Here is a 72,089-nt window from a genome sequence, read left to right on the forward strand (position 1 = left end):
TATTTTCAAAAGTTTGAAGACTGCCTTAGGCAAGAGGCAAGAGGCAGTTTTCTATCACCTCAAAAGAAATAAAAAAAGACAGAACTGAAACCAAAGTCAGAGAAACAAATTTCACTATAGTAGTTCAGACAGAAACTAGTTGGTCACCTGTCAGGGTCATTATAGAAAAATTCCTGCCTGCTTTAAGTGGCAAGGTAGATTGGATGACCAAAAATGATTTTTCAACCTTGAGATCTCTAAGATTATCTGATCACCTTTGCATAGGAAAATATACTTTTCTATACCATTTACTCTCGTCCAGAACACAACAAATTCAAATTTGATTTAACTTATTCATATGGCACTTAAATCTGTTCGGGGGCTAAGAATTGTAATGTTCACATAATGAAAATTGTACACTGATACTACAAAAGTGTTTCCAAAAAAAGCAAAAAATTAAGTTAGAAAATGTTTTTAAATTTAATAATGAAAAGCTATGGAGAGTCATTCAGATAATATTTCAATTAGTATAAGAGACATTTATTATGATACTGTTCGCATGATACTAGTATTGCTTTATACATGACAGAAAATATGAATTATAGACAAAATTCTGGTACAATAGCCTCATCATGGTATCAAAGGCCATCATTGCTCTCATAATTCATAGAGAGAAAATATCATTATGATTTAAGAATTAAATGTCACTCAAACCTTTTTTATTATGATGAAAGATGTGTAATTATAGTTTCTGAAAGGCATTCAATCTAATGACATTAGAGACTATAAAGCAAAACAAGGGTTCAACCAATGAGAACTTGAGTTATTCATCAATTTGTCATAAAACTTCTGTGCTAAGATGAGAACTGTGTCTGTTTTGTCAATGCATACTCCAGATGATAGGTTCATTTTGAGTTGCTTCACTTGAACTACCTATGAGCACTACTGAATACCAATGGATATCAGGGCAATCATAGGATAGTTGGATATAGCCAGGTCACCCATTGTGAAAACAGGAGTTCTGATCTCTAGACTGGCCTAAGTTGGACACATTAATTCATGCATTAATCATTAACTAAATTCCTAGTGTTCCCCATCTATACCTTAAAGATGGTAAATAAATAAATATCTTACACTTTCATCAATCTTGTAAGATTTGTGCACAAATAAATAATGCAGGGTATGAGGTGATACAAACTATAAAGGGAAATTAAGGTGTTTAGGGAATTCAGAGGAGTAAAATACTGCTTTTGTATAGGAGGAATATGGAGGAAATGGTATTTGACTTCAGCCTAAAAAAAGATATTTAGGATTTGGACATGGAAATACAGGAGGACAAGAGAGGAAGATATTTTAGGAGAAGGGTGATGGCATGCACACATGAAAACTGCTGAGAAGTAGAAAGCATATTTAGTAACCATGAGTAGTGCTGTAGACATGAAGTGAATGGCAGGAAGCAGTGTACTGAGATATAAGACTGGAAAGATAAGTTGAGAGCAGACTCTGGAGGAGGAGACCTAGAGTATATTGCTAAACAAACTGAAACTTGTTTGGTACTGAGAAGCTTCTAGGGATTGGGGACCTAGAGACACTAAGATGCCTCACCTCCCAGAAATGGCTTTACTATGCCTGAAAGGAGAGAGGGATGGGCAAAACGTTTCCCTTTCATCAGCTCCCAAGCACTTCTGATTGGACTGCAGCTTCTAGCCAAGTATGACCTTGATTTCTGAGGGAACTCAGGGGCTAACCAAAGTGTACCTAAAGCTCTGTGCTGAGGATAATTCTAGTTTGCCTTTTTTCTCTCCAGATCTCATTTTACTTTTACTTGATATTGCTATGTAAAATGATTATTGCATGCAATTGTATGTATGAACTCAGGGAGAAGAACAGCAACATCAGATTAAACATTATAGGCAGAAAGTGAAATCTTCATTCAAACAAAATAATTTACTGTTACGTTTGAATAATATGCTGTGTCATATTATCCATGTTTGTTCCCTTTAATGAATATAAGTAGCTGACAGCTGCCTATATTTCGATCCAGGAATGAAAATAAGGCTAAATTCTAACGTAAAACGTCAGTTATCACACATGTAGTCAATTTCTACTTAAACCAATTTCTTCATTTAACATATGTAGATAAGGCTCCTCACCAGAGATGTTGGAATTGAATGAGTAATATATAAAGTCTATGACACATCACCAACAGAGATAACATAGGCAATAAATAATAGTAACGTAATTAATCGCAAGGCAAGAAGCAGGCTGATCCCCTTTAACAAATACAAGTTTAGCACTTTGCTTCTTGCTTAGCATAGATTGGGGGGGTACAGCAATAAAAGGGATCTAGATAAAATGACCATATAATTAATTGTTGAAACCAGAATGCTTTTGAGAAAAAAAGAGTCACTATTAAGTTAGAATGGAATAGAAGTAGTAAACAAGGGCTGTCCTGAGAAAATTGAGATAGATGGACATTCTAGATTTTAAAAATATGGTCTAGGGGTACCTGGGTGGATCGTTGGTTGGGTATCTGACTCTTGATTTCAGCTCAGGTTGTGATCTTGAGGTGGTGGAATCAAGCCTTGAATTGGGTTCCACGATAGGCATGGAGCCCACTTGGGATTCTCTCTCTCCCTCTTCCTCTGCATCCCCCCTCCACTTGTGTGCTCTTTCTGTCTAAAAATTAGATAAATAAATAAATAAAATAAAATAAAATAAAAATATGGTCTTCAGCTAGAGAGAGTTGGCAACTCAAAAATTCTCAGTGTACATCATGGCATATGACCAAATACAAGATGACATGAATTGGATAAAAAACATGAGAGTTCTGAGAAGGAACTTTAATAATCAACAAAGTCAGATTGGCAATTTGAACAGATGAAAAACTTTGACTAGGCAGAGCCATCGAGATAAAGAGGAGGTGGAAGCTGCAAGGAGTCTGTAATTAAAAGTGGAAAGTAGATGTGAATTGGATGTGAGAGGGAGTCTCGGGAAGTATGCCTGACCTGAACCTATGCTAATTTTAGTGGAATGGATATCTGAATAGAATTTTTTGTAAGTTTGATTCCATCGATTCCCATTGGCTCTCCTTGAAAAGCAGTCTTAAAAGATAGCACTCCTTACTTCCCCTGTAAGAAGTGTGATTTCCCTCTTTAGAAAGCCAACTCCAATGATGGATTTCATGCATGTCAGGCTCAATAGGCAGGGATGTGATTCCATCAGAAAGTGGTATGCAGTGTGTGCACTTTAAAATTACTAGGAGAATAATAGTTTGCAATCTTTATGTAAATCAGTAAGCTTTTCTGCTTCTATCACTCCCTCTCAGCATGGCAGGAAAAGTGCAAACCTCATCCTTTTGGAAAGAAAATGGCTGATGAAATATTAATAAAGATTGCTAACAAAGTAAGTACTATGACTCAGGTTGTAGAGCTGTGGTATATAGATGGTGAACACATTTATTCAAAACAGGGCAAGTTATTCAGATGTTTTAGAGCAGATGACACCACCTCTGTAAATTGCAGGAAGCCTGTGGGAGGGAGACAGCACAGCATGGGGACACAGGGGGAGGGGGACACTTGAGAGAAGGGAGTTATTTTATTAGGATTAAATAGCATGCAAAAAGGAAGGGCAATTTGGTTGAAAATCTCACAGTACATCTATAGAGTAGTATGCAGGCCTTCATTTCCTCTTTAAATGATTGCCTTTCCCCCAGGCTTGTCTTTTTGACCATCACAGGAATTGATTTAAGCCACACATGTTCCTCAGCTGTGCTGCAGTGCTGGGGCTTTCAGATCATACACACATGAGGCTAAGTGGATTTTTTTATTAAAAAATTAAATAGTGAGAATTGGACATTTCCAGTGATAAGTGAAACAAGGCAACTTAAACAGTTTTACCCATTTTTTTATGAATTTTTGTTTCAGACCGTCTTCATTTGAACTGCTATAACAAAATACCATTCCTGGGTAGCTTATGTGACAGACATTTATTTTCTCACAGTTCTGGAGGCTGGAAGTCTGAGATCAGGGTGCCAGATTGGTTGGATTCTGGTGAGAGTGAGTCCCCTCCCTGATTTTGCAGACTGCTACCTTCTCACTATGTGCTCATGTGGCCTTTCCTTGGTCATGCATTTGGAGAGAGGGAGCTCTAGTATCTCTTTCTAAGAACGCTGATCCCATTATGGGGACCCCACTGTCATGACTTCCTTATTTTTTAAAAGATTTTATTTCTTTATTCATGAGACACACACACACACACACACACAGAGAGAGAGAGAGAGAGAGAGAGAGAGGCAGAGACACAAGCAGAGGGAGAAACAGCTCCATACAAGGAGCCTGTCGTGGGACTCAATCACCGGTCTCCAGATCACACCCTGACCTGAAGGCAGCGCTAAACTGCTGAGCCACCCGGGCTGCCCCTCATGACTTCCTTAAAACCTAATTACCTCCCAGAGTCCCCATCTCCAAATACCATCACATTGGGGGTTAGGGCTTCAACACATGGAATATGGGTTGGTGGTGGCAAACATTTAGTCCATAACAGAAAGTTTGCTAGGGACAAGACTCTTAGTGAAGAGTCAGAAAGGAACCACTGTCTTAAATGTACAATCAACACATACCCATCCTTCCTACTCTTTCCTGAACTCAAGGGTTATTTACCCCTGCCAAGACAGAGAGATTGAGATTGAGAAAGAAAGAGAAAGAAAAATAGAGATTGAGCACTAGCTTTAGCAGGGTAGCAATCATCTTCATAAACTGAGGCACTTATGTTCAATGGCAGCCACTGCATCTCATGTCTGGGAATCCCTCAAGCTTTGTAAGGTAGGGGATTGCTACACATGCTTCTGTGGTATCTTAGTCTGTCTGGGCTGCTGTAACAAATTATCATAGACTAGGTAGCTTATAAACAACAGAAATTTATTTATCATAGTTATGGAGGCTGGGGAAGTCCAAGATTCTGTGTCTGGTGAGAATCCAATTCCTGGTTCATCGATGTCCATCTCCTCACTGTGTCTTCACATGGCAAAAGGAATGAGGGAGCTCTCTGGGGTCTCTTTTATAAGGGCTTTATGAATGGGATATTCACGTGGGCTCCACTCTCATGACCTAATCACCACATAATACATGCCATGAATCAAAGGAGAGATTCTTCCCATGAGTAAATTTCAACATTATTGGGGAAATGAAATTGGGCAGCATACATTAATCAGGAAATATACCCATTTTTACAGTAAAGAATTTGAGGCCTAGTGAGGCCTTCAGTGACTTATTCAAGGTCAAGAAATGAGTTACCAAGGAAACACAAAGAATAAGCCAGGTCTTCTGAATCCTTGCAGAGTTCTTTTCTTCAAAAACATAATGCTGACCTGAAAGCTTAAAAGACTCCTAGGGACTCCTTTGATTGGTATTCTCCTATAGGCTAGAAAGGTAACTAAAGTCATTCTTATAAAGGAAAGGGAATTAAAGAAAGATAAGATTGCTGCTATTTCTCAAAGATTTGTAGTTCATTTATATCTGTCACAGTGAATAACTCATGGAACAAGGGACACAGGTGAGAGTCCAGAGGATAGAGTGAGGCTGTCCTGACTTTAGATTTTTCAGAGGAAAAAGAGAAGTTTCATTATTTCAAAGGAGATTAGAGGATTGTTGCAGTACTGGTGCATAGTACCAGTGGATTAAGAAAGCCAAAAGAACAGGCACTCTTTGACTCTGAGGGTTTAATAAGGAAGGAGCCCTGGGTTGTGAAGGTACAAATTTGCACTACAAAAGATGACTGAGCTTATTGTAAAACAAGTAACAGCTCTTAGTAAATACATTAAATAGATACATTTAAAATTCTATTGCTCTTACATAAAACCAGGAGTCTTCCAGAGAACTCTTCATTCAGTTAAACTATTGGCTTGGATTGGGACCCTGCTAGGCTATGCAATTCAAATACATTGGCAGAATTCAAGTACTGGTTTTCTTTTTTTGACCAACACTAAAGACTAATGAACTAAGAGGACCACCACTTCAAAAAAACATGAAGAATGTCAACATCAGAGGTATGAACATGCCCCTCGTTAATTAATTTAATAACCATTTCCCCCTGGTTTAGGATATTAGGCCAAATCTGATGTTTATAATATGAGATAGATGTATACAAAATATAAAATCTGATCTCAACATACACATACAAATAGAAACATACACAAGAATATTAATTAGACTTTCCAACAACTTCAACCTGGATCCTAGAAATAACAAACCAAAAAGTAAACCTGAGATAGTTTTCATAAATCCCATGAACTACAGCCCAAGTGTTTTAGTACTTTATTGCATAGAAGTATTTCATCCTTTGCTCAGATTCACATATCGATATGTCTCTATTAATATATAGATATCTATATATCTTTGTATATAAGCAAAATAAACTTACTTATTTCATTCTCCAATCTATAGAATATTAGAAACAGCAAATTAGAAGCTACAAACAAAGAAAGTTGTCATTTCAGGCTGACATACCACAATGAAAAATGACAGACATTCTTGTAGCAAGCTAGAGGTTAGAACCTCTAAGACTATATTCAAGCAATTAAAAGCACTGAAATTTGAGGCTATTTGAAGATATTGATAACATATCTCAATAAACAGCAAGGACATAATAATGTGTTTCATGGTCTGATATATGATGGTCATACTGATCTGTTTCTTCAAACATCAAGCAAAAATTTTTTATATTCTGTTAGATTATTTTATCATCTTGGATATGAATTTGTAGAAAATATAATCCATTTCATGCTACCTTCCTAAACATTTCAGTTCTTAAAGAAGCAAGTTTAAGTTTTTTTCTGAAAATTAACATTTTTAGAATATCTCCATTGATGATACTAGATTAAAAGAAAATTACCATGTGGATATGTGTAGGAGAGAGAAATGAAAATTCATAGTACAGGGAGAGAAATAGAACTTAGGAGATGCCTGGGGGACTCAGTTGGTTAAGAATCTGCCTTTGGTTCAGGACATGACCCCAGGGTCCTAGGATGGAGCTGAGCTCCACCTCGTCGTCACCAGGTTCCCTGCTCAGTGGAGAGTCTGCTTCTCCTTCTTCCCCTCCCTCTTGCTCCTATGTACTCTCTCTGTCAAATAAATAAAGTTTTTTAAAAGAAGAAAATAGAATGTGGGTGCCTGGATAAACAGAAATAGGGCCATTTCTAGGTTGTAGGGTAGAGGAGCCTGCGTAAGTACTCTTGTGCTTTGTGGGGCCTCTCTGACTATATAAACAACTTAATTTTAAAACATACTATAAAATCAGTGGGCCTATATGAAGTTTAGTGATTTATTGATGAGGGTTTAGAATACTAGATAGATGAAGATTTTGAATAGTAAGTAGAGAAGAGATACGTTTATATTTGTTTATTAAACAAAAAATACATGTGAAAAATCCTAGTCATGTCCAGGCACTATATCTTCCTATTCAGGTCTAGAAAAAATCCATTTGTGTATTTTATTGTCAAATGTGCCATTTCTGGCTAATTTCATATCTCTCAGCATGAAAAAAAGCATAGTGATACTGGTATTATTCATGATACCATGGCTCTTTGCAACCAGTTTATTATAAATTAATGTAGATCTTCTTGCCTCTACAGCTCCCTAATACCATTTATTTAATGCTGGTCATGCCATTACTCACGTCGCTACATCATCCATTCTGCCTCTTCTGAATACTAGTTTCTAATGATTCCCTTTAAAGTTGTTACTGTGCTCTTTGATGATGACCACAAATGCAAGTCTTGTCCAGAGTATGCAAAAATGTGAGCAATAATTTGTTTTCTAGTCACATTAAGTTTATCATTCAGAATTTTATAGTATAAACTTAAAGGAATTCATCTTCTAATCATGTCTTCCTTTGAACTTTTCAGGCCATAATCACTTCCATATAAAATCCATCAGAAAGTCCTGAAAATTCTCCCTCCAAAATATATCCAAACTCTGACTATTCCTCCCTGTCTCAATTTCTACAATTCCAATCCAAGCCTTCTTACTTAAGATAGTAGTACTCACTATCCCATAATAAGTGTCCCTGATTCTACTCCTCTTTCTTTATACTCTTTCTTGCACAGCAGTCAGAGTGATATTCTTTAAACAGATCAAACTGCATCCTTGCTTAAAATTGTCTAATGGCTTCCCATCACAATTTGAATGAAATCCAAATTTTTATTGTACAACAGAAGAGTCCTCACGATCTACCCTTGCCTACCTCTCTTTGTTTCCTACCCCTGTCCTTGCACACTATGCTCCATATGGATTTATCACACACCCTGCTATAGGGCCTTTGCACTATCTGTTTCTTCTCTACTCCATAGATCAATCTCTATCATAATCTCTTTTATTTTCTTTATAGCATTCATCACCTACTGAAATTATCTCTATTATCAAACTGCTTACTGTTTCTTTCCTCCCTGACCCCAACTAGATGTAAGGTTCATGAAAGCAGGAATGTTATTTGGCATACCCACTGTGGTATTCTTTATAGTAAAGTTGAGATTGGAACCTAGATCCAAAGACTCAGTCCAATTCTTCCTTCAGGAGTTGTTTTTGTTTTGTTTTTTATATTTTATTCATTTATTTACTTGATAGAGAGGACATGCAAGGTGGGGGGGAGCCAAGGGAGAGGGACAAGCAGAGTCCATGCTGAGCACGGAGCCTGATGCAGAATTTGATGTGGGTGTTGACCTCACGATCCCAAGATCACCACCCTCAAGACCCCAAGACTACCACTTGAGGTAAAACCAAGAGTTGGGTTCCCAACTGACCAAGCCACCCAGGTGCCCCTCCTTCAGTAGGTTTAAAATCTATTTAGGGAGACATGAAATACATTAAGAGTAATGAAGTACAGTCCTCAGCTAGGTACTGATTCTTTGAAATGTGCTGAAAGTTATAAATAATGTCAGAAAAGACTAAAATTAGTAATAGACAAGAGTCTTAAGAGTAGATATTACAGAGGAGGTGGATTAAGTGCCTTCATCTCAGAGAGCCAAGACAAGCATAAAAGTTAGAAAGTGAACTAAACATATGTGGAACCATTATTTTGTATCTGGACAAAATTCACTGTAAAAATAACTCAAGTAAAAACCTCCCAAATTTTGATTCTTGCTATATAATATTTCTACTCAGCGCTCTTCTATGTTTTCAGGGAAAAAAATCACAACTCAAGTACTTGTATTCTGAGCTTTACCAATTTCCAAAAAGGACCACTTTAAATGTAGATTTTCTTCTTCCCACCAGACTTCCCAGAAGTGACTGTGAACTAGGGATTTATCCTGGATAACTTGAGTCTCTGATATATTACAATTAAAATGGGATCTTAAGTATATTCTAATTTGCGAAAAAGGCCCATGAAGCTTTCAGGGAGAAAATGTTGTCATTAACATGCAAACCAGTCCTGTGGTTAGCATCGGTCTGTGCGAAAGACATATGCTGCAAATGGACAGAGAATGAATTATCAGTTGGACCGTGTGGGCTGCTTACAACAGGAGAGAGAGTTGTAAACAGCTAAGAGAACTTTTTTTTAATTTTTTTTTATTTATTTATGATAGTCACAGAGAGAGAGAGGGAGAGAGAGAGAGGGGGGCAGAGACATAGGCAGAGGGAGAAGCAGGCCCCATGCACCGGGAACCCAACGTGGGATTCGATCCCGGGTCTCCAGGATCACGCCCTGGGCCAAAGGCAGGCACTAAACCACTGCGCCACCCAGGGATCCCAAGAGAACTTTTTATAAACCCGATCAGGCAAGGAAGACCATAGAAACAATAGAATAGACTGTTCTTGATCAAGAAAAAGGAACTCTGAATGTCAGGCATTGTATTTGGGGCTATAAGACAGAGGCTTCAGGTTTCATCTGAAGATCTGAATTATTTAATATAATTGAAACAAATATTAAGCCCATATTTGCCTCTCCTTTGGCCTCAACCAGAAATAAAGACTCAAGGGCAGAAAAGATGAGAAAGAGAGAGAGAGATTCCTAGGTTCAGACTCAGACTGATGGAAGCAATGATAATGTGAGACGCTACATATTTGCATTTAAAAAGTTGAGTATCATGAGATTTTTTTTGTGATTTGGCTCCAAATATATTTAAGTTTCTCATGAGTATTTATGCTGGATTGTGTATTCACGTGAATTATGTGTGCTGAAAACCTCAAATCTTAGGTGGTAGGAGCAATGGGCTAACTTGTGATCCTCAAACAAGAAAGGAAACCTATTCTTCAAGGCCTCAAGCTGCTTGGGAGAATGACCTTGGGAAGAAGTGTGCCATTTTACCAAACCAAGCCTTGTCTGGCTTCCCAAACTAGGACAGTACATGTACTGAGGTGTTTTTAAGCAGACATATTGGACTGTTTTATGTGATTTTAAATATTATATAATAAACATAACCCTTTCTTCTTTTATAAAGTAGAAAATACTAGGGGTGCCTGGGTGGCTTTTTCAGTTAAGCATCAGACTCTTGATTTTGACCTGACTTTTGATTTTGGCTTAGGTCATGACCTCAGGGTAGTGAGATCAAGCCTCATCTTGGGCTCCATGGCCTGCTTAAGATTCTCTCTCTCCCTCTCTCTCTGCCTCTCCCCACCCCCAACTCATTTGGGTACACACACACTCTCTAAATAAAAAAGGTGAGGAAGAAGGAGGAGGAGGAGGAGGAGGAGGAGGAGGAAACTAAGCTTTAGTCATCTCACAATCCAGAAATGAGCACTGCTAACCACTGGTATATTTCCTTCCATTCTTTTTATTCCTGGTTACCAGTATGCCCTATGTCATGTGATTTGGAGCACAAACTAAGGTCACATTCTTTCTGATATTCAAAGTGATACAAATTTGGTTCTCATACCACAAATTTCAATCAGTCCTTTTTGTTCTCTTAGATTTTGCTTTCCCAAGTATTCCTCAGGATCCTTACGGTGAGCACAATACTTTCATTGACTACTTGAGCCATATTGCATACAATAAGAGGCAAATAATTTTCCAAGTGTAAAACAAATTGTTATTAAAAAGGATGAATGAATACAAAGTGGCCAGTGGGAGGCCATGATGAGTGTACGCTCTATTTCCATGGGTTCTCAAGGAAAAGGGGCTCTGGGCAGCCTGAGTGGCTCAGTGGTTTAGTGCCACCTTCAGCCCAGGGCCTGATCCTGGAGACCCAAGATCGAGTCCCACGTCAGGCTCTCTGAATGGAGCCTGCTTCTCCCTCTGCCTGTGTCTCTGCCCCCCCCCTCTCTCTGTCATGAATAAATAAATAAATAATATTTTAAAAAAAGAAAAAGGGGCTCAGAATGTCAGGCACTGGATTTTTAGGGTATCACACAGAGGCTCCAGCTTTCATCTGAAGAACTGAACTATTTAATACAAATACTAAGCTCATTTTGGCTTCTCCTTAGGCCTCTTTAAGGGTCCAATCTTTCTTTTAAGTATATTTTTACCTCCTCCAGGTTGTAATTATTTTCTCAAATTACAACTTAAAGGTAAACTAGGGCTTGAGCTAGCGTCCCCTCGGATTCCTTTCCTAAATCATTAACCACTTTAGTTTGCATTTGGTTTTGACCATTCATTCATTTCCATAATTTACAAAAACAGTTGAAAGGAAGCATAAATGTCATCTTAAGCAACAGTAAGGGGTGAAGACAGAAAGCAGGAAAGTAGACATGCATAAGTGTCATTCAGGATATGTGACCCATTATATTGACAGTCATCAAGGCACTTTGCTGGCTACCACTTAACTTTCTGCTAATGTTGCTATTGTTAAATCACTCTGCTTTGAGGAGACATAATGGCATATGTAGAACAAGTCCCAAATCTCTAAACGTTATGGTGCATTCTGGATGCATTATAGACTTCTGGCAGGCTTTAGAATATCTTCACATTTAGAATACACACCCAGCTAGTGACCATCTCATATTAATAATTTGGAATTTGGGGACTGACCAAATCCAGCCAGTATAAAGCAAAATTGTGAAAACAGTAACATATAATTGCAGAGTAGTCCAACATCTTTGCTTTCATATATCCATCCTCCTTAGTAGTGTGCTATGGCCTCATAATAACTGGGACTTCTCGCTGTGGTACAATATTAGAAGTAAGTATGTCCCACACTCCTGAATTTTCCTCATATCTCTCTTCCTTGAAAACCATTGTTATCCAGGTTTCATTTTCTTGGGATTCTCCAAGAAAATGGAGGAATGTTGCTATGGCAACATTTTGATAAGGGTGTTTAATATCTAGCCCAATCATCTTCAACTATTTCCTATTCTCAGAACATTTTGCTCAAATAATGTTCCATGGATTTGCTACTACTGTGAATGCAGACTGGTGCTGGGAAATTGATAAATTTGTAGTAATTTGTATGGGCTTGGAAGTTTTTCTGATTATAGAAGTAATACATGATCTTTGCGTATGAAAAAGCATGGCAGAATGCAGAAAGTATAAGGAGGAAAATAAAGATCACCGATATCCCATCACCTGAAGGTAGTTAGTTACTGTTAACATTTTGGAGATATTCTTCAAAACCATATAGCTTGGATGAAGAAGCTGAGGCTGAAACATACATGAACACAGCAGAAATTAAGTATTTGAATATATAATTAGAGCACCTAGAGTGATGCTTGGCACACCAAAGACCCTAAGTGAATAGAACTACAGTTTGTCAATTTCATGGGTTTTTTTTTTTGTCTCATTTGATTCCTCATGCCACCACCCTGTTGTAAATGAAGTCAACAGTGTTTATGGATTGAATGCGTCATCAAAAATTTCATACTTTGAAATCCTAACCCCCAATGTGGTACTATTAGGAGGTAGGGCCTTTGGGAGATGAATAGGTCATGAGAGTGGAGTCCTTATGAATGGGATCAGGGCCCATTGAACAGAGACCCCAAAGAGCTGTCTGGTTCCTTCTCCTGTGAGGACACAGGGAGAAAATCATGTCTGTGAACGAAGAAGTAGGCCCCCACCAGAAACCAGATCTACTAGTGACTTGATCGTGAAGTTCTAGACCTGTGAGGAATTAATATTTGTTGTTTAAACCACCTAGTCTATGGTAGTTTTGTTATAGCATCCCAAACGGATGAAGACAAACAATATTAGCATTATTTTTCTCTAAATGACTTGTTAAGAACATAGATTTCCAGGCCCTGATACTTGGAGATTCTCAATTCAGTAGATCTGAGTAGGATCCTGGTCTTTTGTACATGACAATACATCAACACATTAATCTGGTGTAGTCAGATTTGAGAACCTTTGCTTTAGAGATACCATTCAGTGAACATTCAAAGGACATACCCCAAATGTGCTTCTGAAAATATTGACTAAAATTCAAAGCAGCTCACTGCAAGTTTGGTGGTGGTGGTGATTCTGCGCCCTCTTGATGCATAGCCTTGAGGATCTTTGCCTTACACCAAATGTCTTTTGGCCATGTGTGTATGTCCTTGTATGTGCTCTATTGTCTTCTACCTATGTGTTGTCCCCAATTCATGCTTTTTATTAGCAACCCCAGGAGAGCAAGTTTGTATTCCTAATGTCTTTATGTATCCCCACATTACTTTGCATAATGTATTGCACCCAGCCACAGATCAATCGATATTATTGACTCACCGAATGATGAATTTGAAGCAACAAATCAATACTACATTAGTCCTAAGGGAAAAGACCATGGAATGCACTTGTTTTGAACAACCTCCATTTGCCCATTGTTGTTGGAACAACCACTTCCCTCTGGGCAGAGTGAAGAGTGGAGTACAGCTCCCTCCATCCATCCTCTGTCAGATTCATCCTTCTCCAGCCCCTTTCTACTCTAGCCCACAAATCAAATTTCTAGCCAACCTTTTTTTTAAGTAGTATAATATGAGCCATTGCAAAAATTCACAGGAATGGGCCTAAAAAAATAATCTAGCCTGTCATTGATAGGCCTTTGGTAGACTCACCCACAGAAGTTCTTTCACTACTCTCTTCTAGAAGCTCTGAATGAAGGAATATTCAGAACTATCTTAAGCTGCCAATTCTTATATTCTAGTTGTCGTTAGTGTGGTCTCTGGAATCAGACTTCCTGGAGTGGAATGCAGGCTTCATGCTCTGACGCTCACTATTTAACTTTGCCAAGGTTCTTTCTTCTCTATGCACCAGTTTCTCTGTTTAAAAGAAAAAAAAGTGAGGACATAATATCAGTATCCATTCCATAAAGTTTTTGTGAGGATTAAATTTCACAATGCTCATAAAGAAGGCACTGTACTGACACATGATAAGTGCTCTGCAACTGTTAAGAAAAGATGGTGTTATCACTGGCAGTGGGAGAACTGCAAGAAATATGCTGATGTCAGGACCCTGGGAGCCAACAAATCACATACGGCTGTTCTGTCAACAGAGGTCAGAGTGGAAACTAGGTACTGAATCTGGCAGCAACAGTCCAAGCACTGAAGGGAGAACCTGATAGAGAGGTCAGAGTTTGGCTTTGCTGTGAGGTTCTTACATACTTTCAGCCAGAACCCATTGGCGGAAGCAGTAAATGATTACTCTGGGCTAGATGGGAGAGTGAGGATTTCAGTCTAACACCAGTGTTTCTTTCCCAAGACACGTTGTAAGAAGTTTTGAATTTCTGGTGCTTAACTGATAAAAAATACTTCCTGATTTGATTTGTTGTTTTTTTTTTTTACCCCCATAGTAGCAAACTGGTACATTAAGTGGCCAATTAGATCTCCCTGTGTGGATGTGGGAGGAGAGAAGGCTACACTAAAGTGATAGTGGCCCTTTTTGGTAGAATCATAGGGACTGTATCGACTCCACCACTGTCCATGGTCAGTGCCATATGCAGCATCTCTGTTGACAACAACTCTATTACATAGTCTGAGAGGAGTAGATGTGACAGAAGATGATGTTGACCATGAATCCTTCCAGTTGCATCCTTACACTCTCCACAACAAAAACAGATCCCCCTCCATCTTCGAAAGCCTCATTATGAAGAATTTGTTAAGTAACATTATTGTTGCAGGCATCTCACAATATACACATGTATCAAGTCATCACATTGTACATATTAACTTATACCACTGTATATGTCAATCATATCTCAATGAAGCTGAGGTGGGGGGAAGAGCTGTATTGTAGCTAGTCAATGAGGCTCTCAGCTTTAAGGGCTACTTTTCCCTTCTGGCTGGACCAGAACCTACTTCTCAGTGGGAATTTGCAAAGGTAATTTTCTCCCTTTCTTACTCAGGAAGCAAAAATTTCAAATATCACTGTAAATGTTGGAAACCACAATGCTGAAGCTTGAATCTTGGTCTATGCAGCAAATCTCTGGAACCCTAACACTCATTGTTGTCTTTGCTACACTTACGGAATCACGGCCCAGGAAGAGTTCTAGACAACTATATCATCTTTCCACTAAGCAGAGCATCTTATCTTTGCCTCTCTTCCTGCCCTCATAATGTGGGCTAGACTAGTTTCTGTTCACCTCTCCCCAGGTAAAGGCACTGGGAGCCTTGCAGCTCCATTAATAATTTATCCTCATCCTACTTCTTTCCCACTCATTTCCTCACTGCTGCCAATGTACACTATAAATTCCTTCTCCATCATGTTACTTAGGCTATTTCCTCCCCCTGAAATGCACTCCCTCCTCCTCCCTGCTCTTCAAGTTCTACTCATCTTTCAACACCTAGCTCAGCTTCTACCTCACTAATTAAGCCTCTTCTGCTGGTTCTAGCACACTCTGGCACATTGATCTTAATCTCAGAGTTGATCTAATAAATAAGTGTAAATGAGTCACTGAGTCAACTGTTTTTTCTTTTTAAACAAAGTATATATGTCACCAATGGTAATGTTTTCTATATATAAAATTCTGGTCTTCCTGACAAATTAAAGTTTCTAGAGGGCAATTTTATATTTGATGCTTCTTCTGTACTTCCCAAAACGATTTATTTTTTTAATTAATTAATTAATATTATTGAAGTACAGTTAACATACAGTGTTGCATTAGTTTCAGATATACAACATAGTAATTTGACAATTCTGTACATTACTGTACATTACTCAGTGCTCACCTCAGGAAGTGTAGTCACCATCTGTCACAATAGAATGTAATTAAAATATTATTGACTATGTTCCTTATTCTGTACTTTTCATCTCTGTGAGGTATTTATTTTATAAATGGAAGTTTGTGCCTCTTAATGCCCTCTATCTATATCCCCCATTTCCCCACCCACCTCCCCTCTGGCAACTACCAGTCTGTTCTCTGTATTTAAGAGTTGCCTGGCAGAAGAGTCAGAAGAGTGTGCAACCCTTGATCTTGGGGCTGTGAGTTTGAGCCCCATCTTGGGTATAGAGATTGGTAAAAAAAAATACATAGACTTTTTTTTAAAGCATCTGTTTTTTTTTAATTCATTTGTTTTGTCTTTTAGATCCCACATTGAAGTGAAACCATATGGTATTTGTCTTTCTTTGACTTATTTCACTTAGCATAATACCTTCTAGGTCCTCAAAAGGTAAAAATAGAAATACTATATGATCTAGTAATTCCACTACTATTCACCCAAAGAAAATGAAAACACTAATTTGAAAAGATTTATGCACCCCTGTGTTTATTGAAGCATTATTTTTTAAGATTTTATTTATTTATTCATGAGAGACACAGAGAGAGAGGCAGAGACACAGGCAGAGGGAGAAGCAGGCTCCATGCAGGGACCCCGACGTGGGACTCCAGGATCATGCCCTGGGCTGAAGGCAGGCACTAAACCGCTTAGCCACCCAGGGATCCCCTGCAGCATTATTTGTAATAGCCAAGATATGAAAGCAACCCAAGTGTCCCGCAGCACTTTGTACAGATGCTGTAAACATATATAAAGACTTGCGACCCTGTGGGAATCCCCAATTATTCATATTCTCTTGTCCAGTACCTACTTTACAGTCCTAGGACAATTTCTTGTCCTAATAAATATCTAATACCCATTTTCTTTTCAATTTTTAAAAAGAGGACAAGATATAAAAGAAGAAGGTAATGTTACATTTAAGACAATTAAAAGAAAAAAAAGAAAAGAAAAATGATTTGCCAACATTTCCTATCATCAGTTCTTAGCAAATCAGCAAAACTGATTATAAGATCATACTTACTAGGGACGCCTGGGTGGCTCAGTAGTTGAGCGTCTGCCTTTGGCTCAGGGTGTGATCCAGGGATGGTGAGATCAAGTCCCATATCAGGTTCTCCACAGGGAGTCTGCTTCTTCCTCTGCCTATGTCTCTGCCTCTCTCTCTGTGTCTCTCATGAATAAATAAATAAAATCCTTTTTCTAAAAAAAAGTTCACACTTACCAGTTTTCTGATTGAACCCTAATGCATCTGCTGCTCTGATTGTGTTTAGCTCAGAATATGAGATTTAAAAGTAATGAATTAGCATCTACTGAGAGCTTTCTAGATTTCTAATTTTCTATACAGATTTTCTTTTTCAAGCAACAATCTTATGAAGGGAATTTTATTCCCATTTTACAAACGAGACAAGTGAGACATACATAAATTCAGCAACTTGCTCTTATTTGCAATAAGTTGCAGAGCCGGAATCTAACCTAATCTGGCTTTATTCCAGTGCCCATATTCATAATTGTCATTGCCATGTGGTATTTATGTTTCTCTGGGCTGGCTGAGGGCTCAAGTGGACAGATTTATTTTCTGTATCAAATCAAGGCTCAGCAAAGTAGGATCTTAACAGGGCTGTGTGACACCAATGTATTCAATACTACAGGTAAAATTTACTATAGATGTGGCATCACTGTATGGCACATACAGTGTGCCATAAAAATTATGGACTTTGAAATCAGATGAGCTGGTTTACAGCCCCTAACTCTGCCACTAATTAGTTATGTGATAGTAGGTAAGTCATTTAACTCATTTTAGCCTCAGTTTTTTTTTTCTTATCTAAAAGATGAGGGAATTGAACTAGGTGATCTCTAAGGCTCCTTTTAACACTGATATTCTTTGAATTAAATATCAAAATTATTACCCCAAATAAAAGAGACAGTTGCTTAAGAATCTGCAATTAAACTAACCAAGGGAAAAATCTACCTCAATAGATTTAAATATATGTGTTAAGCTAAATTTAGTGTTTTAGCACTCACAATTTTGTCTTGCAAGTTAATACAGGAATCAGTGTGAATAGTTAAGTTTCCCTAACTTGAAGAGGAAAATATCTCGTTATAATATCATGAAAACAAATCCAGCAGTTAAAAAGGCCAGAAATGTTATAAGAATCCACATTTACATTGAGTAAATGAGGTTATGGTATAGAAAGTAGAGTTTCTCTACATGTCTCAGAGGTTTGAGCTGAGAACTCCATGAATAAAACATTCCAATGCAATGTGCACTCTAGTCTTTTACCTTTCCTCAGCCTTTCGATTCAAGAAAAGCATTTCATCTAAACCTCCCTGTGTTGATTTTGGCTGTTTATCTACACTTATCTTGTCTGGGCATTTAGACTCTAAGCTTCTGGGGACAAAGCTCTTCAGAAAAAAAAATTTATAGCCAGATTTATAGCCAGATGCCTTAAAATATGATTTAACGTGACTTCTTTTGTAGCTTGATACCTGCAGTAAACCTAAATCACACTGCTTTCTCAGTGGCAAAAATATTATTTAGTCACAATGTTTTGTTAACCACTGACCTAATATTTGATGAGAATAAAATGAAGATTAGGGCTCCATGGAAAGAAAGAATAACTCCATCTGTCTGCATTTGATTCATGATTGATTAAAAGTAGTTACCACTCCTCAATACCTTTCATTTTTAAAAGGATCTCAGGTTGAAATTTGTGAATGGCAGAAGATTCTAATTGGGCAATTTCACGTAATGTGCATACTAGCCGACATACAAAGGCAAATGAGAAGGAAGCCAAACAAAATACAGGCTTCCGCTGCCCCACTCCCTTGGTTGCTCATTTAAACCCAAGTTTTTGATACATTTAAGGGTGAGATGTTTATGGTTTTGTGTGTGTGTGTGTGTGTGTGTGTGTGTATAAAAAGAAAAAAAGAGAAAAGGAAGAAGAGGAGAGAGAAACAGAGGCAGAGAGATGAAGAGAGACAGAAGGAACCAGAGAATGTTGTATATATATTAGGTTCTGCTGCAAAGCATGTCCATCATCATACTCAGCTGTGGGGACTGTGGCAAATATTGTCTTTTGATTTACCACATTGCCGCTGACTCCACTCCCTTTCTAAAAGGGTTTGTTTGTCAAAATGTGCCTAGTCCCAGGAAACAAATCATGATAGGTCTAACCTATGGCCATCCAGTCCGTGTTTCCCAATGAATGGACTAGTTGGGGACATATGATGCAATTCTAGCTAATGGAATTCTAAAAGAAGTCTTTGGGAGCTTCTGGAAAAGATTTTCTTCCCCTAGAATCTCCCAGCAAGCTTATATCTATCATGATTCATCTCCTGGTACTGGGCATATTTTAGCTTTAACAAAATCCAGGCTTTTGTTTTCCTGTGTTCCATCCTGCTTTGAACATTCTCATAAGAGGACATGATGCTCGGAGCTATTTCAGTCCACCTAGTGACCACAAGAGAGGGCAAAAATAATTCCAGAAATGCCTACCCAATGTCCTGACATCATCATTCCGTTGAATTAATCCCGCCTCCAGATTTTTCCTTTAGAGAACACTAAATGTTCTTGTGGTTTAAGCCACTGTCAGTCCGTTTTTCTGTTATTTGCAGCCATAAACATCTGCAATAATACAGGAACCTGCCCAGAAATGTGAACCACTTCTAAATAGTTGGGATAACATCAAATGGCCAATATCTATCATGTTGCAGAACACATAAACTTCCAAATCCTTCATGACTTACACGTTGGCTCACCCGTAAAGTGTTCCTCCTTTTGGTCTTGGTTGTCCTTTGTCATACCAGACCATCCCAATGTACTGACCACACACTGTGGCACTTGACCGTATAGAGCTGTGTGTTCTTTATTTCTGTCTTCTAAACTCATGTCATATCTTCAAAATATTGTAAGGCCCTTTCAGACCGTGTTTGGCTCTTATGACCAACACAACTAGGAGAATGCTGCTTCTCTTTGTTCAACTGAATTGTAGCCCTCTTCTCCATCCTGCTTATATCAGAGACTCTGAAACTCAGTTTTCCCCCTTCAAGATGGACACCAATGGGAGCATGATCCTTTCCATCAGGTTCTGGAAGGAGAGTCTTCTGCTCCATTCCCCAAGCTCCTTCAAGTAAGTAGGTGTTAAATCAATAACCTCATCAAGGTAAATAGCAGTATTTTTAATACATCAGGCCCCTGCTTTCCCAAAATTAGTCTGTCATTTTTGTAACTCATGTCATTTTTGTACACAATAGCCCAGGCAGCTTGAGAAAGTAATTGGAGAAGGGGCATATCAGTGGATATTTCAATGATCCAAACAATGGCACAGCTCCTGTCAAGTCAATTACAAAGCCTTGACTAAATTTACCAATGTTACTATTATTCCAACTAAGAGCAGAGCCTTGAGGATTATGAAGACACTCAAATCCTTTTGAGTACTTGCTTGGACGTTTCCTTAGCCTTAGGTCATAGGTTAATTAAGCATTTGTGCAGGTGCTAAAATAAATAATACACACACACACACACTGCTTCTACAGACTTCACAACATTATCAGTCTAAAGAAGTGTGAAGTCAGAATCAAGCATTTTTAGAGTATTCTGGTTGACTCAGAAATTTTTGTTTTCCTAAAAACATTCAGGTTTTGCAGCTCTATAGATGATCCCAAATCTACATCTACAACCGAAACACTGGATTTTTATGACCCTACAAAAGTAGATGTTCTTGTCTTCTATTCCTCTTACTATAAGCCAGGTACAGGTTTTTCCCACCTAATCATCAACAACTTAAAATGGATTCCTTTGAGAAATGATGTATCGTCCCCACCAATGGATGGCTTGAGTCCATGACTTTCAAAAGGTCTTTATTTTATTTTTTAAGGCCTTTATTTTACTTTTGATTCTGTCCTATATATTCCATTCCTTTCACTGTGATCATTATATTTTATGTGAAAGAGTCAGAGATAATGTCTTTCTTTGAGCAATTCTAAGATGAGTGTCAGGAAAAACAGGCAATTAGAATTTTAGCACCTGCACAATTCAATTCCGCAGCACTTTAAACAACAGTGCTAAATTTACTATAGAAAAGCAAATGTTTATCTTAAATATGGTTTAATCCTCTTTTCCAGGAAGCTTACGTAACAAAAAATACAGCTGGAGGCTATAGTGACCCATTTATAACCATAGTTGGGTTTGTTACCAGGGAACCTGTCAAAATCAGCTTAGCTTGTTTGAATGGCTCATTCTGGCTCTCTGTGCCTTTCTTCTCATTTGATTTGAGGAGCTTAAACTGGTTTAGTGATGCCAGCCAGGGGAAGTGGTTTCCTTTGACTTTGCCAACTCGGCAGGACTGGAATAAATGGAATAGATGGCTATCCACATGATGTGATGTTTCAGGGGATTCTCATTTGTCTCTTCTCCCCAGGGCCTTTTTTTTTTTTTTAACTAGGATGGCTTTAAATTCCTTCCTCAAAGTCATCACTTTAGGATAAAACAAAGCACAGCGAGCTACATGTGACATGTAAATGGATCTCTCTCTCTTGGGGAATAAGCCCATGTGTTAGGCTGATTATGCCTGACTGGCAGAAAGGAAAAGAAGGTAGGTTAGGGTGAGAGATTCAAATGCTAGAACTCAACTAAAATTTAAGCAGCCATACTTTGCTCCCTGCTTAAGAGGAGGCAGAGCTGGAGTCAAATTGGCCATAGCTGATATTGCTCTCATCTGTGTTCTTCAGAATTTGGCACCATTATACTCCTTGCTCATGATTGATTTCCCTGTTTATTAAACAGGGCCATCCAATGACAATCTGCTGTGTTCATTTTCTATTACTGTATTACAAATTACTACAAATTTACATGCTTAAAACAATATTCATTTACTAGCTCACTATTCTGAAGATCAGAAGTTCATGCAGGCATGACTGAGTTCTCTTCTGGACCTCACAAGGCTGTGATCAAGGTGTATTGGCCAGAATGGGCTCTTATCTGGAGTATATAGGGGGAAAAATTACTTCTAAGGTCATTTAGGTTACTGGCAGCATTCACTGCCTTGTGGATGTAGGTGTGAGATTCCCATTTCCTCGAAGACTGTTGGATGAGGTCACTCCCAACTTTCTATAATCCTTTCATATGGTCCCCTCCATTTCAAAGCCAGCAGCAGCATATGCCTGAAAATTTTCTGACTTGCTCTTCTACCAGCCTGAGAAAACTTTCCTTTTAAAGGAAAAGAATCATGTGATTAGATTAGGCACATCCAGGTAATCTCCCTTTTGCCACATAACATGACATAACCAAGGGAGTAACACCTTTAAACTCTCATACATTGCTGATGAGAATGCAAAATAATACACTGACTTCAGAAAATAGCTTGGTAGTTTTCTGCAAAGCTAAATATAGACTTGACATTTGATTCAGGAATCACACTCCCAGGTATTTACCCAACTGACTTGAAAATTTATGTTCACAGAAAACCTCTACATGAATGTTTATAGCAGGTTTAATAATAATCACCAAAACCTGAAAGAAACCAAGACGTGCTTCAATAGGTGAATACATAGGCCAACGGTGGCACATCCATGCAATGGAATACTATTTAGTAATAAACAGTGTACTGTCAATGCTAGATGAAACTTATGTGCATATTGCTAAGTGAAAGAAACCAGTCTGAAAAGTTCCTATACTAAATAATTCCATTTACGTGACATTTTGGACAATATACAGAGTGGCATCTGCAGTTTCTGCAGGAGAGAGGGTTAAATAGTGGAGGCACAGGAAACTTTTTAAAGCAGAGAAACTATTCTGTATGATACTGTGATGATGGCTACATGACACGATGCATCTGTCAAAACCCACCAAATTTCATAACACAGAGTGAACTTTAATGTGTACATGTTTAATAAATAACTTAAGAGGTCAAGGGATACAAATACGATATAACCTCATCAAAGTAGGGGTGGGGAGAGGAAAGTGCTGACCTAAGCAACTCTGAAAATGAGTGAAATCTCTAAGGCTAAAAGCAAACGGAACTATACATAAGCATAGTATTCTAGTTAGTAAAGATTTGTCCCATGGGCATAAGGATTAACAATTCTGATAGTGCTACATGCCTATACGGGGATTGAACAATTAAGCGAATGGCTGGCAGATAGTGAGAGGCAGGTTTCTCAGTGTTGTGGGAGTTTACACCTAAGCAATAGAAGGCTAGAATGATGCATGTGGTAATGGGTTAGAGTTGGAGACACCAACATGAAATCATGTTTAATTTAATATAGATAAAGATGGTTAAACATAGGAATATTTTAACCATATGTATATATACAGCATAGTATACACATATTCTGTTTTGTACTGTTAGCTGGGAGGTTCTATGTGCAATTAACACCAAGTAGCAGTGAGCATACCTTGTGTCAAGACTTTGGTTTCTTTGTAAATAAAGTAAAGATGAACCAAACCAGAGCTGGAGAAGGTTATTTATTCAGAGCTTACTAAGGAGTCAGCCCCCTTCACTCCCATTTTGACTCAGGCAGGCAGAGAAGTAGGAAAGCTTCACAGTAGAAAAAAAAGGGAAAGCTTCAGCTTTTCCCTGACTGGAGGCTGTTGGCATGGGAATGTTCCACATAGGTGGGCTAACTAGAAGTGGGTTGTCCTATGTGGTTAGTTAAGGGAGCATAGACATAAGTGTCTTTCTCTGGATGGTTCTAAGTTGGAAACAGGGGCAAAAATTAGGGAGTGTGGCCATTTGGGACCAATTGTTATAGGGGTCATTGTTTGACTTCCTAAGCTGATTGTTAGAAATAATGGTCTGACTTCCTGTAAGTGTAACTTTTAGATCGTAGTCTGGCTTCCTGGGCTGGTTACTATAGATAGTGAGTTGGTTTGCTGGGCTGGTTGCTACAAATTGTGGGTCAGATTTCCATTTTTATATCTGGTCTGGCTACCATCTTACTGTATATTAGATCTTTCATTTTTTATATCATTCCATAATAAAAAGAACTAGAGCTTTTTACACAAATGACTGACTGTAGAACTGGGGCAAGAAATATACAAAATGAGCCTGGAGCATATTTTAATGCCTGAAAGTAAGAGAATGATAACAACAAAACAACAAGCCCAACCCCATAATGATGGCAGTGTGTCAAAGGGACACAGGAGCCAACCATAGGAGTTTCCAGTTGTTCAAGTTGAAATGATTTGAGCAACAAAATAAATATTTTATTCATAAAACAAGTATTGGATCATAGCTCAAAAAATAAAATAGATACCCACGGGTCTATACTGATATAAACAGATAATTGAAGAAAAAATAAGTGAGGAAAATAGACAAACCTCCTATGATTTCTGTAGATACTCTTTCCCAAGGAAGTGGAACATAATTCCCTGCTCCTCAAAGGTGTGCTGCAGATAGTGACTTCCTTCCAAAGAGTATAGTATGAAAGAGCAGGGGCAGACTTTACAATGGAGAAGTCTGACAAATACTACATCAGTCAGCTGATCAAGGTAAACATCAATAGTCATAAGTAATGTTGATAATAGTTACCTGTAATATGATGTGATGAGAATGGCACTTTCCCTCTCTGGTTTTTAATCCCCCAAACATATAATCCCAGTCTAACCATAAGAAAAACATTGGGCAAATCCCAGTTAATACAGATGTACAAAATACATGACCCATATTTCTCAAAACTGTCAAGGTCATCAAAATAAGGAAAGTCTGAGAGAATGTTGCAAACAAGAGGAGCCTAAGGAGACTTGACTAGATGTAATGTGGAATCCTGGATAGGAGGCTGCAATAGATAAAAGAACATAGTTAAAAGCTAGGAAATCCTGAATGAAGTAAGGAATTTAGTTGATAATCATGAATCAATAGTGGTTCATTAGTTACGATGAATGTACTATACTAATGTAAGATGTTAATTAGAGGAGAAACTGGGTGTGGGATATGTGAAACCTCTCTGTTCTATCTTTACCACACTTTTCTCTAAAGCTATCCCAAAATAAAAAGTTTATTTAAAAAACACACTGTGAGGACAAACCAAACAGCTTGCTAGGTTCCAGAAAGCTACCTCTGATATAACATGATCATGGAAAAGCAGAAACTCAAATGGATTCCTCCAAGGTCAGCAGGAGCTTAGGCACTACAGAATGGGTACTGTTCAATACCTGAGGCAGGAGAAATAAAGCAAATCCCTTGGGAAGAGCCTCACTCACTGCTGAGGTATGACCTGAGCAGAATCCAGTGACTTAAAAAAAAAAAAAAGAATCCAGTGACTCCAAGGTGGTGGTGGCAGGGAGAAAGGATATTTTAATTCAGTAGTCATAGCAGTTCAGCAGACTACCTCTAGAGCCTTCCAGATATGAAAGAAGCCGCCTTTAAGGCCATGTGGAGTACATTATGTGGGTACTGGTCAGTGGAGAATGGCACCTTGCAAGGCACTACATCTGACAGAGTGCACTTTGAGCTTTGCAAACAGAAATAAAGGATATAAGCTTTCTAATTAAAATGCCATAGAATGCAAGAAGATGGATCTGTGAGTGACCATTCTCACATCAGCATTAACTGAACAAAAATATAACTCTGCCTTGATTGATAATTTGGGGATAAAAAGATAATCCAGGATAAATTATTTTTGTGAACCAGAAATAATGCGTAATTCTTATGAAACGTTTTTTTTTTCTGGATACACCAAGGATAAGTGCCTAGTAAGGAAACAGACACAGTTAGGGGAAGAAGGAAAGACTTAGTATAGGAAAATTAATCATCTTCACCTTTCTGGGATTAAGTACTCCTTAGAGAAATCAGTCTCATAAAACATGATCTAGGGGAAAGCCTAGCATAAACCTCTGGTCTGATCATTTTGTTTGTCCTCGTCTGAGAGCCAGATTGTTTTAAATCAATTGACTATGAACTCAAGTGGAATTGGGTTTTTGGATTGTTTGAGATCAACAGGAAGTGTTTTATTCATCCATAACTCAGGGTATATTTGTACAGTGCCTTTATACAGGTTATTTTTATACAGGTTATTTTTTTAAAAGTTCACTTCCTATACATTATTTCACTTTGATTATTACAACTGTAAGAGGCAGAAAGCAACTTTTATGATGTTCATTACAGAAGTTTTTTTAAAAGGGAGAGAAATTTGGTAATTAGTTGAAGATAACACAAATAGAAAGTTATGAACACAGACTTGGACTCTTGACTTAGCCCAGTGCTCTTTTGCCTCTAGCATGCTGCCTCTCAGACATGTCCTAGGACCTGAACTTGACTGGCTTTATCCACTTACCAAGCTACCTCAACATTTCGGAGAAAAGATTTCAGGCAAGCAACACATCCAGCAGTGATCCTTTATGTAATTGGAACTGAAATAGGAGGAAAATCATCTAGGCTATAGTCATTAAATGACACCTGATCGTTTCCTCCTGTCACTACTACCTGTTACTTGAAGCAGTTCACAGCATCTCTGTCTATTGAGACCACTTTGGGGGCAATTGGCTGCTGATTTGTCACAAGGACTTGGGTAAGATGCACTTTGAACCAGAAATGTCAGTGATATAAGGACTTTTTAAAAATATATATATCGTCACCCTCCTGACAGAGTTGCAGCAGAAGCTAAGCCATCTTTCAGAATCCAAGTCAGGAGATTTGGCATCAGGAAGATTTAGCCAAACCAGGATATTCAGTTTAGCATTTGAGTATTTATTTAATCAATTAGACACCAATGCTCTGGTTCTCAGGGTTTTTATAGGCTTTTGATTAATTTATCCCCATCCTTTAAATGGACATTTAGTATCATGGAGGGTAAAGGATAAGGAGATATGTGAGGGGAGACTCAGACCCCATAACTGGAAGTTGCACAAATAATCCCAATTACCAGATGACTCCAGACCTCTTCTTTCCTTTGTCAAATGAAGGGAACAATCTGAACAGCCAAGTCAGCGATGCTGTGGAGACTGATGTGTGAATGCAGGAGGAGAGCAAGGCATCAGCCCCAGCACTTAGAGTGAAACAGGATTTGAAAAAGAAGCCCAAGTCTGGAGTGATCTCAGATCTGATTTTATTGCTGTTGTTAATATATTTAGTTCAAGATATTTTAAATGTCTAATGTGGACACCCCAGGCAGCAAGGCTATGTCTAACTACCCAAATTATTTGAGTTACTTAAAACAAACTACAATTGAAAGGCAATAGTTGAATACCAACAGATAAGGATTTTTCAATTTTTAACTAATTGTTTCATCATCGTGTATGATAGCCAGCATAGTAATAGATGAAAACTCCTGTGGCTCTGGCTGGTGGATTTGTGGATGATTTTTAAAAATCTTTTTTGGGGGTTATTTGTGTTTTCTGATTCTGGTCAGTGCAAATATATTATCTGTGTAGCTTTCTAAGTGTAAAAAATAATGTAACACCTTGTCACCAAATTGTAGATCAGAAGATTTGGAAAACCTTAAAAGGTCCTCAAGAGATTCTCTGCTTCATACCCCTATTCCTTAGGCAAACCTGAGTCAAATCTACTAAAGTGGTACCTCTTGGGTTTACTAAGTAATTTTATTGCTTAAACCCCTCTGTTTTACCAATGAGGCAATAAAGACCCAGGGCAGATAAATACCTAGGTCCCAGGCCCACAGGTAGTTGGTAGCGGAGACTAACATGGATTACTAAAATTTGACACCACTGCTGTTTCATCTTTTTCCTACTCTCCTTGCCTCTATGAGCCATTACCACCTTCCTTCCTATGATTCCACCTTTCTGGGATCTATGTTTGAGGAATCCTTCTATAGATACATGGTTTGAAAACACTATATCCCTGGGAACACACTGTTTGGAAAAGGTTCTATATATTAGCTCCACTTACCTACATAAGCAGCTTGTATTACATTTGTAAAGACAAAGGCACCCTCCCCCAACTAAAAGCCCCTGATTTAAAAAGATTGCCCTCATCATCCTGCCATGGTGCCTGAAATCTCCATCCTGTCCTGCCTATAGGGGCATAGATGCAATATTCAAATAATCATCCCTAAGAAGTTAATTAAGAACAAACCATATATGCTAGGAAGTACTTGTAGGATACGGGGAGTCAGAAATGAGTAAGACGTGGCTCTTCCTTTGAGGAACTGATGTAATAGCTGTGAAGAAAAGCAAGTAAAAAGACCATTAAAAGTTGTAATAGAGGGATGCCTGGGTGGCTCAGTGGTTGAGTGTCTGCCTTTGGCTCAGGTAATGAACCCAGGGTCCTGGGATCGAGTCCCTCATCAGGCTCCCCACAGGGAGAGTGCTTCTCCCTCTGCCTATGTCTCTGCCTCTCTCTTGGTGTCTGTCATGAATAATAATTTAAAAAGTTGTGATAGAGAAATCAACCCTATGAATTTGCAGAGTAAAGGCACTTAACTCAGTAGGTGATACTCTGGGAAGGCTTCTTGGAGTAAGTGACATCTAAGCTCTATTTAAAAGGATAAATTAGCCTGTAAAGCAGGGAAAGCTGGGAGAGGCATCCTTTTCAGAAGACACATGTAAAGGCTCAGATACATTAGAGCATGTGGTTCATTGAGGAGTTGAAAGTAGTTCTGCACAGCTAAGGAAAATCATGACCTCATGGAGTAGAGACAGATGAAGACGGGAAGGCAAACAGAGGTCAAGTTATAAAGAGCCTTGTGGAGTTTGGACTCTCTCTCAAGTTATCTATATTCACTGAAGGATTTTAAACAGGAGGATGCATTAGAATTAGGTTCACAGTATATATATTTTTTTAATTTATTCATGAGAGACACACAGAGAGAGGCAGAGACATAGCCATAGGGAGAAGCAGGCTCCATGCAGGAAGCCCGATGTGGGATTCGATCCCGGGAACAGGATCACACCCTGGGCCAAAGGCAGACACTCAACCACTGAGCCACCCAGGCATCCCTGTTCACAGTATTACATTATCTGAAAGGGCTTCCATATTAGTATGAGTGATTTCTAGTCATGAACTAGTCATTAAAGGAATGGGAACAGTATTAGGGACACCAGGTCTAGGTCAAGTATGCTGAATGCTAACCAGAATTGGGTAATGATAGATTCTATTTATTCACCTTGGGACTTTGGAATACATAGGCTCATGTTTTTAGAGTAGAACATACCCTCTCAGTGTATATCCTATCTCTGTTTTCACCTTCCTTCTTTCTCCACTTTGAATTCAGTTAGTGAACAACCAAGCAGGATTCATAAATGAGAACTTTATCAGACATATTTATTGCATCTATGCTAATATGGCTTGATATCAAAGAGAAGGCTACTCATAGTGTTAGGTTGGCTCAGCTTTAGAGTTACACTGTCCCCATTAGCTGCTTTCTCAGTTACACATTGGGTTAGTTACCTAGAAAGACAGCCACTCATAGCAAAAATGTAGTCTCTCCCATGCAGAGTTTAAATACATCCCACGAGACAGAGTAGAACCCCATTAGGGCATAGGTGTTTAATGTATGTATTTACTGTCCAACCCTTACACCTAATTAGCAGTCAGCAGGGCATAACCAGAGATGGAACCTCTGCTAGCCCCCTCTCGGCCACTGACACAGCCTTTGGGCACTAGTAAGACTGAAAATAATATCGCCTACATTAATATTTAATTCTGATTTCCATCAGGAAAAGCTATATAAACTGCAGATGGTTAGCAATTGTAGAAAGGAAGAAAAGAACACAGCTTTCAAATGTATTAAAGGTGCCCCTGATTTGGGAGAAATGTGTGCCAGTGTTCAGGGAAATTGCAGATGAATAATTTGAGCCAGGGCATTTTCAATATAAATTAGCTAAGGAAGACTGTGGCATAAATACAATATTTTATGATATTGCTTTCCATAGCTTGCTGCCATTCATTCACATGTAATACAGCTTAAGGTAAAGACTTCCGTATTCTAACAGAGAGCTCCAGAAAAGCAGTAAATGGAAATTGAGTGCTTCCAAGTAAATGGACTGTGCCACTTTGAGATGTCATGACAAAACTGGTATCTGGAACCTATTCCTTCAGTTTCTCACTAAGTGGCCTTGGGGAAGTTTCTCAGAATCTCTATTGACCTTTTTTTCTTCACTTATGAAATTTTAAAATGATTTAAAGATGAGATGACAAATATTAAAATGTTAAATATATATTTATACAACGTGTCAATGAGGGTCTGGATATGGGTGAATCATTGAATGAATCATAGAACTTGAGAGCTGGAAGGGATCTTAATGCTTACCAATTCAACCCACTCCTTTTAGAGATGAGAAATTTGAGTCCATAGAAGGAAAATGACTTGCCCAATGTCAATTTTCCACTGAGAACCACCTCCCCCTCAGTTTGATTCCCACTCCCATTGACCACTTTGCTTCACGTTAGTTAGAAAAGGGATAGGTAAGACAAACCTTGCAGGGGAAAAGTGTGGTAAAGGGCAAAATTTCTGAACCTAGACAACAGAAAACAGTGCTATCAATTGGAGATAATGTTGGCACTCAATGTGCTACTTAACAATATTACAGTGAAAAAAAAACAAAAAAAAAAACAAAACAAAACAAATGATATTACAGTGAAGGAACCAAAGAATACCAGAACTTTGGAAAAAAAAAAAGAACTTTGAAGCCCTCCCTGTAACAGTCATATGCAACAGGGAATGGTGACAATGGAAAGCAAAGCAGTATTTGCTGGGGCTTTGGTGGCAAATCCCACTGCATAGAATTCTAATAGGTTGGGCTAGACCACATAGAATGCTCCCTTTCACATAAGAGTTAAGCTTTTGACTAAATCAGACCACATGTCCTGCTGTGTAGAATTTGCTCACTTCCTAACATCTCCACTGCAATCACCCCTATTAAAGCCACTATCAACTCTCACCAGGGTTGTTGCAGTGGCCTCTTAGCTGGTCTCCTTGTTTTCACTCCCACCTTCTCAAATCTATTCTTAAAAATGGTCAGTGATTCTGTTAAAATGTGAGTCAGATCATGTCATGTTCTGACTTCGACCCCTCCAAACTCATCCAGCGGCTGTCAGGCCCCATTACATCATCTTCCCTGTTATCTCTCTCTCTGCCACTCCTCCTGACACTCTCTACCTCAATCACTGCTCCAGTCATGCTGGCTTCTGTGCTGTTGCTTGAACTACACCAAAACGTGCTGGCTCCTTGGAACCTTTTCATTTGTTGTTTCCTGTATCTGGAATGCTCTTTCTCCAGATAATGTGCTTACTTTGCAAGAATTTCTATTCATATATCATTTAGTGAGGTCTTTCTTGATCTTTAAAAAAAAATAGCAACAGCCATCCACCCCTTCCCATTCCTAGCACTTCTTCACCCTGCTGTACTGGTCTCCATTTCACTTTGGCCTTCTTTCTCTCTCCCCTAATAGAATGTAAGTGCCATAAAGTCAGGGACTTCAGCGTTTTTGTTGTTTTGTTGTTTTTTTTTTCATTAATGTATCTTAATGCCTAAAACAAGGTCTGGCATATAGTAGACATGCAATATATATTCGTTGAACATTTTGATTGAATAAGCCCTTAAAAATGCCACCTATGTTTATGTGACAGGCACTCTGCTAAGTGCTTTGCTTTCATTACTTCACTTAATTTCTTACACATACAAAAATAGCAATAGGAAGCTACAGTTATCTTATTTCTGGGTAAAAAACCCAAAAGGTGAAGTAATTTGTTCAAGGCCACAGAACTAGTTGTAGCACATCTAGAATTCATTAAAATCCAGAATGGCTGACTCCCTCCCCCGACCAAAGCCCACGTGCTTAGCTACCATGAAATACTGCCATCTTAGTTTCATTCTGGACCTCAGTTTGCTTGCCCTTTCGCTCTTCTTCCTCATTCTGTTTTATGGGAATAGTCGACTTTGTATATATGTCACTCTCCAGGAAAAAAGTCTCTCCCTACCTACTGAATATCAGTCCAGTAAGTGATGGGATTCCAAGCAGGATACCCTTCAATTTCAACAAATGACCCCGAATGCTGATGAGTTAGCCTGGAAAAGGGCAGAAGTGCTGGGAGCATGCAGTACACAGGGGCTTAACCAGGCAACTGGCCCCATGTGATTTCAGTGCTTATCTGAAGCTCGGCATACCAGAGAGCTTTTGCATGTCTTGGGAATTGGAACACAAACAGCCAAAGAAAGCACTGAGTTTCGGCCATAAATTTCAAAACCTCATGTCAACCTGTCACCTCACTGAATACAATACTTGTAGCAGTCCATGTGCCTGTTGACAATAATATTTTCTTGAGGAAAAACCAGGCAAGAAATTATCTAATCCAAGCAAGCCACCCATAGACCCAAGGAAGATGTGAACTTATTTGTGTCTGGAGATTTATCAAAAGTGTTGGGGGGTCATAGGACGACTGTTGCACACATTAATAATAATTATATATTTGTTGCTCCTACCCTTCACAGTTTTTAAAATGCTTTTATCTGTATTACCTCAGTTTAAGCTTTAAGATCTGTTTGAGGAATGGAAGCAAGGAAACCAAGTTCCTGTGTTTGATGACTAGTAACTGGCACAGCCTGAACTAGTAGTACCCAGATCTTCCAACTCCTTGTCCAGTGTTCCCTTCTCCATATCATACAACATTTTTGGTAATTCCTCTGTGGAAACTTTGCATTGATTATTTTCTTAAAGATTTTATTTTTTAGGAATCTCTACACCCAATGTGGGGCTCAAGCGTACAACCCCAAGATCAAGAGTAGCATGCTCCACTGACTGAGCCAGACAGGCACTCCTTGATCTCAAGCCCCCAGCTGGGTGTAGAGATCATTTTAAAATAAATAAATTAATTAAATTTAAAAAAAAAGAACTGGAAGACTTTGGAGTACCTGACTGGCTTAGTCAGTAGAGCATGTGACTCTTGATCTCAGAATCTTGAGTTCAAGCCCAAGTTGGGCATAAAGCTTGCTTTAGGAAAAAAAATCTTTGCTTTATTTATACACTGGCTCCAGGCATATTCAGGTTTGATAATCATAAAGTGCTACCAAAATTTGCTCAACAGAAACAACATAGGTACACTATTAACTGGAATGATAAGAAGAGTACTACAGAGCCCCTTGCCCCAAGTTTTTGCTTCCACCAGTCTGACCTTAAGAACTTGTTTTGTCATTCATTTAAGCCATTGGTGGAGGACCACATGAAATACACTAACTCCATATTATAAATCAATACAGCCAGTTGGCTTCAGTATTTCAGCAATATCTTAAAGAACATGTCCTTGGACAGATATATTTCAATGAGAACAAGGGAGAGAGATAGAATTGCTTTGAATAAAGAATCCCAGTCAAATAACCTAGGTATCCAAAAGACAATATAGGAACACACAATTCCTGGAGTAGGATAGGCAGAATGTGTGGTGGGATGAGGGCTGGGGGCAGTGAAGAGCATGTGGGGTAGAAAGGAAAAGGGTTTAGGAGTTCAAACCAAGGCTGACTGATTTTGCTTTGGGCTAGTTTTGATGGAAAAAAAAGAGTTCTATCTGATGCAAAACAAATTCAAATGAGTATGCAAAGACAAAATATTGTTTGTAAATACCACACAAAAGGGAAGCAAAAAAGTCTTAGCTTTCCAAAGTACTCTAGTAGGTTACCCAGAGAAGATGGAACTGGTTTTCCAGAGAGCTAATGAGCTACTAAATGGAGGGTGTAAACTGCAAATGATGCCAATCAAGAATGTTAATGGGAAACCATGCTGCATGCTGATTTTTTCATACCATCCTTGAGTTAAATTGTTTTAGAAAAAAATATATATATATGTAAATAGGAGTTTATAAGAAAGCCTAAACACCTCTAGGGTTACAAATGATAAAAAGAATATTTCAGGCAGTTGTCATCTTCTTTAATTCTTTAAATATTCCATGGTAGGAACCATAATTTGGTCAATAATTACTGTAAGTGAAGTAAAAAGAAACAAGAACTGTTCATTGATATTCCTTTAAAGAAACATTTTTAGAACATCTTGAATAACACATTTTTCCTGTGTAATCTTTAAGCTCTGCTCTTGTGATACCTTTAGAATCTGATTCCAAAATCAGATGTATTTACCAATGAATCAGGAGAGTATGTTAAGAGACACGGTATCACTAATCACACTAATCACAAGACTCTCTTTTACTTATTCATCACACCCAAATGTCTTTGAAATTGGAACTTTTCAAAAACATTTTTTGTTAGTTTCAAACAGAAACAATTTCTGTTAAGTTTGTCAGAATAAGGTTATTTTTCCACAAAGAACATTTTTATTATTTTTGATTATTTTTGATCATTACATTTTGATTATTTTTCCACAAAGAACATTTTTAGAGCCGGGATGGTGCATACGTTTCTTTTCATATGATGGTTTCAACTGTTTTGTCGTGGCTGCCTGGGGTACTGCTAAGAATTCTAAGGCTGTTTCCAGGCTCAGTCATAAAAGAATCCCATGATTAATTCTGTCATGTCCATGGCTGAAGAAGGGAAGTGGTATTATGGGCATCAGATATTCACCATCTCCTCTAGAGACTGTTTTTTATCCTCTTAAGCCTGATGGCTAAAATTCAGGTGTCTCCTGCTAGTGGGCAGTGGTAATTTCTGTTGGAGTAATTAATGTAATCGACCCTTTGACTCTACAGGGTGTATAAGAGAGAGGTGTGGAGGACAATCATTGCTCCATTATATAAAAAGATAGCACAATTTGATATCTAGGTTTCATAATCCTTAAGGAAAAATATGACTAGAGCAAGATTCAAACAAATAGGAAATCTATGTACAGGGCAATTCATTAGTCTTATTAAAATAAGTTACTTTGATATCCTTAACTAAACTTTGACTTTTGTTTGGACTAAGAAAATATTTTAAGTTATTTCTCTTAATGTGCTTCTAGACTCTGTTAAGAGGCTTCTGGGCCTGGTCACTTCTGTGGAGCAAAAGCAAACAATTTATAATTTTGATGCTAAACTCTCTGTCTGCTGTCTTCCACTTTGGATATTAATTGAGTACCTTCTGACTTGCTGGACCCCTCACCCTGTTCTTAGAGGATTACCTTTCCCTATGGTAATTTCCAGTAAAATCTTAAAAGGTATTTCCCTATTTCCTCTATTCTTTAGTCTGCCCTTTTCTAGGCTGAGAATGCAAAAAGGGGCATCATCACACTGATTCTCTTTCTTCTCAGGCTTCTTGCGATCTTATCATTTTCACCCACCAATGTGGTTATGGTTACCCAGGTAACTCAATTACTGATATGGTTAACTTTCTACCCACACTTCTTCAACAAACCCAGTCTCAGAATTTCTTGATACTCCTCCCCTGTTTAATGAGAACTTCATCTACAAAGAAAATCCCCTTTTAAGCCCAACACTCCTTTTTGCAATCTATCTTCCTATAAATGTAAAATTGTTCCTTAAAGGAAAATGACCATTTTTCATTATTTCTAATGCTTGAAAGAACAGGTTTTAAGTACATTAACCATTTCATTGCTGATGTCATTATCATCTGCTCATTTCCCTAATCCTTAGTTCCTGGCAACCACCATCATTCTACTATCTGTTTCTATGAATTTGGTGTTTTTAGATTCTACACATAAGTGAGATTATGAGATATCTGTCTTTCTTTGTCTGATTCATTTCACTCAGCATAATGTCCTCAGGTTCTCATCCATGTTGTCACAAATGGCAAGATTACTTTTTTTTAATGAGTAATATTCATTCATTGAATTCATTCACTGAGTAATGTTCATTATATATGTACATATATCACATTTTCTTTATCCATTCATCCATCAGAGGATACTTCGGTTGTTTCCATGTCTTGGCTATTGTGAATAATGCTGCAATGAACATGGAGTGCAGCTATCTCTTCAAGATAGTGATTTCAGGGATGCCTGGGTGGCTCAGCAGTTGAGTGTCTGCCTTCAGCTCAGGGTGTGATCCCAGGGTCTTAGGATGGAGTCCTGCATCAGGATATGCAAGGAGCCTGTCTCTCCCCCTGCCTATGTCTTTGCCTCTCTCTCTCTCTGTCTCTCATGGATAAATAAATAAAATATTTAAAAAAAAGATAGTGTTTCATCTTTTTCAGATATATACCTGGATGTGAAATTGCTGGATAATACTTTTAATTTTTTGAGGAAACCCTATACTGTTTTGCACAGTGACTGTTTCAACTTACATTCTTACCAACAATACACCAGGATTCTCTTTTCTCCACATCCCTGCCAGCATTTGTTATCACTTGTGTTTTTGATAATAGCCATTCTAACAAGTATGATGATATCTAATTGTGGTTTGGTTTGCATTTCCTTAATGTTGAGTGATGCTGAGCATCTTTTTATGTACATGTTGGTCATTTGTATGCCTTCTTTGGAAAAACATCTATTCAGGTCTCTGTCCATTTTTTAATTGGATAGTTTTGGCTATGAGTTGCATAAGTACATTATATTTTTTTAATATTAACTCCTTATCAGATATATGGTTTGCAAATATTCTCCCATTACATAAGTTGTCTTTTAATTTTGTTAATTGTTTCTTTTGCTGTGCAGAAGCTTTTTATTTTGATATAGTCCCACTTCTTGACTTGTGTTATTGTTGCTTGTGCTTTTGGTGTCATACTCAAAAATAAAACATTGCCAGGACTGAGGTCAAGGAGATTTACACTATGTTTTCTTCTAGGAGTTTTACAATTTCAGGTCTTATGTTTATATTTTTAATCTGGGTTAATTTTTGTAATTGGTGTAAGATATAATGGTCCAATTTCAATCTTTTGCATGTGAATATCCAGTTTTCTCAATACCAATTATCAGAGACTATCCTTTCCCCACAAGCAGTCTTTTATTCAATTATTTATTGTTTTGAGAGAGAGAGAGAGTGCACAAGCGAGCACAGGGGGAGGGTCAGAGGAAGAGAAAATCTCAAGCAGGCTTCGTGCTCAGCACAGAGCCTGACACCTCTGAAACCATGACCTGAACAGAAATCAAGAGTTGGATGCTTAACCAAATGGGCCACCCAGGTACCCCTCCTCATGAGTAATCTTGAATATTGGTTGACAGTATATATATGGGTTTATTTCTGGGTTCTTGATTCTGTTCTATTGGTTTATGTGTGTGTTTTTATGCCAGTACATGTTCTGATTACTTTAGTTTTGTCATATAATATATTTGAAATCAGAAAGTATCATGCCTCCAGTTTTGTTATCTCTCAAAATTGCTTTGGCTGTTTGAGATACTTTGTGTCTCCATAAGACTTTAGGATTTTTTTTCTATTTCTGGGCAAAATGCCATTGAGATTTTGATAGGGATTATATTGAATCTATAGATGGCTTGGGTAGTATGGACATTTTAACAATATTAACTCTTCTCCTCTATGAACACTGGATGTATTTCCATTTATTTGTGTCTTTTTCAATTTCTTTCTTCAAGGTCTTACAGTTTTCACTGTACAGATCTTCCATTTTCTTGGTTAAGTTTACTTCTAAGTATTTTATTATTGTTGATGCTTTTATAAATGGTATTGCTTTATTTCTTTTTCAGATAGTTCAGTAGTTCAGTGTTAGTGTATAAAAATGCAAATGATTTTTGTATGTTGATTTTGTATCCTAAAACTATACTGAATTGGTTTATAGGTCTAACAGTTTTTTGGCAGAGTTATTAGGATTTTCTATGTACAAGATCATATCACTTGCAAACAAAAACAGAGTCTGCCTTGCTTTCCAATTTGAATGCCTTTTATTCCTTTTTCTTCCTAATTTCTCTGGCTAGGACCTCAAGTACTGTGTTGAATAGAAGTAGTGAGAGTGGGCACTCTTGTCTTATTCTTGGTCTTAGTGGGAAAGCTTTCAATCTTTCACATTGAGTATAATGTTTGTTGTAGGTTTGTAGTATATATTCTCTAAAATGTTGAAGTGTATTCCTTTTATTCCCAATTATTGAGATGATCATATGCTTTTTGTCTTTCATTCTATTAACGTGGTGTGTCACATATATTGATTTGCCTATGTTGAAACTTCCTTACATCCAAGGAATAAATCTCACTTGATCTTAGTGTATGATCCTTTCAATGTGCTTTTGAATTCAGTTTGTTAGTATTTTATTGAGAATTTTGGCATCTATGTTCATCAGGGATACTGGCCTATAGTTTTCTTTTCTTGGAAGTATCCTTATCAGGCTTAGGTATCAAGGTAATACTGGCCTTGTAAAAAGTGTTTGGAGGTATTCCCTACTCCTCATATTTTTGGAAGAGTGTGAGAATTGTCATGAATTTTTCTTTAAATGTTTGGTAGAATATACCTGTGAAGCCATCTGGTCCTGGGTTTTTCTTTATTAAGAGATTTTTCATTACTGATTCAATCTCTTTTCATTATCTGTTTTATTTTCTATTCTTCATTATTCAGAATTGGTAGGTTTTATGTTTCTAGGAATTTGTACATTTCTTTTAGGTGGTCTATTTTGTTGGCATATAATTGTTTACAGCGGTCTCTCGTGATCCTTTGTATTTCTGTGGTAACAGTTCTGATGTCACCTTTTTCATATCTAGTTTTATTTATTTGAGTCCTCTTTTTTTCTTGTTAGGTATAATGAAAGAGTTGTTGATTTTGTTTACTTAAAAAACCAACTCTTACTTTTATTGGCCTTTTCTACTTTTTTCTATTCTCTCATTTCTTTTTGCTTTGAACTTTGTTATGTCCTCCCTTCTGCTAACTTTGGGCTAGTTTGTTCTTGTTCTTCTAATACCTTGAGGTGTAAAATTATGTTATTTAGGCATTTATGACTATAAATTTCCCTTTTACCATTGCTTTTGCTGTGTATGTTGCTTCTAGTATTGTTTGTTTTTATATTTTAAAAATTTTCCCTTTTGATTTCATCTCTGATCTATTGGTTGTTCAGGAATGTGTTATTTAATTTCCACATACTTACAAACTTTCCAGTTTTCTTTCTCTTATTGATTTCTAGTTTCATACTATTGAGATCAGAAAAGGTACTTGGTATGATTTCAATATTTAAAAATTTGCTGAGACTTGTTTTGTCACTTGACATATAATCTATCCTAGAGAATGTTCCCATGCACTTAAGAAGAATGTGTATTATGCTGCTACTGGGTGAAACATTCTGTATGTATCTATTAGCTCCGTTTGTTCAAAAGTATAGTTAACAGCTAATGTTTCCATATTAATTTTCTGTCTGTTTAATCTATCCATTGTTGAAAGTGGGTTATTAAAGTTCCCTACTAAAAAAATAAATAAATAAAGTTCCCTACTATTATTGTTGTCTATTACTCCCTTCAAATCTGTTAGTATTTGCTTGATATATTTAGGTGCTCCAATATTGAGTGCTTATATATTTATAATTAGTACATCCTCTTGATGAGTTAACCCCTTTATCATTACATAGTGAGGTTTTTTTGTCTCATGTTATACTGTTTGACCTACAATCTATTTTGCCTGATTTAAGTATAGCTAGCTATTCCTGCCAAAAAAAAAAAAAGAATTTTTGTTTCCATTGGAATATATTTTTCCATCTGTTTACTTTGAGCCTATATGTCTTTGAAGCTGAAGTGCATCTCTTGTAGATAGCATGTAGTAGGATCCTGGTTTTTAACCATTCAGCCACTCTATGGCTTTTAAATGGAGTTAATCTATTTACACTTAAAGTAGTTATTAATAGGCAAGAACTTACTATTATGATCTTGTTCATTGTTTTCTGGCTGTTTTGTTCTTTCTTTCTCTTGCTGCCTTCCTTTGTGAATTGATTATTACTTGTAGTGGTATACTTTGATTTTGTTTTCTTCATCTTGTCCATGTTTATTAAAGATTTTTGTTTTGGGGGATCCCTGGGTGGCTCAGCGGTTTGGCGCCCACATTTGGCCCAAGGCGCGATCCTGGAGTCCCGGGATGGAGTCCCGCATCAGGCTCCTGGCGTGGAGCCTGCGTCTTTCTCCTCCTGTGTCTCTGCCTCTCTCTCTCTCTCTCTCTCTCTCTATGTCTATCATAAATAAATAAATAAATAAATAAATAAATAAATAAATCTTTTTTAAAAAGATTTTTTTTTGTTGTTACACTGAATCTGACTTGAAACATCTTATACATATAAAAGTCTATTTTAACCTGATAACAACTTAACTTCAATTTCATACAAAACTTCTACCCTTTACTGTCTACCCCCACATTTTGTTTCTGATGTCACAATTTATGTCTTTTTATATTGTGTATCCATTAGCAATTATAGCTATAGCCATTTTTAAATATTTTTTCTTCAATCTTTATAATAGTAGCAGTTATAACAAAATTAAATGGTGGTTAAGACACCAGTATACTACAGTCTTAGATTATTCTTAATCTGACTATATAATTAACAGTGTTATTTTCATGTTTTCATGTTACTAGTTAGTATTTTTAAGTTTCAGCTTGAAGAATTCCTTTCAACATTTTTTTAAGACAAATCTACTAGAGATAAACTCCCTTGGCTTTTGTTTGTTTGGGAAAATCTTTTTCTTGCCTTCATTTCTGAAGGACAATTTTACTAAGTATCTTTGGTTGGCAGTTTCTTTCTTTTCAACACTAAATAGATCATCTCATTCCCCTTTGGACTGCAGATCTCTGCTGAGAAAAACACTGATAACCTTATGGGGGCTTCATTGTATAAGAGATTTTTTCCTTTGCGGCTTTAAAATTTTTCTCTGTCTTTGATTTTAAACACTTTTATTATAATGTATCTTTTTAAAATTTTTTAAGATTATATTTATTTATTTGAGGGAGAGCAAAAACGAAAGAGATCACAGAGGGAGAGGGAGAAGAAGACTCACTGTTGAGTGGAGAGCTGATGTGGGGCTTGATCCCAGGACCCTGGGATCATGACCTCAGCCAAGGGCAGACACTTAACTGACTGAGCCACCCAAGTACCCCTATAATGTGTCTTTTTTTAAAGATTTTATTTATTCATTCATGAGAGACAGAGAGAGAGAGAGAGAGAGAGAGAGAGAGAGAGGCAGAGACACAGGCAGAGGGAGAAACAGGCTCCATGCAGAGAGCCCGACATGGGACTCGAGCCCGGGACTCTAGGATCACGCCCTGGGCCAAAGGCAGGCGCTAAACTGCTGAGCCACCCCGGGATCCCCTATAATGTGTCTTGAAGAAGATAGTTTTGGATTGAAATTTGGAGTGACATATTAGTCATAAACTTAGATGTTCAAATATGCCCCTACTTTTGGGAAGGTCTCAGCCAGTATTTCTTTCTTTTTTTTAAATTTTAAATCTAGTATAGTTAACATATATAGTGTTATATTAGTTTCAGGTGTTCAATATAGTGATTTAAAAATTATATACATTGTTCAGTGCTCATAATGATAAGTATACACTTAATCCCCTTCACCTATTTCACCCATCCCTCCACCACTTTGGTAACCCCTTTGATAACCATCAGTTTGTTAGCCATAGTTGAGTCTATTTCTTAAAAATAATAATAATAATAATAAAGAGCCCATGTCTTGTTTTGTCTTTTTTTCTTTGTTCATTTGTTTTGTTTCTTAAATTACACGAGTGAAATCATACAGTATTTGTCTTTCTCTGACTTATTTCTTTTTTTTTTTTAATTTATTTATTTATGATAGTCACAGAGAGAGAGCGAGAGGCAGAGACACAGACAGAGGGAGAAGCAGGCTCCATGCACCAGGAGCCTGACGTGGGATTCAATCCCGGGTCTCCAGGATCGCGCCCTGGGCCAAAGGCAGGCGCCAAACCGCTGCGCCACCCAGGGATCCCTCTCTGACTTATTTCACATAGTATAATGCCCTCTAGATCTATCCATGTTGTTGCAGATGGAAGATTTCATTTTTGTGACTAATATTCCATTGCTTATGTATATATGTAATGGAATACATATATGTATACATATATATGTATGTGTATATATAGTGCTTCTATTTTGGCTATTATGAAATGCTGCAGTAAACATAGGGATGCATATATCTTTTTAGATTACTATTTTCATATTCTTTGGGTAAATACCCAGTAGAATTACTGGATTGTATGATAATTCTATTTTTAATTTTATTGAGGAATCTACATATTGTTTTCCACAGTGGCTGCACCAGTCTGCATTTCCACCAACAGTACACAAGGGTTCCTCTTTCTCCACATCTTCAGCAACACTAGTTTCTTGAGTGTTTTATTTTAGCCATTCTTTCCACTCAAAAATTAACATTTCTTATAGGGCTGGTTTAGTGGTGATGAGTTCCTTTACCTTTTGTTCATCTGGGAAACTATCTTTCCTTTGATTTTGAATGATAGCCTTGCTGGATAGAGTATTCTTAGTTTCAAGATTTTTGTTTCAGCATTTTGAATATATCATGCCACTCCCTTCTGGCTCACAGAGTTTTGCTGAAAAGTCAGCTGATAACCTTATAGGGTTTCCCTTGTATATAATTGCATTCTTTTTTATTGCTGCTTTTAAAATTCTGTCACTTTTTTTTAATTTATTTTTTATTGGTGTTCAATTTGCCAACATATAGAATAACACCCAGTGCTCATCCCATCAAGTGCCCCCCACAGTGCCCGGCACCCAGTCACCCCCACCCCCCGCCCACCTCCCCTTCCACCACCCCTAGTTCGTTTCCCAGAGTTAGGAGTCTCTCATGTTCTATCTCCCTTTCTGATATTTCCCACTCATTTTTTCTCCTTTCCCCTTTATTCCCTTTCACTATTTTTTATATTCCCCAAATGAATGAGACCATATAATGTTTGTCCTTCTCCGATTGACTTATTTCACTCAGCGTAATACCCTCCAGTTGCAACCACATCGAAGCAAATGGTGGGTATTTGTCGTTTCTAATGGCCTCGGTGTCCATCGAAAGATGAATGGATAAAGAAGATGTGGTTTATGTATACAATGGAATGTCACTTTTTTTTTTGCCATTTAATCACTGTGTCGGTGTGGACCTCCTTGTGTTGATTTTGTTGAAGGCCCTGTGTGCCTCTTGCATCTGGATTTCTGTTTTCTTCCCCAGATTCAGATTGTTTTCAAGCATTACTTCTTCAAACACATTTTCTGGCCCCTTTTCTCTTTCTTCTTCTCCTGGGACTCTCTCTCTTCTCCTTTTGGGATACCTACATTGTGAATGTTATTGCCTTTGATGGTGTCACTGAGTTCCCTAATTCTATTTTCATTTTTTTATTATCTCTCTCTCTCCTATTCAGTTTGATTGCTTTCCATTATTCTGTCCTCTAGGTCACTGATCTGTTCTTCTGCTTTCTCTAGTCTACTATTTATTCCTTCTAGTGCATTTTTAATTTCAGTTGAGTTAGTCATATCTAATTGGTTCTTTTTCATGTTATCTATCTCTTTGTTGAGGGTTTCACTATGGTCCTGCATTCTTTTCTCATGTCCAGTAAGCATCTTTATGACCATTACTTTAAATTCTCTATTAGACATATAGTTTAATCTCCATTTTGTTTAGCTCTCTTGCTAGGATTTTCTCCTATTATTTCACTTGGGACATATTCCTCTGTCTCTTCACTTTATCTATCTCTCTCTGTCTATTTTTATGTGTTATGAAAGTCAGCTATATCTCCTACTCTTGAAAGTAGTAGCCTTATGAAGAAGAGGTCCTACAGTGCACTGTGGTGCAATGTCTCCTGTTCACCAGAACCTGGCACTTCAGTGGTGTCTTCTATCTATATTGCACATGCCCTACTATTTATGGCTGAGCCAAGCTTGCCTTCAGTCCAAGTGTCTGCAATGTTTCTCTTTGCCTGTTGTGCCAGGGTTTGGTCCTGTGTTGTTAGGTGGCCAGTCTTGGACCACTTTGGGCTTGACTTGAGTCAGACCAGGTATTTGCCAGAGATGCAGTAGCACCAAACGACAGGGGACTTTCCCTAAGTTTTCCCCTAAGAAGCTTTTATTGGTGGGCAGGGCCTATAGTCAGAATAGATGTCTGTCATAAGCTTACTGCTGGTGCCACTGTTGGACTGGTGTGAATGGTTATTTTCCCCTCTCCCTGAGTCAGGAGTCACTTTAGAGTAGTGCTGGCTCTTGTTAGGACTGGTTGCTCACTTCCAGCACTTTGGATGGGCTCTGACCAGGGGGATATTGAAGGGGGCTGGTCCACAGAAGGACACAGGGTGAGCCCACTGTTAGCAAGCTAGGTGGAAAGTGTTTCAGTTGGCTGGTTTCACGGGTATCCCTGTATCTAGACTTGGAGCAGGAGAGGGAAATGACACCTGTCAGCTCTTTTGTTCTTGGAGAGGTCTCTCACAGGTCCCTGCCTCTCCAGCACACTCTCTGAGATTAGTAAATAAATCTCCTCCCCACATACTCCAGGCATTTTTTTCAAACTATTGCTTCTATGTTGTATCTCCACAGGATTGTTTGTTATGCTGTCTCTTTAAGGGATGGGGGGTGTCTCAATTTCTCATCACCTTCAAGCTCTCTCCCAGAGCCAAACCTACTGTTTTTTAAAGATCCAGGTGTTAAACTCCACTGATTGTTGGGCCCTTTTGGTTTACAAGGCTAAGTATTATAGGGATTCATCTTCCCTGTGTGGGTACCCCATGCCTGGGGTACCTAGCTTGGGGATCTTTTCCTTTCTCCTCTCTGTGCCCTTGGCATCCCTCCTTTCCATGGATAGTCTCTTGGGTCCATTTGGCTACTGACTGCATCTCCACCCTTCCTACCCTCTTCAATGTGGCCTGTTCTCTACATTTAGTTGTGGAGTGTCTGTTCTGTCAGTCTTCAGGGCATTTTCTGGGCTATTTACACTGATTTGTGTGTTATCTAGTTGTATCCATGGGATGAGGTAAACTTATTATCCTCTTACTCTGCCATTTTCCCCAGAAGTCCTCAGCAAGTATTTCTTGAAATAAATTTTCTCTTTCTCTTTATTTTCTCCTTCTGGAACTCCAATGATGGAGGCTAGGAGTCCTACTCCATCATATTGGTAACATAGCTCTCCTGGAACTAGTTTTATTTCACATTTGAAGATCTAGCTGGACATCTTGTCCAGGTAAAGCCAGTAAAATTGTCCATAATCTTCGTTTTTACTGTGTAAAGCTCAGGAACATATTTTTTTCTGTAGAGCTGTTTATGTATAATTCCAAGATACAGAATGGCACTGCTGGTTGAAAGCATTAAGAGACTTTGCAAAATAATTGTTCATATTGTCTCCAATCACTCTTTTTTCATTCTCTCCAGAATCTATTCCAGTTGGGCTTTCCCCATCCTACCCTGCCAAAACTGCTCTTGATAAGGCTCTCCCTCATCCATGCCTTAATAAATCCAATGGTCAATTCTATGTATCATGTTACTCGATCCATCACTCTCCCTTTCAAGGAAAAAAATAGTTTTTATTACTTCATTCCTGACACCATCCTCTCCTATTTCACAGACCACTCATCTTCATCTCCTTTGCTAGTTTTTCTTTCTGGCAGAGTCTGGCTAGATGTTCACTAAACCCATTTCCTCCTCTTCCTTGGCACAAACTTCAACTACATTTCCCAGCTTCCCTACAGTTCACTGTAGCCACATAAACAAGTTTTTACTAATGGAAAATGAGCATGAGTTATGTGCTCGTATTTTAAGTCTGGCCCATAAATTATTCCCACTCATAGTCCTCCAAATTCATTCTTCTTCTATCGACCTAATGCATTATGATGAAGCTTAATATTGTGATTGTGACCTGGGAAGCCCAGTAATTAAGGATAGTAGAAACACAAGTTAGGTCACTGGCGAAAAGTCCCCACTCTATCACTAGTGCCCATTTTCAAATTTGCATAAGAAAGATATAAACTTCTTTTAAAAAAACATTTAGGGGTCCCTGACTTGCTCAGTCCTGATCTCAGGGTTCTGAGTTCAAGCCCCATGTTGGGCATGGAGCCTACTTTTAAAAAGAAATAATATTTAGCAATTGCTTTTTAGAACAACTAATATTTATTTAACAAACGTGGGCTTTATTTTTCTGAGTCTTTAATGTTACATTGCCTCAGGCATTAGTCCATGCACCTCTTAACTCCTTTGGTGATCTCATCCAGACTATATACTAATGATTCACAAATTTACATCTCTAGTCTGGACTTCTCCCATAAAATCAGATCTTTATAAATATGTTTACCTGAAATATCTAATTGAATTTAAAACTTAATGTGTCCAAAACTAAATCTATGATCATCCCCCTAAAACTTGTTCCTAACAGTCTTTCCCAGCTCAGTTACTGGCTGCTGCATATTTCTATCAGCAAGGCCAAAATTCTTGGAGTTAACCATGACTCAATTCTTGTTCCTTTTTTTTTTCCTCTTTTGAGAAAGAGAGAGAGAGAGAGAGTTGAGGGAGGGGCAGAGGCAGAGAGAAAATCTCAGGCAGGCTTCATGCTCAGCACAGAGCCTGATGCAGGGCTTGATCTCACAATGCTGAGATCATGACCTGAGCTGAAATCAAGAGTCAGGCACCTAACCCACTGAGCCACCCAGGCACCTCTGACCCATGTATTTTTTAACGTCCTCATGTCAACTTTGTCTGAAAATCCTGATGGTTCTACCTTCAAAACATATACAGAATTCAATCACTTCTCACCACCTCCATCATTACTTACCTTAGTCCCCATGTCATCATCCCTCACCTGTATTATTGCAGTAGTCTCCTAATTATTCTCACAATTTTCTTTCCTACGTCCCTCCAGTCTATTTATCACACAACAGGGTGATCCTTTTAAAATATGAATTACATAATACAACTCCTTTGTTTGGAAACCTCCAATACCCTCTTATCTCACTCCTGTTAAAAGCCAACATCATTACAATGGCTTCTGAGACTACTTAATCTGACCTTTGATCTTCTTCCCTGCTATCACCTGCCTTGTTTGCTCTCCTACAACCACACTGACCTCCTCACTATTCCCTAATTATTGAGATCAATGATACTCCTACTATAAGCCCCTTTGTACTTCCTATTCCCATTGCTTGAAATTTTTGTTTCCAAGATGTCAGAATAGTTAATATACCCACTATCTTTATGTCTTTGCTCAAATGCAGTCTTCTCAGTTAAGCCAATCCTCAGCACTCTATATAAAATCACAAACCCTCCCAACCTGCCTCCCCCACGCTCTATCCCCTCTCTGCTTTGTTTTCCTCTATATCACTTATCACCCACTAATGCACTATGTATTTTACTTACTATTTATTTTGTTATGTTCCACAAACTCGAATGACAGTGGGACTCTTGTTCAGGGCTATACTCCTGGTACCAAGCACATAGTGAGTTCACAATAAATATAAGTTAAGTGGATGCATTTTGAATCCTTGCTCTCTCAAATTCTTTCAACCAGAATCAAGCAGACCTTTTCCCACTATCCACAAATCCCCATGGCAAATGGTGAGGTAAGAAGCCATCCCTTTCAGTGTCAGTCACTTGTGTGGAAAACACGACCACTCACCAAGGAGCCTTAAAACAGCTAATTCCCAGGTCACCGGAGTTGCCATCCATCACACAGCTGCACCAAGGTGCTAGTCAGGCTGTGGCTGAAGGGTCCATCTTCAGGGTCCCCGGGTCTGGCAGGCCCATCTCTACTGACTTCTACTCAATGTCCTGCCAGCCTCCGAGCCTCCATTGCTGTAGTAAGGGCGGGTAAATAGCTATCATCTGCCTGGCATTGCAGGTTTTCCTTCCTTCCCGAGTTGCGCCTGATTAGTTTTTACAGCATGTTCTTGGGAGGGAGGAGAGTCTCTGGTTTGTGTCTTTACTCTCAGTTTCATTACCTCTGTCCCTATTGTGCTGAAATCCAGAAGGCAGTTGTCTGCATCTACTTACAGGTTGTTTTGAGGAGGGGGTTGGCATTTGATCACTCTCTTTTTCTCCTTAAGATTATTCAAAGGTTATTTTCCTTCCAGTTAGTTAACATACAGCATTGTGTTAGTTCCAGGTATACAATATGGGAATTCAATACTTCCACATTACCCTGTGTTCATCATAAAAATTGCACTCCTTAATCCCCATCATGTATTTTACTGGCCCCCCACCCCTCCCCTCTGGCTAATCATCAGTTTGTTCTCTATATTTAAGAATCTGTTTCTTGTTTTGCCCCCCTCCTTATTTCTTCCCTTTGCTTATTTGTTCTGCTTCTTATGAAACAAAAACTATACTCTATGTTAACTAATTTGAATTTAAATAATATTTTGGAAGAAAAAGAAAAGAATGAGTAAGAAATGTAATTATGTAAGATGATGGAGGTGCTAACTAACCTTATTGTTGTATTCATATTCTAATATATATCAAATCGTCACAAGGTACACTTTAAACACAGTGTTATATGTCAATTATATCTCAATAAAGATGGAACAACAACAAAAATAGAAATACCCAAGATCTAACAGTCACACTACTGACTTACCCAAAGAAATCAATAACACTAATTCAAAAAGATACATGTACCTATATATTTAGAGCAGCATAATTTACAGTAGTGAAAATATGGAAGCAGCCCAAGTGGCCACTGATTGATGAATGGATAAAGAAGATGTGATACACACACACACACACACACACACACAATGGAGTATTATTCAGCCATAAAAATAATGAAATCTTGCCATTTGCAATGACATAGATGGAGCTAAAGATTATAATGCTAAGTAAAGTAGATCAGAGAGAGACAAATACCATGTGATTTCTATACATAAGATTCCTCTCTTTTAAATATTTTATTTGTTTATTTAAGGGAGAGAGAGAAAGAACATGAGTGTGTGAGGAGCCAAGGGGGATGGAGAGGGAGAGAGAGAATCTCTCAAGCATATTCTTGCACTGAGTACAGAACCAGATGTGGGGCTCACAGAGCCAGATGCAGGGCTCACAGAGCCAGATGTGGGGCTCAGTCTCATGATCCTGAGATCATGACCTGAGCTAAAACCTAGAGTCAGATGCTCAACTGACTGAGCCACCCATGTACCCCTTGAGGATTCAATTTTGAGTGCAGATAATCTGAATAAATTTTATGGTATTTTGGATGATTATGCTAGAGTTTTAAGTACATTTAGAAGTCACCTTTTCCAACATATTTATTTTTCTAGATGGGGAAACTGAGTCCCATAGAATCTGAGTGACTATAGTTACTTATTATTTGCAAAGTGGTTTTACAAATACCTTCAAGTTTTAATATCTCTATGGGGCAATAATTATTATCCTCATTTTACATATGAGAAACCTGGACACTTGGGCTCTGAAAGATTGAGTGAATTCCAAACTTCACACACACAGAAGAGGAAGGACTCCTATGCTCTTTCCATTACACCTCATTGCTTCTAACAAGTACCTCAGAAAAAAAGAAGTGCTAAGATCTTAAGTTTGTGGGGCAGAAAGGAGGAGAAAGAAGGGTTGTGCAGGAACTTTCACTCACAGTGAAAGTTTTTATTCTCTGGAATTACAGTCTACTTCTACATCTTGTCACTACTCTTCTGATAACTACTGTGGTTCTGATAAGTTGCTAAGGGCACAGATGACACAAAGATCGGTTTAGATACAAAGCAGCAAGGGTGATTCACAGGTCCTTAAAGGAGACTTTATCCCCACACAGTTTCAGCATTGCCAGTTGGCAGATATGAGTAGTGGTCAAAACCATGCATTGTAAGTTGTTGTTGGTAATTAAGAAGCATTAGACTAGCTGTTTCTGCTTCATGTGAGGGTTTGCTTTCTGAATTCTAAGTTCAAAAGGAATATACCATATTCCCTCACTTTAAATTTTCCTTCATTTTCTCAGATTGTGTTGTGCCTCTAACACGAGAGGCAGCAAATTTGAGATGTAAAGTATGTCTGTATGTCTGTATGTATTATACTAGTGATGGTAAACTATGGTATAGTTTGAGTTCAGGTAGAAAGTCTTGCCACCCAATATGTTTGACTCACAGCAAAACACTTCCAGCATAGAACCTCCAACAACTTGGTAAGAAGACCTGAACTGTGTGAACAGTAAAGTGGATTTAATGTAACACAATTATTCTTTTCTCACCTATTCTCATCTAGATTCTAGACTTTCCAGATACCTTTTGAGGACATACCACAGATCCCATTGTTGAGCTATATTATATATTTATTCAAGGTACAATATTTGGCATGAGCTATGAAATTCAAGCAATTATTTCACACAGTTTTCTGAATTCTATATTTTGCCTTTTCCTGCAATGCCTTTGGCTTATTCAGCATTTTCATCTAAGAGCAAAAGCAATCAACACACATCTTATCTAAAGGCAGCAGAATAAATCAAGGAGATAACAAAACTTGAGTAGCTCTGTCTTATACTAAGCTGTCTTATACTCACTTATGCCTCAGGAACTTTATCTGTATAATGAAACTAATACTCCTAAAAAAGTGCTTAACTATATTATACTGAAACAACTATAAGTTATTTTATCCAATTGGAAAATTATTTTCTCTAAACTAAAAACATAAAAATAAATAACTGCAAAGATGAACTGACTAGTTATTCTTCCCTTCTGAAGCAATGACTAGAATTAGATTTTTAGCCAAAAATATATCTATTATGCTGGTTGCATGCACTTTGGGAGGATAGGAAAAGTCAGGACCACAGATACCACAACGTTTGGGTAACTGTCATCATAGAAAATGTCCAAGAAGGAAATGGGAACTGTTCAGGTATGCATCAAATTTGTGATTTGATGAAAACAAATTTTTTATTGATTTGTGAAAACTGGCCTTCCTGCCCCTTCATTCCATTCTCCACATTACTGGTGCAATCATTTTAAAATGTAAATATGAAAATATGTAAATCACTGTCACTCTCTTGCTTAAATCTGTTCAGTGGATGCATATTGCATTTTGGATAAAGTCCAAAATTCTTAACATGACCTAAATAAACATTCATGATCTAAAACCTGACTCTCTAGCTTAAACCAATATCCCCTAACAATACTAAATATCCCAATTATAATAAATTAACTTCTGTCTGTACATGTTGCTCCTTCTGCTTGAAACACACTTCTCAGTGGGCCTCCCTCCCCACTCATACACCCATCCTATTCGTACCTTTGCCTTGATAGCTCAGTCTCATCCTTCAAGTCTCAGTTCATATGTTCATTTCTAAACTCTCTAGACTATGTTAGGTAGCCCTATAACATACTTTCATGACATCCTATAAATCCCATATAATAAACACTGTGTATTACAACTGCTTAATTTAAATTTGTAGTCAATTTTGCTGGACTCTGGGGTCCTTAAAGGCAGGGACTATTTCTCATTCACTATTGTAAGCAGTTTAACATAGCAGCTAAGAGTGCAGGCTCTGGAATAACTGCCTGGCTCCACCACTTTGGCCTTGGGCAGATTATTTGGCCTGCCAGTGTCCACTTTCTCATTTATAAAGTGAGATAATAGAACCTATCTCAAATAGTTGCTAGGAGGATTACATGAGTTAGTACATGTAATGTACTTAAAGCAATGTTAAGCACATACTAAGTGCTTAATACATATGAAGTGTTACTTGTTTTTATCCATACACAATACCTAACACAATACCTGGCACATAGCACATACTCAATAAATGTCTGATGAATGAATGAATTCATGAATGAATGGGTGAATAAGGAGTAGAATCAGGTAGGTCTTACTGCTAACCAGTAAGGTCTCTGAGACAAGGAACACAACCTATCCTCATAATTGAATTCTTAAAGCCTAAGACAGGTTCAGGCACCATGTAGTTCCTCAATCCCTATGTGATATGGACTCATGAAACTCAAAGAATTCTAACTTTGTACATATATTTATTGTGGTTAGTGAAAATTATATACACAACTTCAATAAATGTATTTCCAAAATCAAACATAAATAACAGAACCCAAATCTTTCCTTGTAAACCATTCTACTAGATATTTTATTATCCTTGGGGATGGAGTCAGATTATAGTTGGTTCTCAGTGAAACTAGCCAGCATTATGACTCATACCAAAATAAAAGGCAAAAGAAAGAAAGAAAAAAATAAAGAAGTCCTCACAAAATTCCTTTCTACCTTTGAAAACATTAAAGGAGTTACTTCCAAAGTGCTACTTTCAAGTGAATACCCCCACTGATTAGTACAAGTTAGCCCTGATGGAAAATGGCTTTGAAGGTTGGATCTGAACTTCCCAGCTGAGCCAGGAGTGCTCAGGGGTGGAGTGAGCAGAACTGTTCTCCCCTGCACAGTCATGTATGGGAAAGATGTACAATCTCTGACACAGCCTAATAGAAGACAGCCAGGGGTTTTCATAATAGTGCTATAGCTTCTTAACCCTCTCATCCTGAGCAAGTTACTTGTACTCTCTAAGCCTCTGTGTTTTCCTCTGTGAAGTGGGAACAAGACCAAGGACACATTACACAATCGCTGTATGTAAATCATATGTAAATATGATCATGTATATAGAGTGCATAACATAGTGCCTGCCGTTTGGTAGTTACTCAACAAATGGTAGCTATTTTTATCAAGGTGGGCTTTGACCCTCGACATCTTAATTTGTTGGTTGAATCATTTGAACAGGAATACAGTAGTCATTTGCCAAGTTAACCACTTAGCACCTTGGTGACATTTTGCAGGAGAGTCTTTCCATGCAAGTAGCAGAGAGTCTCTTACATCATTGTATTTGAATACAACATTAATAGAGCCCTAAATGTTCAACTTTCTAGCTCTATGACCTTGGCTAAGTTACCTATAAACTCTTTGTGCCTTAGTTTCCTCTTTCATAAAATAGAAATAGTAATGGTATGTAGTTCACAGGGTTGTTAGGATTAGATGAAATTGTTTATTACAGTCCTTAACAAGAGACTCAGCACATTCTACAAATTTAACAAATGTTAGCAATGATAATGGCCTAAAAGGTTCATCCCTGGCCCTTGATGAAATCCACTTAATATTCTTTTGATATACTGAAGATTCATATAAAATTATAAATATACTCGAGAAGAATATATTGAATGTGAAACAGCTGCCCCATTTATTAAGCGCCTACTATATCCAAAGTACTCTTCTAGATTTCTTATAGACATTACTTTCATCTTCACAGCAACGCAGTGTAGTGGATGTGATTATTCCCATTTTAAAAACACATCAACTAAGATATTTTAAGAAAGCCACCCAAGACCACACATCTAAGAAATGGATTAGGAAAGAGGCAGAATTGGGATCTGAGCCCAGGCCTGTCTGACACCAAAGCCTGTGTTCTTTTTGCTACATCTTTAATCCGTCATTATGAATTTGTTTACCAGATTAGTTAGCTGTCATTAGTAAGAGAGAGGCCCCCCGGAGGATGAGACAGAGGACAAGAAAGTTCAAGAAGGAAAGAGAACAAAAGAAAACAGCTCAAACGTGGCTTGGCCTCAGGCCAGTTCTGTCAAAGTCTCTAGTCTCTGGCACTTTATCTAGTTGCCTCAAGGTACGTTGAGTTTGCTTATGATTTTTGCTTCTAGGTTTATAATTATTTCCCAACCTATGAAAACTTATTCTAAATCTCACTATTTTAATATCCATAGCACTATGTGAAATGTTCTGAGTTTCTTTGCTTTGTTTGTTGACTTGTTTCCTTTTTCTTTTTGATTCACATAGTCCTTCCTTTCAACTTTTTATTACATAGCATTTTCTGCCCCTCCATTGACCTGATTCTCTCCCAATGCCTGCACTGCTGGTGAAAACTGCACATCTCTATCAAGTAGACATTAGGAAAAAACCAGCATCACACAGGGGCAGAGGGTACTATTTAAATGCAGCACATGGACAATCTGCCTTTGTTTTTGTTTTGTTTTGTCACTATTTCATCTGCTTCGCCATCAGCTCCTTCACCACTGAGGAAGGTATTTTATTTACATTTCTTTTTTTGTCCATTAGAGTTCAAGGTCCACTTCTCCCATCTTACATTCTAGACTTGTAGGGTGATTTGTGACATCATGGCTATAGCCAGACAGAAAATTGCAAAGTTACCCATACTAAATAGATCTATAATGGAGAAGGTGCCAGAGCAAGAAAGTGACTCAGGAATGCAGCATCAAGGAAACTGAAATATTTTTGAAAATTCTAGATCCCTAGAAACTGGATGGTGGACTGCTGAGGTACTTAGGAGATACCTCACAAACATTAGGTATTTAGGGAGCTCATCTGAGAATCTCTGAAAATTCACACCAGTGATATGCTATTGTAAAGCACCTCCAGTGGGATCCCTGGGTGGCGCAGCGGTTTGGCGCCTGCCTTTGGCCTAGGGCACGATCCTGGAGACCCGGGATCGAATCCCACATCAGGCTCCCAGTGCATGGAGCCTGCTTCTCCCTCTGCCTTTGTCTCTGCCTCTCTCTCTCTGTGTGTGTGACTATCATAAATAAATAAAAAATTAAAAAAATGTTAAAAAAAAAAAAAAAGTAAAGCACCTCCAGGAGAGACCAAACAGGACAGTCAAGTTTTAACTCTGCTCAATTGTAGCTCTTGTCATATAGCCCAGTCTTTTTCTTTCGGTCTTATTTTATTTAGATTCAATTTAATTAACATACAGTGAATTATTAGTTTCAGGGGTAATATTTAGTGATTCATCAGTGCTGATTATATCAAGTCCCCTCCTTAATGCCCATCACCCAATTACACAATATCCCCACCCACCTCCCCTTCAGCAACCCTGTTTGTTTCTTATAGTTAAGAGTCTCTTATGGTTTGCCTCCCTCTCTGTTTTTATCTTATTGTATTTGTCATTTCCTTCCTCTGTATTCATCTGTTTTGTTTTTTAAATTCCATATATGAAATCACGTGATACTTGTCTTTCTCTGACTGACTTATTTTGCTTACCATAATGCCCTCTAGTTCCATTCACATCATTGCAAATGATAAGATTTAATTTTTTAATTTTAATTTAATCTTTTTGATGGCTGAATGATATTCTGTGTATATATATATATACATATATGTATGTATATATATATGTCAAATCTTTTTTATCCATTCATCTGTCGATGGACATCTGGGCTTTTCCTATAATTTGGTTATTGTGAACATTTCTGCTATAAACATTGGGGTGCATGTGCCCCTTTGAATCACTATGTTCGTATCCATTGGATAAATACCTAGTAGAGCAATTGCTAGGTAGTAGGGTAGCTCTATTTTTAACTTTTTGAGAAACCTCCCTACTGTTTTCCAGAGTGGCTGCACCAGTTTGCCTTCCCACCGACAGTGTAGACGGTTCCCCTTTCTCTGCAACCTCACCAACATCTGTTGTTTCCTGAATTGTTAATTGTAGTCATTCTGACTGGTGTGAGGTGGTATCTCATTATGGTTTTGATTTGTAGTTCCCTGATATCAAGTAATGTTGAGCATTTTTCATGTGTCTACTAGCCATTTGTATGTCTTCTTTTGAGAAATGTCTGTTCATGTCTTCTATTTCTTTACTGGATTTTTTTTGGGGGGGGGCTGGGTGTTGAGTTTGACAAATTCTTTATAGATCTTGGATACTAGCCCTTCATCAGATATGTCATTTGCAAATATCTTCTCCCATTCCATAGGTTGCCTTTTAGTTTTGTTGATTGTTTCCTTTGCTGTGCAAAAGCTTTTTATTCTGATTAAGCCCCAATACTTCATTTTTGCTTTTGTTTCCCTTGTTTCCAGAGATATGTCTAGCAAGAAGTTTTTGCAGTTGAGGTCAAAGGGAATGCTGCTTGTGTTCTCCTCCAGGATTTTGATGGATTCCTGTCTCACATTAAGGTCTTTCATCCATTTTGAATTTATTTTTGTGTATAGTGTAAGAAAATGGTCCAGTTTCATTCTTCTGCATGTGGCTGTCCAATTTTCTCAACACCATTTGTTGAAGAGACTCTTTCCATTGGTTATTCTTTCCTGCTTTGTCAAAGATTAGTTGACCACAGAGTTGAAAGTCCATTTCTGGGTTCTCTATTCTGTTCCATTGACCTATGTGTCTGTTTTTATGTCAGTACCATACTTTCTTCATGACTACAGCTTTGTAATATAGCTTGAAGTCTGGAATTGTGATGCCTCTAGCTTTGATTTTCTTTTTCAACGTTATTTTGGCTATTTGGGGTCTTTGGTGGTTCCATACAAATTTTAGAATTGTTTGTTTCAGCTCTGTGAAAATGCTGCTGATATTTTGATAGGGATTGCATTGAATGTGTAGATTGCTTTGGGTACTGTTGACATTTTAACAATATTTGTTATTCCAATCCATGAACATGGAATGTTTTTCTATTTCTTTGTGTCTTCTTCACTTTCTTTCATCAGTGTTCTATAGTTTTCAGACCACAGATATTTTACCTCTATGGTTAGGTTTAGTCCTAGGTATGGTATGGTTTTTGGTGCAATTATAAATGGGATTGATTCCTTGAGTTCTCTTTTTGCTGCTTCATTGTTAGTATAGAGAAATGCAACAGACTTCTGTGCATTGATTTTATATCCTGGGACTTTGCTGAATTTTTGTATCAGTTCTAGAAGTTTTTCGTTGGATTCTTTTGGGTTTTCTACATAGAGTATCATGTCATCCACAAAGAATGAAAGTTTTACTTCTTCTTTGCTGATTTGGATGCCATTTATTTCTTTTTACTGTCTGATTACTTACCAGAACTATGTTGAACAACAGTGGTGAGAATGGACATCTCTGTCATGCTCCTGACCTTAGGGGATAAGCTCTCAGTTTTTGCTTGTTGAGGATGATATTCAATGTCTTTCATATATAGCTTTTATGATGTTGAGGTGTGCTCCCTTTATCCATACATTGTGGAGGGTTTTTATCAAGAAAGGATGCTGTATTTTGTCAAATGCGTTTTCTGCATCTATTGAGAGGATCATATGGTTCTTATCCTTTCTTTTATAAATGTGGTGTATCATGTTGATTGAAGCCAAATCTTTTTTTAAAGATTTTATTTATTTATTTGACAGGGTGGAGGAGAACGAAAGACCGCAAACAGGGGGAGTAGCAGAGGGAGAATGTGGACCTCGATCCCAGGACCCTGGGATCATGACTTTAGCCAAAGGCAGATGCTTAACCGATTCAGCCACCCAGGTGCCCCTCAAATCTTTTTTCTTAAAACATCCCTGCTGCTTGCCCCCAATAGTTCTCAATGCACTTCTACTTAAGGTACAACTCAAAGAAAATAAAGAGTGTTCTTTATCCTTTTATCTTCAAATTTCTCCTTCCTCCCTCACCCATGGATCTTACTTGGTTAAATTGAGTTAACAAGTAGGGGATTAAAGAGACTAGATGAGAGAACTGCTTTCAGATCTTTAGGAAAATAATAGGTCAGATTGAGAATTTGCAATCTGGTGTATCTAGATGCATAGCTATCCTAGATCAAGGTGAGACTTGAAAATAAATCATTAAGGAAGACAAAACCATTAAGAGATGTATTCTTTGGCGTCCTGTTTACATTTCTATCACCTAATGTAATGATGTGTTTGCTTGAATTGTGTTTTCTTTATTTCAGCCAGTTGTGACTATCTGTTTAAAAAGCATAGATTTTACTACCACAAGTGAATTGCATACTTCCATTTCCTGAGGAACATCTAACTTTAATCAATATTTTCACAGAATAATAGGCCTTAAGAAAAAGGTATATAGTGTGTGTAAAGTTTATAGAAATGGCTATCCCACACAAAAGAACTGTAAACAAAACCCTAATTGACTCTAAATTTGGTAATAGTTGTCCCCTGTTCCTGGACATTAGTTAAGTTCATCTTTTAGCTAAGGTAGCTTTTCAGTGAAAATCACCAGATTAAAAACAGTCAAACAGGTCTTTTTGGCTGACTCAGCGGCCAACTCTTTTCAAGGACACAGCTAATCTCTTCCTAGTACCACCACCCTTCTTCCATCACCTTTCCACATCCATGCTTCTAATTCATTTGCTTTCTTTTCCTCATGTCAGAGCCAAAAGCATCTATTTGCCAACTTTTTATCCCTACTCCAAATCATGAAGGTAAGAAGAACAGTTTCTATTGAGACACCACAGCCAATGCCTTTTTGGCTCTGCCTGCAAAGAAGGCTCCAGAGGCAGCAGTGTTGCTTTTGTAGTTAAAAAAAATAGTCCAATGTGCATTGTGTAGAAATACCTAAGTGTGGCCTATGTTTTTCTTTATTCTACGTAAACATCTCCATAACTAACCAAATGGAATTTAGTGCAATTTGTTAGTGTGCTGAGATGATGGAAACTTATATATTAGGAAATGGCAGCTTGAAAACTATTAAAGAAACATGAGCAAACAGTTTATAGCCCTTCAATAAAGAGATTTTTCCACACCCTTAGAATTTAGTGTGTGTATTTATACCCTTTATATGTTTTCCATTTTAATTTACTTTTAAGGAATTTAAGAGTATTTTGTTTCCCTTCCTATGATCCTTTCTTTAATTCTATTTCTCACTAGATGGCAGAGTGCAAGTGAGTTTGCCACACTCTTGCCAAGTATCCTGACTTAGGGAAGTGAAATGATGCTCTTCTATCCTGCCATGTCTGTCAACTTAAAGCTTACTGATACCACTGTTCATTAGACTATGAGATATGAGCATAACAGATATGCCAATCTTCATCCTCCTAATCAGCCTTCAAAATCCATTTCAAAACACCTTTTGATGATACTATCTTTGCAACTTTTCTATAAACCAACAGATATTTCAAAATAAAATGATTAAAAACAAAAGAAAAAATAGACTAGGCTCTTTTTATTAAGTTCTAGGTGTTAGTCTAAGCTGGGAAAACAATCTTATTTGTTATGGCCCAGACTGATGAGTAGAAACAGGCTAGAAGCAGACCTGGTAAGTAACTTTAGTACATGGTGAGGAAGTAGTGCCTAAGTGGGATAGCAAAGTAACAGCTGTTCATATAATTATCACCAAGTATTAAGGGAAGCAAGAATTCCATGTTTGGGGACTCATGGAGTGAGTTTGACAGATATCAGACAAACGAAGTCAGGCAAAGGGGTAGATCCTATGACTATTGATAAGCAGTCCGTATGTTGCTAGCATCAATTAATGGCTTTGAATTACTTTTCTATCACTGCTATAACAAAGTACCACAAATAGTGGCATAAAATGACAAGTATAATCTGACAGTTTTCTAGGACAAGAGGCCAGATGGGCTTGGCTGGATACTGTGCTCTATGCAGCTATAGGACTGAGCTCCCATTTCCTTGCTAGCTCTCAGCTGGAGATTGTTCTCAGCTTCTAGAGTCTGTCCATATTCCTTGGCTCATGGCTCCTTTCATCTTCAAAGCCAGCAATGGTGCAGTGTCTGAAAAACTTCTTATGCCTCAAATATTTCTGACTTCCCTTTTTGCATTCCTCTTCTGCTTTTCAAGGCTCATGTGATCATGTTGTTCCATCTCATCTACTCCCATATAATCCAGGATAATATCCCTATTTTAAAATTGACTGATTAGTAAACTAACCATAGCAGAGTTCATTTTGTCATATGAGGTAGCTTGTAAGGTATATATGCAGTCCTGGGGATTATTGAGTGGAATCTTCTTGGAGGCACCAATTCTGCCTACCATAGTGTTTTAGGTTAGGTGCATTCTCAAGTCACATACTGTGCAACCTCTGTTGGGATCTACTGCCCTTTGCTCTCACTGACTTTTCATGGACATGATAATCTTAATGCATCAGAATTAAATGCAACTGATAGAATTCTGCTGAGTTCCATTTCCCATAATGCCTCTGCATTTGGGAGGCAAACATTGAACATTGATTAAACATAAAATTATCTTAAAGTACCCAAATTATGAAAGACTCTGAGATTGTATTTAACTGTAAATGACTATGTCAATAGCTTTTTATTTCACACAATTCTTGAAACAGTGCTTATGCGGGTGTGGAAAAAGATACTTTCAAATAAAGCCTTTGGATGTGGTATTCCCCATAGTAAGCACATTAATAAGAGAGGGAACTGTCTTTGGGCTAAAACCCTGTGCCACCAAAGATGTGGGAAGGAGATGCACATTGTTTGGCATCTCCCATGAACCTAAACACAAGTAACGACCTTCTTTATAAAAAGACTCAAAGCTCAAGAGCCTGCCTTCAAGAGGACTAGTGATGGCACTAAAAGGCCCTTTGTAAATCCATTTGTCAAAGAAGAAACAACCAAAAAGGCTCTAATCTATCCCTTCTGAAATATCTCTGTAATTGATTTTTTTCCTCTAGTTTTTATGAACTGACTAGAGAACCTGACTACAAGGCTAGCCTACTGACAGAATTTTTAAAAAATTATAAACCACGTGCAAAACATAAGAAATCACAGCACTATCCTCTCCAGGGATGTTCCAAAGTACTAATCCCAACACTATCTGATCCACGTAGCTCAGTCATACAATTTCTGCATTTTGAAATGTAAATTGATTTGGTGAATCATTTAAGTTTACTTTAACTGATTATTATTAATATTGCAATAAAAGGCTTAAGAATATGAAAAATTAACATTCTTTTAACTCTCCTCTAGAGCAGCAATGTGTTCATTTGCAAGCCTTTTTCTATCAACAACCCCGATTGGCCTGTCCATGTGTATTTGGAAGAACCCTTCATTTAATGACTACTAAGTAACGGGTTTGTCAGGGAAAAGGAGCTTCATTACCATTGCAAATCATTCACTTGCAGGAAAACATTGTCCGCTCTATTTCCACAGCTGTTTTGTCTTAAATACCTACCCATTAATGCTCTGTATCTCAGCAGACATGTTTACCTAATTCAAGGAAACAATAGTTGTCTTAGAGGATTAAGGAATATTTTCTTGGCTTTCATGGGAATATCATATTTTTCCCTTTGTATGTGTGATTTTCATTTGCACTTCAGTTTTCCCTGTTATTTTCTTTGACCCTAAATTAAGAAAGGACTGCTCGATGTGCTGTATGCCATTTTACTTATAGTTAATATTTCTTCTCCCCCTAACACTTTCTGAACCTTCACATTTAAAACAATGAATTTGCTCTGCTTGGACTCTATAAATAGAGATGGTAAATCTTAATTACACTTTCAAATTGCAGTGTCTGTTTCCAGCTGTGCATATGAATGTTTCTGATCAGGATGTATGTTCCAGTATGTTTATTTTTAATCCCAAATTACATCCTTCACAAGCCAAGACCAAATGTGAAATGATCAACTTTTATTTGCAGACACGTGTCAACTGCTTGTTAATAGTTCCATTCTTGTACCTTTCTTGTTATAGCTCTCTGAGAATTTCCCCTTGCCTGTAGTCTGGGGAATACATGAGCTCGAAAGGTTTCTCACTGAAAGGGTGGGTGTGCCTACTATACTTCCCAAAGCTTACCAAGAGAGGCACCCTCTACCTTGTAGGGTGTGGGGTATTTCCGTGTGCTTCTCTGGATCTTCTCTAAAGAATCCTAATACATTTTGAGAAAGCTGTACAATCTAAGAAGATTTAGATTTGAAAATTGAATCAAGATACACTCTCAGGCTATTCACAAGATTATCAGTACACAGTATAAAACATGGATTTTAAACATCTTTTAATGTGACTTCAAACTAATGAAAGAAAAAAATAAGAACCTATAACATAGCATCTAATGGGAGAGCATGCTTAAAACTCATCTATAGTATTACCTCATTTATTTCTATTCTTCTTTAATTAGTCACTCACAGAGGCTAAGACCTACTATTTCTCCACCCTCTATGCCATTTTGACTAAAAATTTTGCATTTTGGGTAATTTGATAATCCAAGGTTTTCAGTGTACTTCTGGGAAGACTTACAGAAGATAGTAATTGGAACATGTGTGGTTTTATAAATGGTTCCAAAAAGAGCATAAAGAGCAAAATGAAAGAAAGCAGTGAGTTTCAGACCAAATGACCAGTAGGCAAAGATAGTGAAAGTATTTATTATTATAAAAGGCGTGGCCTTAGAGATTACCTATTGCCAATGTTATCTGTACATGATATAAGTCTACTGTGCCTAATTTATGGACACACTGGGTATTTATAAAAACAGCCTTTTTGCTCAAGCAAAACCAATAGTTTTTAGCTGAAAATGTATATTGATGTTTTTGATAAGGAAGGGGAAATGTTGGTTGGCTAGTCAATGGTTTGAGTAGAAACTGAAGAATTGAGGCAAGGGCAACAAAAGCAAAAGTAAACTATCATGACTTCATCAAAATAAAAAGCTTCTGCACAACAAAGGAAATGATCAACAAAACTAAAAGGCAACCTATGAAATGGAAGAAGATATTTGCAAATAATACATCAGATAAAGGGCTAGTATCTAAAATATATAAAGAACTTTTAAGGTGTTTATAAATTCAACACCCCAAAAATGAATAATCCAATTTAAAAATGGGCAGAAGACATGAGCAGACATTTTTTGAATGAAGACCTACAGATAGCCAACAGACGCATGAAAAGATGTTCATCATTCACCATCAGGGAAATACAAACCAAAAGCACAATGTGACCTCACACCTGTCAGAATGGCTAAAGTCAACAACACAAGAATTAACAGATGTTGGCAAGGATGTGAAGAAAGGGGAACACTCTTGCACTGTTGGTGGGAATGCAAAATGGTGCAGCCACTCTAGAAAACAGTATAGAGGCTCCTCAAAATGCTAAAAATAGAACTACCTTATGATCCAGCGACTACACTACTAGGTATTTACCCAAAGAATACAAAAGTACTAATTGAAAGGAATACATACACCCCAAGGTTTATAGGAACATTATCTATAATACCCAAACTATGGAAACAGCCCAAGTGTCCCTTAGTAGATGAATGGATAAAGAAGAGGTTATATATTTATATATTGGAATATTTTATATATATATGTGTATGTATGTATTACTAAAAATAGTGCCTACATAGCAATACAAAAGTGTTTCAAAGTGTCTAGGCGGTGAGGGAGATATTAACAATGACTTGTATTCAAATTTAATATAGGGGATCCCTGGGTAGCTCAGCGGTTTCGCGCCTGCCTTTGGCCCAGGGTGCGGTCCTGGAGTCCCGGGATGGAGTCCCGCGTCGGGCTCCTGGCATGGAGCCTGCTTCTCTCTCTCTCTCTCTCTCTCTCTCTCTCTCTCTCTCATAAAATAAAAATAAATCTTTAAAAAAAAACAAATTTAATATAGTTTCCTAATTAAAATTAGGCACTTAAAATTTAACATTTCCAACAGTGAACACTTGATTTTTCTCCTTTCAAAAAAAAAGCACCTCCTGTCAGTCCTCTCCATATAAGTAAATGGCATCTTTATGCCATTTATGCCTAGGTTTCAAGCAAAACCTAGATTTTATTGATTGTTCTCTCCCCTCACACATCTTTTTCCCTTTGAATTCATCAAGTCCTGCTTACTTATTCCAGAAGATAAATGGAGTCTGACCGTTTATCTTGATGTCTACCATCCAATCCAAGCCACCATCATTTTTCACTTGGACTACTGCAACTGAACCCTAATATTCTCTCTGCTTCTGTGTTTGACTCCCTATATTCTAATCCCTATAGAGTACAACAGTAATATTTTAAAAACATAATTCACATAGTACTCTGCTATTCAAAACAAACCAACAACTTCCAATTATCACTGTACATAAAGTCAGACTTCATATCAACTTAAGGATATAGAAGATAATTCATATCTAATTTCTGCCTACTTCTTCAACCTCATTTTATAACACTCTCTCCCCATTGACTACACTGCAACTATAATGGCCTTCTCTACATTTTTCCAAATGGCCATGCATATTACAACCACAGAACCTTTACACTTTTCTCTCCCTTTGCCTATAATCTGCTGCCTCATATTTACACAGAGCTGGTTCCTTATTGCCATTCCAGTCCGAGCTTAAATGTCACCTTCTCATATAAACCTACTCTGACCACTTAATCTCAAGTATATCTTTTCTCTTTCCTTTTTAATCCATTAATATATTTTTTCTTGCATGCTAGAGAGTAGGGACATTGTCTTTCTAGTTAGTTGCTATATGCCCAAAGTCTATTGTCGGACACATAGTAGGTACTCAAATATTTGTTGAATAAACACATATTTTTGCTTTAGTTAAATGCCACTATTATTTATTTTGTTTGTGCTTGATATTGTTTTTGCATTCTTTTCCTTTTTTTCAAATCACACTAAGACAGTCAAACTAATTTTTTGAAAGTTTTTGTTTTTCCATCAGGCCTACATATCTGGATCCACCATTAAAATCTGGAGTATGGAATCAGTAAACAATTGAGAAAGATGCCCATATATACACAGACACTATGTATACTCTAATGATGCAGCTGATTTTTGTAATCTCTCAAAGATTTTCTCCATTCATTAAAAACATGATTTTGCCTCAATCACTTTGAACTGTTGGTTTCATATATATGTGGAGACCCATTGCATTTCAAACTCAAATTGTCCCTTCTAAGCCTGATTTTTTTTTTGGAGTTTGAGGTTTCTCTAGAGATTAGAACCTTTATGTAAAATGAATCATCTTAATATATGTGATGACAAACTACAAACACCAATATTTGGTGTGTAACAACTCTTTTTAACTTATGGAAATTAAGTTCTCTTATTTGTAATTAAGTTTCCCTATCTGTAAATATATAATTATATTTTTACATATATACAATCCTATATATAAATATAGGATTTATTTTAACAACCTGGTTGTTAAAATGCTATTATGGAGGCTGAGAAGTCCCATGATCTGTCATCTGTAAGCTGGAGACTCAGGAAACCAGGAAAACTGATGATATAAATCCCAGTCCAAAAGCAGGAGAAGATAAATTTGTCAGCTCAAGTAGTCATGCAGAGATAGAGAATTCAACCCTCCATCTTTTGTTCTATTTAGTCCTTCACTGGATTAGACGATGCCCACCCCACATTGGGAAGGGTAACCTACTTTTTTCAGTTTGCCAATTCAAATGCTAATTTATTCTGTAAGCACACTCACAGACCCAGCCAGAAGTAATGTTAACCAGGTATCTGGGCATATAAAATTAACCATCACAGATGTATTTTTGACCCCCCAATTCCATTTCTAAATATTTATCCTAAAGATATGCTCATGCGTGTATGCCATTAACTGTGGGAAAATATATTTCTAATAGCACTTTTTATAATATGTATTCAAAAAGGAATTACATATTTAAAAGAGAGAAACGTCTGTTAGGAAATTATCTCAGGCAAAATCGAAAATGCAGAGAATTAGAATTCTTTCTCTGTTTCTGTCCCTCTCTATCTTTTCAGTACTATTCTCTTCCACAAGGCCTTTCTTCCCACATTCTGGACTGTGTCTTTTCCTACACTTTTCCCTAACAAATAGGTACTTACTTTGTGGCTTATTTATTTAAGACCTTTATAGGTGATCAAGAACCATCTATTTTTTTTTATTCTCACTGGAGTGTTAATGGCTGACAATTTAATCTATTACTCTTTCCAGCTCAATTTTATATTTAAACAGAAGCTTTGAACCACAGGTAACAATCCGAGAATTTTTACATTATGGAAGGGAGGGTAGTGGTCTCTCCTCCCTCCCCTGCCACCATCTCAAGCCAAATTAGAGTGAAGCACCCTTAAGATCTTGATATGTATCACCTTGAATTTGAGCATTGTAAGGACTGTTATCTGATATGTGCTTTAAAAATATCTAAAATCAAAATATTGTGGCTAAAGAAGCCTAGTATTGGCAGAATACAAAGAGAAAGCACTGTAACCCAACTAATTTGAGTTTACTCCTTTGTAAGTCACAGGTAGAAACTACACCAGGTGGAGTTGTTACACAAGGAAAATTTCATTTGCAGAAGTTAAGGAGATCTAAGGGAATAATTTCCAAAGCCATGCTGAGCAAGGGTGAATGGGTTCCTTTTATTTAGGGTTAGGGTGCATATTTAGAAAGGGGAACCTTGTCATCATATGTAGAGGTGGGCATAAGATCACACATGCACCTTAAGAAAACCTGCCTATATATACATTGTATGTTATGTAATGAGGTTTAAACTCCTCCTTGGGTGGAGATTTTAGTGTCACGGTGAGGTTAAGGTAGCTGTTGGTCACACTGTAGGTGACTCCATGGTTCATCTGTGGCATGAGTTGGGGGGTTAAGCTCAAACTGGTCTGGGTGGGCTGGGTTGCCAGAGCTCTCTGTTCAGGCAGTCATTGCTTGAAGGGTAGTTTTGTTTTCCATCATGGGATGTTATGCCTGCCATGTCTTTTGCCTAAGTTAAGAGATGAGCAAAAAGAAGAGCTTAAGGAAGTATGTGGGACAAAGGTTAGTGAGTGCAAGCAGGAGAGCAGTAAAAGTCAGTTCTTGTGGTCTAGCTGGTGACAGTGCTGCATTGAGAGCAATTTGTATTTTCATCAATGACAGGGAAAAGTTGCTGTAGCTTGTTTCCTACAATCATCTTCTTGTAGGCCATATATGAAGCCCACAAAAAGTAGCCAGCTGTGAACTATACTGTAAAAGGATACTATTAAAGTAGGATTCCTGCCAGGTGTAAGGTGACCTCAGCCAGGATGATGGAGGTATCCTGTAGGAAACTGTAACTGGATCTCCCCCGTTGAAGAATATTAGAGAAACCTGCAAATGTACCCAAAAGAAAGAGTTAGCATTTTGGATACTGGCCATACATGGAGGGCATTAATATCAGATGACATCAGTACTAGTCAAGAAAGTCCTTTCTGATCCCCTGAGTGTGCTTTCCTACACTCCTCCAACAAATGAGGCCAGTCAACAAATGAGGAGTGAGAGTCAGGATAGTGATTTGAGGGAAGAGACAAAAAAGGAGGGACTACCACTCTCATCTGTTTCTCCTTGACTACTCTGACCATTCTCACTCCTCATTTGTTGACTGGCCTTAACAAATTAGTATTACCAAGGATTCTATCCTAGGCCTAGCATTCTTCACATACTATACAGTTTCCTCGAAACACATCTACTTCCACAGTTTCAACTAACATGTTTCATTTATTTTCTAACCCTTAGTACTCTCTGAATTTCTGTTTGTTTCACATATTTATCATCTGTCCTTCTCTCCTAGGATATAAGCTTGATAGCAGGATTCTGCTGAATCTCTAGCACCTAGGAAAATGTCTGGTATGTAGATATACGAAGTTATCTTGTCATGAACAGAACTATTATAAATGAGATGCAGAATAAACAAGGCATTACCTTTGCCCATCAGAAATTCACTACCTAATAGAGGAGAAAGCCATATGTGAACAGATAATTGTCTTATAATTGACCAAGTTAATACACAAGATGTTTTGGGGAAGTTTCATGTTAGCTGTATCTTAGAGGATAAATAAATTTATCAGGTGGGAAAAGGAGAAAAGGGGAAGAACAGGAGCAAAGGAATGAAGAGATGAAAACAAATGACACAATCTCATCCTTAAAATAATTTATAGTATTTGAAGAGAAAAGAGGGAAGCTAAACTGTGAGGCTTCAGCTATCCTATAGGAGGCCATTAAATAAGCCAATACATGTAGGCCAGAAGCTTGGCTCACTCTAGTTGCAATATTATATCCCTACCTCTTTTCATTATAGGCTGGATCTGTTGGGCTAGTTGCCTGTTTCAGTCTGCAGCTTCTAACAAAGAAGTACTTTAGACTAGTTGTAATACATGGAAGGAGACAGCTGCCACTCCCTGACAGCTGAATCTATGGAGTAGGCCCTGGCTAGCCAGCTCATTAAAGGACCCTGTGGGCTCCCTGCCAGGCTGTCCTTGAAATCCAAACCAACCACATCTGTGTTTCCACCTGGGAAAATGCCACTCAGACTTTATTGGTCAACCTAATCAGGCCCAGAGATATTGCACATGTGCCCATGCATGTGTGCCTATGTGCTTGTGTGCACCCTCATGAACATCTCAGGTGAAAATAGGTTGAAATTGTGAATTCTCTTTTCACATTTGTTTCATTCTACCATTATCTGTGACTACCTGGGGAGTCCTTCCTTCTGGACAAGTCCCCATCACATCACATTCTCATGATAGCAATCTTGGAAGGAGGAGAATAGGGTAATATGGTAGATTGTGCTACGACCTGTTGGAAACCCTTTACACATTATACAATATTAAATCTTGGCTTTTATGCTGCTATCCTGTGCTTCTCCAATAATTCCTTTGCTTTTTTTATTCCTCAGCTTCCTCTTCTGGAAAATAGGAATAAAAGAACTGGTCTCTTACTTTTCCTTCTCCACTACCTAATACATAGACATGGTATTGTGCCGATTAAGATTCTATAAAATATTTCAGAGGTTCTGAAATTTATTTGGAAACTTCAGGGACAAAAATTTTTAACATGTTACTATTACAGGTTCTAGAAAACATTAACCCTTCTTTTAGATTATCCTTCCTTCCCAAAATAGATAATAATTTAATCTTTCTATTTAAATATTGTACTCCTCAAATGAATTGAGCCAGATATATTGCATTCTCTTGATACATTTATTCCAGTTCCATTCTGTACCTTAGCTGGAAAAATGGGTCATTTCCCAGTAGACAATCATAATAAAAATAGTCTATCCTCAAATAACAAGTACATTCAGATACCAGACAATATTAGTTTTTAAGGAAAACCCAATTCTGGCCTTAATGGGTATAAAGTTTCTGACTGCCTTATATTTTAATGTAGCTATGGCTGTTTAAACTGCCATAGTAAGCATTGTTAATAACACACATAATATTGTTGCCTTGGCATGGGGTTAGTATGAAAATATATATTATTCTCTAGGCTAAGAGGGAGACATTTAAAAAGAAGATATGAGCTGAAAACCACGGTAGCTTTACCCCGGTGTATGGGGCAGGCTGTAAGTTTATTGGCAAGTATCAGGTGCAATTGAAGCCTTTTTTTTCATTAGCAACTTAATTTTGGCCATTCTCCCTATGAATACACAGGATATTATTCATTAATTAGGATGCAATTGTAAAGTTGCCATAGTTATCTAACAAATATGTTAATTAGACCCTCTCTAAATTACAGTGATTACTTCCTTTGGTGACATGTTCTTGAGATGTAAATGGACTCTGACACCCATGTTTGGCTCTTTGTGAAAAGTGTACAAGCACAGCTACTTTCCCATTCTGCCCCAGTTCACATGGACACAAACCTTCTTGGAGTGAGGGCTGGGATTTACCGGAGTTATAAATCAAAAGAGCTCATGGCTTAGGGACCAGTAAAATACCCTGTCAGCCAATGCAACCCTAGTAAATAGTATTCTAAGGCTCCGTATTTCCTACCCAGGGAGGGAGGATATCCACTGAAGGACCACTTCACACTCACTCAACAGCACAAGGAGATAGGATGACTAGTTGAATAAAGAAGCTTGTCTTTGATTGAGGACGCCTCCCTGTGCATGTCTGCCTTCTTTGCCCAAATCCACCTTCTCAAAAATGTTGAATGACCTCATACTGTCCTTGGCTGCCCATTGAGAGAGCCTTTCTCCAGGCCTTCCCTTCCCACTTACCCCACGTTCCAGAGCATTCCTTCTTTTTTCTCCTCTCTTCTAGGTTTCATAAAGCTAATCTGATTGGCAATACCAACTATCCCTCCATCTCTACCATCTCCAAAATATATTTCTCTTTTACTAGGGTCCTCTGTGTGTTAAATGAATGATGCTAATTATAGTAACCATAGGTGCTTATGGTAAGCACAATACACAACTCAAGAAATTGCCTACTTGTTATATGCAAAGAGTCAGTCTTACTGGGCTTTCTCACTCATTTCCCCCACATCCCTGAAGAGATTCTCTTCTTTTTTTCAGGTCTTTGCCTTCTTCAGTTGTAAAGTGATGTTCATGACTTCTAACCAAAAGTTGAAACGCAATTATCAGGGAACAGCTGGAAGAGTTCTCAGACCATCTGGACTAGAAATAGCATAGGTTTCATCCCAAGGCCCATCTTTGTTCTATTGATTCTGGCTGGCTGTTGTGTAGAATTCTGAGGCCTTGTTTGGGTTCAGTGGTACAGAATGTTATGATTGATAAAGCATTTTCTACCACTGGTGTGAAAATGGGATGTGGCAGCCTGTGTGTCAGGTATTTTGTGTATTTTTCCTTTCCATTTTATACCAAGGATATCTCAAAAAACCTGCCATCTTTCTATGTGGTGCAGCACAAGCATAATTAGATTGGAACATTTTATAGCAGAGATAGTACCAACAGATGAGTTGTATGTTCTATTTATTTCCCCCCAAAATTGTATTTCCAGGCACTTCAGAATTTTTAACAATATCCTCCAGTAAGGCATATGTTACACCTAAGCAGTTTTGGAGATGGCTTGAAACTGTAGCCAAAGCCCTGTTCATGGAATTACCACCATTAAAATCAGTTTTTTTAAAATAAAGTTAGTGAAGAATTTTTCTTTCTTTCTTTCTTTCTTTCTTTCTTTCTTTCTCTCTCTCTTTCTTTCTTTCTTTCTTTCTTTCTTTTTTTTTGAGAGAGAGAGAGAATGCAGTGGTGGGGAAAGGTAGAGGGAGAGAGGGAGAGAATCTTTTATTTATTTATTTTTATTGGTGTTCAATTTGCCAACATATAGCATAACACCCAGTGCTCATCCCATCAAGTGCCCCCCTCAGTGCCCGTCACCCAGTCACCCCCACCCCCCACCCACCTCCCCTTCCACCACCCCTAGTTCGTTTGAGAGGGAGAGAATTTTAAGCAGGCTCCACACAGCATGGAGCCTAAAGCAGGGCTCAGTCTGACAACTCTGAGATCATGACCTGAGCCAAAATCAATGCTTAATGCTTAACCAGCTGAGCCACCCAGGTGCCCAGGTACTGAAGACCTTATAACAAAATGTTAACTACGTTCCATGTACAACGGGACACAGAAAGCCACTACTGTTGACACTGGTAATAATACCAGATTAGCATCCTATCATCTACCGGTAGGCAAGATTGGGCCTTGGAGAGGGCAGAGCATTTTGTGGTAGAATAAAATAAAATAGAAGGGTTACAGTTTGGGGCATAGCCCAGGAAATACAGATCCTGTTGTGAAGAGCTGGCTTGGGAGTTCCAGGCACCAGAGACACCAGGACACAAAGAGGGAAAGTCAGACACCCCGTGTCAAATGTTTTCTCCTCCACAGGTTGACAGTTTTGAAACAGATAACACTCTGTGTATGGTGTGTGTGAGATTTGATTGAAAAAGTAGACAGAGTTCAAACCTAACACAGCTGCTCATCTATATTATCCAGTATTAGCCACAGCTTCTTCCATACTGGCTTGGGTTTATAGTCAATCTGGTTCATAATATCTGGCAGCTGTGAGTATAGCCTTCAGGGGTTAGAAATACTTCAAAGGAGGTCACAAGGATGTTAACAATGGTTAGCAGAAGCTCTGAGAAAATCATTAACCAGAAGGCAGATTCCCCCACTTCCATAAAAAAAACATTGTCAGGTTTAGCTTCCAGGCTATGCTCTCTAAAGCTGAGCAAGCCCAATTGCATGTTTCTAGGGCAGTAATACCAAAGGCAGCAGCACTTACTTGTCCAGGTGACTTTCTTTTTTGCATTATATAATTAAACTGGGAACATGCTTTTAAAAGTTAAAATTATAATTTAGCTCTCGGGTTAATAATGGACTGAATTGTTTTTTGCCCTACTTACCCTATACTAAAATATTGGCTAAAAACATGGGCTTTGGAATCAGGCTTTGATTTAGAAAACATGTATAAATTTAAATCTTGTCTCATTTTCTCCATCTTTTCCTGTGAACTTGGACCTCTTCTGGTGTGCCTTTTCTTGGTAACTACTACCATAATGTAACTAATCAGTTGCTCAAACCAGAAACCTAGGTGTTGCGCGCGCTGCGGCAACGCCATCAGGGTCCTGAGGATAAGGGGATGAGGAAAATAAAAGTAAAGAGATGGGGACAGGAGGGACACAGTGGATGATGTCCAAGCAGTGCCAGCTTTATTCAAGGTTTTACAACATTTTATAGCATGAGCAAAACAAAGCCAAGAAGGTGTTTATTTTTAGCAGGTTTGTGAAACCCTCCAAAGTTCCCCTTTCTCAGCATGCAAGACAGACTCACAGGTGCCAGAAGACCTTGGTAAATAGATAAGCTTGTTGCTCCAGATGTGCATACTTCACAGGAATATTAGGTATGGTAAACAGACCAGCAAGGACATCCAGACCCTTATTTACATTTATGACCA

Source organism: Nyctereutes procyonoides, unplaced genomic scaffold (genome assembly GCF_905146905.1).
Source record: "Nyctereutes procyonoides isolate TBG_1078 unplaced genomic scaffold, NYPRO_anot_genome, whole genome shotgun sequence".
NCBI lineage: Eukaryota > Metazoa > Chordata > Mammalia > Carnivora > Canidae > Nyctereutes > Nyctereutes procyonoides.